General features: G+C 41.5%; 1 protein-coding gene across 5 annotated transcripts; it reads left to right on the top strand.

Annotated features, from left to right (window-relative positions):
• The first annotated feature begins 19,184 nt into the window (after positions 1–19,184).
• On the top strand, positions 19,185–63,310 carry MRPS9 (mitochondrial ribosomal protein S9). Of its 5 annotated transcripts, none has more exons than XM_022599262.3 (11): positions 19,187–19,365; positions 22,903–23,082; positions 33,138–33,200; positions 33,289–33,319; positions 43,250–43,329; positions 52,211–52,296; positions 53,171–53,246; positions 55,581–55,749; positions 56,685–56,793; positions 60,702–60,871; positions 62,611–62,816. In XM_022599262.3, exons 1-11 carry the CDS (start codon positions 19,231–19,233, stop codon positions 62,700–62,702), a joined length of 1,191 nt encoding a protein of 396 aa, XP_022454970.1. In that variant the 5' UTR covers positions 19,187–19,230; the 3' UTR covers positions 62,703–62,816. The 5 variants fall into 5 exon arrangements, with proteins under 5 accessions (XP_089778685.1, XP_089778687.1, XP_022454970.1 ...); XM_089922560.1 differs by lacking the exon at positions 19,187–19,365 and adding an exon at positions 21,124–22,628; XM_089922559.1 differs by lacking the exon at positions 60,702–60,871 and having other exon boundaries at positions 19,185–19,365; positions 62,611–63,310.
• Positions 63,311–72,089: the final 8,779 nt, after the last annotated feature.

The raw sequence follows: 72,089 nt of genomic DNA, 5'->3' as shown, positions 1-72,089 counted from the left end.
AAAAAAGATGACATAGGACAAAATCTTCAAATTTTTATACTTGACACCAAAACTGTGATCTGCGAAAGGTAAATTTAATATATTAGACCTCAACAAAATTAGAAACATTTGCTCTAAGGACCCCATTAAGAAGATAAAAAGACAAGCTATGTAATAGGAGTAAAGATTTGAAAACCATGTAGCCAGCTTATATCTGGAATATATAAATAAGTCTCAAAATTCATCATGAAAAAATATCCTATTTGAAAATAGGTGAAACACATGAACGTTTGACAGAGATGACAAATAAGCACACGGAACACTGTTCAAATCTGTCAGTCATCAGGAAAATGCAAATTAAAACCACAATAAAGACTATTACACACCTATCAGAAGGGCTAAAATAAACAATAGTGTTAATGCCAAATGCTGGTGAGGATACAGAGAGACTGAATCACTCATATATGGCTGGTGAGGATGTGAAATGGTCCAGGTGCTCTGGAAAACAATTTGGTAGTTTCCCATAAAACTAAACCTGCAACTACCATACAACCAGTAATCACGCTCCTGAGAAATGAAAACTCACATCCACACAAAAATATGAACACAGATGTTCACAGCATTATAGCTGAAAACTGGAAACAACCCAGATGACCATCCGTGGTGAGAGATAAACTTCCGTCCACAGAGTACTACACAGCAGTAGCAAGGAACAAACAAATCGAATGAAGCTCCAGGGAATCATGCTGAGTAAAAAAAAAACAAACTCAAAATGTTACATATTGCATCATTCCTTTTATATAATACTGCCACTGTGGACTTTAATAAGTCTTTGTATCCCAAGTAGAGTCCAGATTTTACTATCCAGCCAGCATCCCTTTTATCTACCCCTCCTTCTCAAATCTTTACTTCCCTCCTTCTGGATTGCAGCCACCCAGTATCAGTTGACCTGAAGACTGGGGTCAACCACACGGGTAGTCAATCAGCCACGCCTTGTGATGAAGACCTAATAAAGACTCTGGACACTGAAGCTCTGTTGGTACCTCTGGTTGGCAAAGCTGTGCACATACTGTTTCTCATGGATGCTGGAAACCAGTGCCCCCTGACCCATGGGGAGAAGACAACAGAAGCTCTGCGTTTGGTACTTTTCCCGGACTCTGCCCTATATGCTGCTTTTTCCCTTGGTTGATTTTAATCTGTAGTAAATTAACTGTGAGTATAAGCTTTGGGTGAGGTCTGTGAATCTTTTCAGTGACTTATCAAACCTGAGGATGGTTTTGGAAACTCCCACACTTGCAGCTGGTTTCAAAAGTAAGGGCAATCTTGTGCGGAGGCCTAAACTTTTTTGTGTGCGATGCCACTTATATTTCTTTTAGACCCGTTCAAAAGGAATTTGTCCAAATTTCTTCAGAAGAGGGCACACAAAACAATAAGAGGGATACAGTTAGAAACTGGGATGAGGTCTGAGGGGAGATCTCTAACTTCCCTAACCCACTAACTTCAGAAATAGCATCAGCGGTTGCCATGCAATCACCCTGTTCAATGCAAAGTGTAACCAGTACCTACAGAGGCCAAAGAGGGCTCTTAGATTAAATTGATAAATCTTTAGCCAGACTGATCAGGACAAAAAGACAGAAGACAAATGTCAATAAATAAACAATACCAAGGATGATTTCTTTCTCTACTAAAGAAATTACACTTGTAGTTAAAAACTCCAGGCCCAGATGACTTAAATTTTGGCAAAAAATTCCAAACATTTAGGGACAAAATAACACCAATTTAAAATGACTTCTTCCAGAAACTACAGAGGAAGGAATACTTATCAACTCATTCTATGAGGCCGGGATTACCCTGATACCAAAGCCAGACAAAGACATCACAAGAAAATTACAGATCAATATCCTTCATGATCATAGAGTCACAACTTCTTCACAATTTTTTAGAAAATCGAATACAATTTCCTATCTATCTCTTGACCAACTGGCCTTTATCCCAGGAAAACAAGGATGGTTGAAAAGTCAAAAGTCAATGTAATTTACTGTACTATCCAACGAGAATGGCAAGTTATATGAACATTTCCATACAGGCAGTAAAAGGATTTGAAAGAATCCAACACCCATTCCTGATAAACCCTCTGCAAACTAGAGGTAGAAGGGAACTCCTTCAACCTGATACAACACATCTGTGAACAGCCTACAGCTAACATTGTGAACGATGAAATGCTTCCCCCCAATATCAGAAACTGTGCAAGAATGTCCACTGTCAACTCGTCTATTCAGTATCATACGTGAGGTTCTAATCAATGAAGTAACTCAAGAAAAAGAAATGAAAGACATCCAGATTTCCAAGGGGGGAAAAAAAAGATTTTAAAGCCTGTGCACTTAGAGGAATCAAAGAATACCTAAATTAATGAGAAAATATATTTTGTTCATAGATCAAAATAGTTAATATTATTAAGATATAAATAAAAACTTCAAATTGATCTATAGAATCAATGAAATGGTCAACATTTCTACTGGTTGTAGAAATTGAAAAAGTTCATTTAAAAAAAAAGAAAGAAAAGGTTCATTTTAAAATTTATATGGAACTGCACGGGCCCTAGAATGTGATATTGAAAGAACAAAGATGATAGACTTAAACTGTTTTAGCTTTATGATAATTAAGCCACAGTAATCAAAATAGTGTGGTATTATTAGACAAACAGATCAATGGAATAGATTCTAGGAACAGACGTACACATACATGGTAAATTTATTTTCAACACAAGTGTCAAGGTAATTCATCAGGGAAAGGATAATCTTTTCTCCAAACAGTGCTAGAACAACTGGATAGTGATATGCAAAAAATAACCTCAAGCTTTACTTCACACCACATGAAAATGACTTTAAATGGATCGTACATGTACATAAAAGCACAAAACCCAAAAACACCCAGAGCAAAAAATAAGAGAAAACATCGTGACCTTGGATTCAACAAAGAGTTCTTAAATGTGACACTGAAAGCGTGAACTATAAAAAGAAAAATCAAAACAATTGGACCTCATCCAAATTTAAAACTTTTGCTCTTCAAAAGACAATGTTAAGAAAATGAAAAGGCAAGCCACATACTAGAAGAAATTATTTGCAAATATATTCTTGTATGTATAAAGAACTTGTATGTATGTATAAAGACCTGTAAGTATAAAGAACTCTTACAACTCAAGAATAAGAAGATAAACCAATTATTTAAACAGGCAAGAGATTGAACAGATACTTAGGCAAAGAAGATATACAGATGGCAAATAAGCACATAAAAAGATGCTCAACATCATTAGTTATTGGGGAATTGCAAGTTAAAACCATGAGGCACCCCTACATACCCACTAGAACGGCTAAAACTAAAAGGATGGACTATACCAAGTGTTGGCAAAGTTCCACAGCAAATCTCACGCACTGCTGGTAAAGATATAAAATGTCACCACTACTTTGGAAAACAGTTTGACTGTTTCTTAAACAGTTAAACATACATCTGCCATACAACCAGGCCATTCCACTCTTAGGTGTTTATCTAATGAGGGGAAATGAAAGCACATGTCTGCCCAAGAACTTGCACATGTGTTCATAGCAGCTTTATTCATAATAACCAAAAACTGGAAACAACCCAAGTGCCCATTAACTAGAGAATGGATAAATCAATTATGATTAACCTACACCAAGAAATGTTACTCAGAAATAAAAACAAATGAACTATTGATATAAAAGTGTGTGGATGAATTTTTAGATAATTGTCTGGATTAAAGCAACCAGGACCTTGCCTTGGAAAAAAAGGGTACATACAACATAATTCCATCTATACAAAGTTCTAGAAAATTCAAACTCATCCATAAGGACAGAAAACAGCTCCGTGGTTGCCTGGGGCCAGGGCTAGATGGAGGGATGACAAAAGAGCACAAGGAAACTTTTGGTCATTATAGAACGGTTCATTATTGTGATCGTGGTGATGGTTTCACAGATGGACATATGTGTTAAATTTTATCAAATGCACGCTTTAAATATGTGCAGTTTATGTATGTCAATTATACCTCAACAAAACTGTAGAAAAAGAGAATTATTAGTCACTATCTCTGGGCAAAAAATTAAAATAAATACATGCATCACGCATGAAAATTTTAAGAAGATTATAGCACATTGTGGTGGGTGATGAAGGCGGCTGATTTTGCCTGTGAAAACTCTCCCTTGAGAACGGACTCAGCGAGAGGTACACTCCCAGTCCAGAAGACAGGTGAAGCCAGAGGCAAGTCAGTGTGTTAGAGAAGGTCAAAGAGCAGAGGTAGGGTCAAGGAGGAGAATGCAGACCTCTTCCTGGAATGAGGGGCGAGGTCAGGGGAGAAGCAACATTCGAACCCTGGAAGACTGAAATAGATCAGGAACGAATACCTGATAGACTGACCATATGAACAAACGCACAGGTGTGGATGTGCTTTCAAGAAAGGGTTTAAAAGCAGTATCCGTCCTCTAGGTAGCATGAGCTTTGCCCTAGGGATATTTAGATCTGTAGTCATATTACTAATCAAATATTTATTTTTTAACATGAGCCTATGTGTCCTCATTCTTTGTAGGATGCTGGTCCTTTTATAGGCACTGCTATGTATATGTTGCAAACATTGTAGTATCTGTTCCTATAGCCATAAGAACATAGTCCCTGGGGAAGTTCTTTCTAAATCCAGGTCCTTTCAAGATAGTTAAGTAAGACTAGTGTTCCCTTTGGCTGTGAAGGTACCCTTGTAGCTTCCTTTAAGTACTCAAAGCATTTTAATATAAAGTTCATTTTTTCAATTATATAAGAATTGCTTGTCCACATAAAATATTTGCAATATACAGGAAGAAGGAAAAATCTCTCACAGGCATGCCTCACTAAACATCCACTGTTGATATTTTGGTGTTTACTTCAAGGATTTTAATGCACTCCTTAACACAGTGGTGACTACAATACATATCCATGTTGTTTCTTGCAAAGAATATTTGTATGTCCATAAGGGTAATTAATTAGGTGACTGGGTTTATCTCCACTTTAAATCTAGGAATTACATCCGCTCAAGTACAACGGACAAATCAGTGCATTATATTGTTAAGAGACGGTTCTCACATGGATGTTTGCTGGCTAAAGGACAAAAACTAAAGCAGTATTAGTTACAAATAGCGTTCAATATTAACTTATTCAATAGTAACTATGTAAAATCAGCTAATGGAGAGTTAAGCATTAGCAAGACCTGTTCTGAACTTGACAAGAACCATCAGTTTCCTGATAGTCAACTTTGGGCTGAAGAGGTTTTTCAAAGGAAATGTGCGCGTTTGATGAATGCTAATTACATGATTCCAGATCTTCTTTAGCCAATCTACTGGCAGCTGTTACCCAAGTTATTTCATAAACGTCGGAAGCAGCTGTCAACATTCTGAGGGGGAAGCTCTTCAATCAATGAATTGACAGAAATGCAATACTTAGATTTTTCTGAGCAGAAGGCAAGAGAACATAATATACATCTATTTAGTGATGTAGCCAGTAATGAAAGGGAAGGATTGATACTGCCATTGTGTTTTCAAGCGTTATAGAACATTTTCATGCTCATGGGTGTGGAAAAGACATTATGAGATCACACAATTTGGGGGAGACCCGCAAAGTCAAATGTGATGTTTGAGTGTCCTAAGGACACAAAGCAGTGCAATCTTATTTCCCATCAATAAGAATGCTTCTAGTGGTATAAAGCAACACAGTAAATCATATTTTAATTAAAATTTTAGGACTTGTTGATGTTATTTGTTTATTGTCTCAATAAAACATTTTTAACAGATGACATCTGGACATTTTGCTTAATTTCTCTCTCTTTTTTTTTTTTTCTCTATAAAATTCTTTAGTAAATCTCATTGTCAAAAAAGGCATCAGAGTGACAGCTCTGGAAAATGAAGCCTTTTCTTCAGCCTCAGAGTCCGTGTGTTCAGAAAGGAGCTGCTTTCATGCTGCTCTGGCCTCAATTCCAGGCTAGAAAAACGACTGCTTGAGAGAAGTTTCGGGTCACTTTTGACCTTGATCTAGCATTTGCTTCTTTGTCAAGGTTGCAGCCTTAAGAGCAAAAATGAGTGTCTGTTATAGCAGTGCTTTCTGGAGCCTCATGTGTCTGAAATTGGATTGAATCCACTTTGTCTTTCCATTCTCAAGTGGTCCAAAAATGATTCTTGAACCACCATGACTTACTTAAAAGTAACCCAGTATTTTCTTTCCAAGAATGGAAGAAAAACCCTGTCTGCTTGCATGGGCATGTCATAATTTGTCCCATGCCACTAGCCAAAGGATCTAATCAGGGTGTGTCAGCTTGCACAAGTCTGCCGGGTTAAGTCATCCTGGCAGAATACATATACCCACCCATCTCTGCAAATTTGATACTGATGATCAAATACACGAAACTGTTTTGCTGTTGGTGCTGTCCCTTAATAGATGGAAATATCACTCATGGCGTGATATCTCTGGGTAGTTTTATTTATTTATTTATTTTTTGGCTGTGTTGGGTCATCGTTTCTGTGCGAGGGCTTTCTCTAGTTGTGGCAAGCGGGGGCCACTCTTCATCGCGGTGCATGGGCCTCTCACTATCGTGGCCTCTCTTGTTGAGGAGCACAGGCTCCAGACGTGCAGGCTCAGTAGTTGTGGCTCACGGGCCCAGTTGCTCCGCGGCATGTGGGATTCTCCCAGACCAGGGCTCGAACCCATGTCCCCTGCATTGGCAGGCAGATTCTCAACCACTGTGCCACCAGGGAAACCCCTCTGGGTAGTTTTTAAAAACACACAGAATAATCTTTTAACTTTCCAATGAAGATTAAAAATAGAAAGTCCTCTTTGGTGACTCTGTGCCTTCTTCAAGCATTGCTGAATAAGTTTATTTGTTTTCTTCCAATTAATGTTTCACTGTGTTATTTTCTCTTTCATTTCTTATCTCACGTTCTTGTACCAATAGTTACTCTATGGGGCCACCAAGGAGCTGTGACCTCATTGGGTTCCTAGAAGCAGATCCTGAGACAAGAATGTATGTGCAAATGATTTTTTCAGGAAGTGCTCCCAGGGGGAACCAACCAGGGATGAGGTAGGGGTGGGGAGAAAGACAGAAGGGGCAAAAGGAAGCAAGAGTGTGATCTCAGGCTAAGTTTGCTGGAGAGGAGAACCAGCCTGACCTGGCAGGAGAACTGGACTGTAAGTTTTACTTCAGTTTATCCCAAATGGAGGCAAGAGAGCTGGGCTTTCATTGGTCCCACCAGTTAGCCGTTGGCTAAGTCTCCCCTGAGGAGAAGTGAACTCCCAGGCTTTTCCTGCTTTCTGTACTTGTGGCCACAGTGGCTTCCCCAGACCCGGGGTAGACCTCCAAAGAAGGGCACAGATGTGAAGAGGTGGAAGCAAAAGCATACAGAAGCCAGGGGATGGGGGCAGAAAAATAAAAGAGATCCAGTGAATCTGGCCAAGCCCCAACAGGTACAATACAGGTAGGAATGTTAGACAATATGCCTGGGATTGTAAAGTGAGGGTAAATGTTCATTCCGAAATCATGAGCTGGTCTTTGAAGAATATTAAAGTGTCTCAGCAGTCATATTTTTGTTGTTGTTGTTGTTGCTGTACGCAGGCCTCTCACTGTTGTGGCCTCTCCCGTTGCGGAGCACAGGCTCCGGACACGCAGGGTCAGCAGCCATGGCTCACAGGCCCAGCCGCTCCGTGGCATGTGGGATCTTCCCAGACCGGGGCACGAACCCATGTCCCCTGCATAGGCAGGCGGACTCTCAACCACTGTGCCACCAGGGAGGCCCTCAGCAGTTGTATTTTGTGTAGCACGTTCATTGCCATGAGAGGACGAAGCCATAGAGCAGAGATTCCCATGCTCGTGAGAATCACCTGGGGGGCTTTTACAAGTCTCAAAGTCCAGGTCATACCCCAGACCATTCAATCAGGATCTCTGGATCTAGACTGGGACTAGACATCAGTGCTTTTTCCGCATCCAGCCAATGCTAAGAACCTCTGGGACAGAGCAGGATCTCAGTGCTGATGGCACTTGCAAAACAATGTAGTTGCCTTTTTCTTTCTTTTTTTCTTCTTTTGGCTTGTGTGGTACAGCATGCAGGATCTTAGTTCCCCAACCAGGGATCAAACCCGCACCCCTTGCAGTGGTAGCGTGGACTCTCAACCACTGGAGTGCCAGGGAAGTCCCTGTAGTTGCCTTTCTTAAAGTGGTTTTTGTTTGTAATCTGTAAAACAAAACATTCTGTACCTCAATACGACAACATGTTACTGGGAAGATGCCTTGCTTTTGGCAAAAACATCAGCCTTTTCCCCCATTAATATACTATTTGGTATTTATTTAAACATTTTTTAACAGGTGCAAGCTATTAACAGTTTTGCAGAAATCGACAGGGAAATTTCTATTGTTTTAAAAATACAACACAGGACTTCCCTGGTGGCACAGTGCTTGAGAATCCCCACAGATACATCAGAAATACATCTACATGGAGAACAACTCCTACAGAACACCTACTGAACGCTGGCAGAAGACCTCAGACCTCCCAAACGGCAAGAAACTCCCCACATACCTGGGTAGTGCAAAAGAAAAAAGAAAAAACAGAGACAAAGAATAGGGACGGGACCTGCATCAGTGGGAGGCAGCCATGAAGGAGAAAAAGTTTCCACATACTAGGAGCCCCTTCGCGGGCGGAGACTGCGGATGGAGGAGGGGGAAAGCTTCGGAGCCACGGAGGAGAGCACAGCAACAGGGGTGCAAAGCACAAAGCGGAGAGATTCCCACACAGAGGATCGGTGCCGACCGGCACTCACCAGCCCGAGAGGCTTGTCTGCTCACCCGACGGGCCGGGTCGGGCTTCGGTCGGAGCACAGGGAGAGGACTAGGGTTGGAGGCGTGAACACAGCCTGAAGGGGGCTAGTGAGCCACAGCTGGCCGGGAGGGAGTCCGGGGAAAAGTCTAGGCCTGTCGGAGAGGTAAGAGACCATTGTTTTGGGGTGCGCGAGGAGAGGGGATTCAGAGCACCGCCTAAGCGAGCTCCAGAGATGGGTGTGAGCTGCGGCTATCAGCCCGGACCACAGAGACAGGCGTGGACCGCTAACACTGCCACCACTGCCATCAAGAATCCTGTGTGCAAGCGCAGGTCACTACCCACACCCCTCCAGGAGCCTGTGCAGCCCGCCACCCCCAGGGTCCCGTGATCCAGGGCCAACTTCCCTGGGAGAGAACACACGGCGCACCTCAGGCTGTTGCAATGTCATCATGGCCTCTGCCGCCGCAGGCTTGCCCCGTATTCCAGTTATGACTACCGTACCCCTCCCTCTCCCCGGCCTGAGTGAGCAAGACAGCCCTAAACAGTGCTGCTTTAACCCCCTCCTGCCTGGGCGGGAACAGATGCCTGAGGGCGGCCTACATGCAGAGAAGTGGCCAAAACCAAAGCTGAACCTCAGGAGCTGTGAGAACAAAGAAGAGAAAGGGAAATTTCTCCATGCCGCCTCAGGAGCAGCGGATTAAATCCCCACAATAAACTGATGTACCCCGCATCTGTGGAACACCTGAATAGACAACGAATCATCCCAAATTGAGGAGGTGGGCTTTGGGAGCAGCTGTAGACGTGGGTTTGCTGTCTGTGTCTGGTTGGTGTTGGTTTTATGTTTATCTTAGTTTAGTTTTTAGTGCTTGTTATCACTGGTGGATTTGTTTGTTGGTTTGGTTGCTCTCTTCTTTTTTTATTTTTAAAATGTTTTTATTTTTTTCATTTTTTCTCTTTTTGTGAGTGTATGTGTATGTTTCTTCATGTGATTTTGTCTGTGTAGGTTTTCTTTTACCATCTGTCCTAGGATTCTGTCTGTTCTTTTTTTTTTTTCTTCCTTTTCTTCTGAGCTGTGTGGCTGACAGGGCCTTGGTGCTCCGGCTGGGTGTCGAGCCTGAGCCTCCGAGGTGGGAGAGCCGAGTCCAGGACATTGGACCACCAGAGACCTCCCAGCCCACGTAATATCAATCGGTGAGAGCTCTCCCAGAGATCTCCATCTCAACATTAAGACCCAGCTCCACCCAACGGCCAGCAAGCTACAGTGCTGGACACCCCATGCCAAACAACTAGCAACACAGGAACACAACCCCACCCATTAGCAGAGAGGCTGCCTAAAGTCATACTAAGTCCCCAGACTCCCCAAAACACACCACCAGATGTGGCTCTGCCCACCAGACGGACAAGATCCAGCCCCACCCACCAGAGGACAGGCACCAGTCCCCTTGACCAGGAAGCCTACACAAGCCACTGAACCAACCTCAACCACTGGGGGCAGACACCAAAAATAATGGGAATTACGAACGTGTAGCCTGTGAAAAGGAGACCCCAAACACAGTAAGTTAAACAAAATGAGAAGACAGAGAAATACACAGCAGATGAAGGAGCGAGGTAAAAACCCACCAGACCAAACAAATGAAGAGGAAATAGGCAGTCTGCCTGAAAAAGAATTCAGAGTAATGATAGTAAAGGTGATCCAAAATCTCGGAAATAGAATGGAGAAAATACAAGAAAAGTTTAACAAGGACCTAGAAGAACTAAAGAGCAAACAAACAATGATGAACAACACAATAAATGAAATTAAAAATACTCTAGAAGGAATCAATAGCAGAATAACTGAGGCAGGGGAACAGATAAGTGACCTGGAAGATAAAATAGTAGAAATAATTGCTGCAGAGCAGAATAAAGAAAAAAGAATGAAAAGAATTGATCAGAGACCTCTGGGACAACATTAAATGCACCAACATTCGAATTATAGGGGTCCCAGAAGAAGAAGAGAAAAAGAAAGGGTCTGAGAAAATATTTGAAGTGATTATAGTCGAAAACTTCCCTAACATGGGAAAGGAAATAGTCACCCAAGTCCAGGAAGGACAGAGAGTCCCATACAGGATAAATCCAAGGAGAAACATGCCAAGAGACATATTAATCAAACTATCAAAATTTAAATACAAAGAAGAAATATTAGAAGCAGCAAGGGAAAAGCAACAAATAACATACAGAGGAAATCAAATGAAAACATTATCAAATATAATATCTACATGATAGCAAACAAAAACCAGAGAATAGTCAATATGTGGATCTAGACGCCTGAAGAATAATGGAGACAGGAGAAAGTGACAACTTATATTTCACATCATCAGGCATTCTACCAAAAACAGTTTATTGATTGCCTGGTATTGTACCAGGCACGGTGGAGCTGGGGTACAATGTGAACAAAACAGACATGCACTCTGTCCTCAAGGGATTTGAAAAAGACTTGAAATTCGCCTCATCTAGGTATCTGTAGATGCTTAAGCCGCCTTTGCAACATCCCCATTGAGTGGTTGTGTCGAAAACCATGGATTAACTTCCAATTTCCTTCCTCAACAGACATTTATGTTCCAGGTTCTAGGTACTGGGGACTGTTTGGAAAACTGTTAGGAATAGAGCAGCAAGCAAAACTGTGAAACAAATTACATCTCTCCTGTACTGCTCCAGCTGGAAATTTAAAGACTCCTTGCGTCTAGGGTTCCAGATATGATTTAGCTTCTGCCAATCAGACGCCCCCATGTGAGGCTTAGATTTGTAACTGGATTAAGTGGCTCTAGATGGGCAGGGCGTGAGGCGTCCACTTGGCGGGTGCACAGTATAGGATCAGCATCATCAGTGTAGTTCCAGGGGAGACGGTGCTTCCACGATTTTGTAAGTTAGTGAACACCAGGTAATAAATCCCAGCCACAGCTGAGCACAGACTGATACAATGTTAATAACCCAATGCTTGTGCCCGTGGTTTAGCAGGAATCCCTCTCCACTGCTGTTCCCAGTGTGATTCTACAATATTGATTGTGCAAGTACAAAAAAACAGAAGATGAAAACCAAAATCCTATTTCTTTCCTTCTGCTTTCTCTTTCCAACAATAGATCAAATGTATAACAAATAAAATCTCAAAGTCACGCAGACTCGTACTGTCAATTTTATCTTCCCTGTTGTAAACGTCACGAGTGGTTGAATTATTAAATTGAAGTCTTGAATTCTGACTGCATAAAGAAACACATTGCTGTGATTAGATACGAAGTCATAAAGAACATGAATATTTGACATGTGTGTACCCTGAGGTCAGCAACCTATATCTAAAGAGTGCCGGGCACATAAATAAAACAACAAGAAATCATGGATTTACTGTATAAGCCGAGCTATTTCTAAGCTTCAAGGTTATTAAGAATGGAACTCTAATAGCTTCGTTTGAAAATTGACATGCTTATTTCAGGTATCTACATTTCCCAGGATAAAATGTTCTTTTGATTCTAAAGTTAAAATAACAACATGCAGGTGTTTACAATCTAATCACAGCAAACTTTCTTCATAAAGAGATGTGATGGTTTAGTCATTCACTAAGCTGTGATCTGCTCAGTGAAATTGGACACAATTTCAGATTTCAGATATGATACTTATTTCCAAAAACACTTGGAAAATGGGCCAGGAATGTTTCTTCAGTGGAAATAAGAAAGGTGGCATGCACATGCTTGAGAGTCATTTAGGGATATTGAAGAATACTTTTTAATCACCTGATCTGATAAATCGAGAAAGAAAATTCCACTTTGTCGGATTTATAAAAAGGGGCAGTTTAATTGCTTTCAGAGAGAGTTTAGAAGTGGTTCTGCATAATGGTAAAGAAATGAGTTTGATGGTTTCCTTATTTTGACTTGCAGCTCCATAAAACATTTAGGAAATAAAACCGTCTTGATCCATTTGACAGGCAGTAATGTTTTCTTTCTCAGACTCCCAAATTACTTTGCGATTCTTTCATGACTATATCACAGTCTCTTTAGAATGATCAAATTGGTGTCTTTTTCTCCCTGTACGTTTATAAGCTCCTGAAAGACAGGTATCATCTTAATACCCAGATAGTTCTATCACAGAGCCTTGCAAAGTATGTATCAATAAATAATGGGTGTTAAAGATAAAATAGTCTTTGTGTATATTAATCTCGTACTTTAATTCCTAAAGTACCAAGACTCCACTTTCCAGCTGGATGGTAGAGTCAGCAGAGATGCTGGGCAGGTTTATCCAATGTCTCCAAATCGTAAAGTATTCAATGTCCAGAAAGGTTGGCCTTTCTGGAAAAATCCTTTGGGTCCTAGAGCCTGAACATTCCTAGCTATCTTTGAGTAGACAAAATCTGAATAGTTTGGGGGTTCATGTTTATATGGGGAAGCATTTATCAGGGCATGTGTGTAGCGTTCACAGTGCACTCTGTAGAAGGCAGGGTTGTAATGCGAACACGGGAACAGCCCGAAGCAGGCCACCAAGAGTGGTGGGGACATGAAGGAAGGTGTGTATCAACCTAAGGCACCCGCATTTAAATTTCACACACACACATACACACACACGCACACATCACTGTGCAGGCCAAAGAAAACATGTCTGAAGGGCAGCCAGTTTTTGACCGGCGAAGAGCAACCTAGCAGATGTAGCCTTGTGTCCTTACATAGATGGTGGGGTGGGTGAGGGGACCATAAGAGCAGCAGACGGAGTTAAGTGGGTTGGTACTAAAGCAGGCGGACAAGTGGACTGGGTCCCGGAAAAGAATGGTACCAGGGAGCAGGTACAATGGAGAAAGGTGAGAATGAGGTTCTCAAGACACCCTTGGTAAAGACACCAGTCCTGCCCAGGACTGGGTGTGATACAGAGAAGCACGTGCTCCAGTGCACGTTGTCTGGCTCCCTCCCTTCCTGGTTGTGGGAGCGGATCAAGGCATTGAACACGTCCAAACGGCACCTTCCTTATGTCTCACAAGAGGGTAGTAACAGCATCCCCCTCATAGGGGTGTTATGATTAAATGAGAAAAAACTTAGAACAGAGCTCAACTCATGCCATGTTATATAATTCTCTTTACACTTTGTAATGTCTTACATGTGCGTGTGTGTGTTCATGTGTACATGTGTGTATAATTTATACAATTCTTTTTATATTTCTTAGACTCATACCCCACGGTCCGCCTAAATCGATACACTTTCTCTGACACAGACTCTAGAGATTTGTTCTTAGCTTTACTTCTGCAAAAGAGTAAGATCACACTTCAGTACGTTTTTGAATAAGAACACTCTCATTTTTCAGGTCTGGATCACAGTCTGCTACTTATTTACATTTTCAGACTGCATCAACCTCTGAGGAGCAATGCACTTTTTAAGTTGCCTCCCTGCTGTGTAAAGTGGTACTTCTTCTATCGGTCCTAAAGTAGTCTCTTTTATGCCTCAAGAAGTTCACTTTAGTTCTAGTTTTCTGGAATTTGATTATTAAGCCTGTTTATTTTAACCATGCCCTTAGTGATTTTATTGATTCCAATTTCATTTCATTCTGAAAGTCCTAGACCCTCGACTATATCCAGGCTAAAATCTTGTTCATTTAGTTCCGTTTTTCTAGGTCTGCTATACCTTCACTCAGCACCCATCAAAGGAGTCCTGGATTGAGCCCAAATTCATGCCTCGGACATGGGTGAAAGAGGCACCCATAATGTCACAGAACATTTTCTACACACTATTATTTCAAGCAGGGAAACCACTTATAACTCTACCACCCTATCCGGATAACTACCTTTACTGTCTAAATTCACTTTAAAAATGACTTAATCTATGCAAAGTAATTGCAAACATGGTCAAGGAGACACTGGCCCAAACATATTGCCGCATGAACTTGTGTGCTTTTGAAGTCATTTTCAATGCACAGCAAATCGTGCGATGAATCCACATTTATGTTCCATGTAAATTTGTTTTATTTTTGATAATGAAGCCTGGAGGAATGATTCTTGAAGTATCATAACAGCACTGACTGACAGCTCCCTAAGTGCCGTCTCTCTTATAGCAGACATAAATGACAGCTCTGTAGGTAAAGAGCATATGCAAATGGATGGGGTTCACACTGAACACAGTGGGGTAAAAAGCCAAAGAAGATACTTGTTCTATTTCTTATTTATTAAAATTCAATCAATATGATAAAATATATGAACTTTGGGAGAATAGATTTACTTGTGGGCTGAGACAGATTCAGTTCTTAAACTGTTAGAGAAGCTTGATATATAGTAATTATGTACTAAAACTGCCTCATATAAATATTTCTAAACGCCAGTGAAATTTACATTACTCATTTTCATACCCCATGTATACTGTTTGTTTAGCTGGGAGTGGTCTATATAACTAGAGCCTTTTTATGTTGTAGATTTAAATTATCAGGTTACTTTTGTGGGCAACCACCTGTGTAGATTAAGTTAAAAATCTGGCCACATTAAAAACAAGAATCCTGCAATGCCACTTCTAGGTATCCACCCCAAAGGATTAAAGGCAGCGACCTGAACAGATACTGTACGCTCATGTTCATAGCACCATTATTCACAAGCCCGAAGGCGAAAGCAACTCAAGTTTCCCTTGACAGATGGATAAACAAAATGTGCTTTAAAAAGGAAGGAAATTCTGATGCATGCTACAACATGGATGAACCTTGAAAGCATGCTAAGTAAAATAAGCCAGTCATAAAAGGGAAAATGTATGATTCCACTTAGATGAGGTAAATATAATAGCCTAATTCACGGAGACAGAAAGTAGAATTGCGGTTACCAGGGGCCGGGGGGGAGGGAAGATAGGAATTGTCTCATAGGTTCAGAGTTTCAGCTGGAGAAGATGAAAAAGTTCTGGAGGGCTCCCCTGGTGGCGCAGTGGTTGGGAGTCCGCCTGAGGATGCAGGGGACACGGGTTCGTGCCCCGGTCCAGGAAGATCCCACATGCCGCGGAGTGGCTGGGCCCGTGAGCTATGGCCGCTGAGCCTGCGCGTCCGGAGCCTGTGCTCTGCAACGGGAGAGGCCCCAACAGTGAGAGGCCCGTGTAACGCAAAAAAAATAAATAAATAAAAAGGAAGCTGCTGGATTTTTTAAAGACCTTTAGAAATCAAAATAATTTATTCACGTAATTTTTTTAACTGAAGCATAGTAAACTAAAGTCAAAGTAATAAATCTTCCATGGTAATGGTTTAAAGGGCAAGCGATGCTGGCTTTCTTCACATCCCGTCCTTCGCTCAGAGGAAAGGCAGATCACCTGTTCTGGAACAAGCCGGTGCAGCTCTGCGGGCGGGAGACTGTATAGTCTCACAACCTGCAGGCAGGAGGTCCGAGATCAAGGGCAGCAGGGTTAGTTTCTTCCCTGTGAGGGAGAATCTGTTCCAGATCCTCCTTCCTTGTCTCTGGTGGCCTCGGGGGTTCCATGGCTTGTAGACAGCCATCCTCTCCTTGTATCTTTATGTTGTTTTTCCTCTGTACATGTCTGTTTCTGTGTCTAAATTTACTTTTTTTAGTAAGTAGTGCTGAAGTTCCTGCTCTGGGGGCTGCACTGCTGAGGATCACTGGTCTAACACACCCTTGTTACGCTGATTAGAAATGCAGGTTTTCCATAAGCGAAATGACCACCAAGGGTCAAGAGTGGGTCCATGGCAGGGCTCAGAGGGGAACTCTGATTTCTTGATCCACATTTTATGCACTCTCCCTGAAGCATACGGTTTTTGGTCATCCTTTTTTTTTTTTTTCCTGTGCTGTACAGTAGGACCTTGTTGTTATCCATTCTGTATATAATCGTTCGCATCTGTTAACCCCAAACTCCCACTCCATCCTGCCCCCACCCACATTTGGCAACCACAAGTCTGTTCTCTATGTCTGTGAGTCCGTTTCTGTTTGGTAGATAAGTTCATCTGCGTTATAGTTTAGATTCCACGTATAAGTGATATCATGTGGTATTTGTCCTTCTCCTTCTGACTTACTTCACTGAGTAGGATCATCTCTAATTCCATCCATGCTGCAAATGGCATTATTTCGTTCTTTGGTCATCTTTGATTCGAAGTTCTCTGAAGATCTCCATTGTCTGTGGACCTATCAAGCCTTCGTGTTTTTTCTAGACTGAAGTTTTCCATATTGATCGACAAAGCTCTGCAGTTCCAGGGACGCTTTCTAGGAATCCTTTAAAAATGTGTGTAGGTTTTTTTGTGTTGTTACAAAAGAATTTGATTCTATGAACATTTTTATACATGTATCCTGATATACTGTGCAAGAATTTCTGCAGGGTATATACCCCTAGGAATGTAATCAATAGATTGTAGGATGTGCTCATCTTAACTTTAGATCATTGATTCATTGTTTCCAGGAAAACTGTATCAGTTTACACCCTCACCACCAGCATCTAACACTTCCTGCATTCTCACAACTCGGCAACACTTGGTGTTGTTTGTCCAACATTTCGACTTTCCTGATATTTACCTTAGAAGCTGCTCTAGAACCGAATCCTCACATTTACATGACTCCACCATGTTGGACTGTTGGTATTTTATGATCCTGATATGGGACCGAGGATGCCTGTTGCCTCTGACGTAACAGGTGCTCAGTAAACGAGAGAAAAATTAAATGAATCTAAGCTGTAGTTGTTTGGTAAAATGACATTTTTTTCATAGTTTAAATGTTTATCAGTACATTCCTGATTCCAATCTTTCCTTCTGTCGCCAAATTATGCAGCCAGTGTCAACCTACAGTTACATATTTCTTCCCAAACTCAAAGGCTACACAGGAAATTCAAAGCAGCAGTCCAAGGGTTGCCCCTAGAGGTGGGAGATGTATTACATTTGCTTTACTGTAATCTAGTAAAAGATCATAACATGAATCTTAGAGAAAAAAACTTCCACAATTCTTAATCTTAATTTCAGTACTTAATGTATTTTTCATATGCTCCAACATGTCATTTAAAAAAATGATATAAATTCTGCTTCTACATACTTATTTGATTGTCTTGGTGAAATTTCCACGATTAAGTTCAAAAACTTTTTTTTACACTGTGTAGGAACTGCTGTTTAAAGACATCTATCTTAATAAGTTATAAAGTCTTGGTTCCCGAATACTAGCTCATGGGTCTCTGCCAACTTTGTTTGTTTGTTTGTTTTGCGGTACGCGGGCCTCTCACTGCTGTGGCCTCTCCCGTTGCGGAGCACAGGCTCCGGACGCGCAGGCTCAGTGGCCATGGCTCACGGGCCCAGCCGCTCCACGGCATGTGGGATCTTCCCAGACCGGGGCACGAACTCGTGACCCCTGCATCGGCAGGCGGACTCTCAACCATTGCGCCACCAGGGAAGCCCCTCTGCCAACTTTTGATGAAAGTCTCGCTAGCCTAAAAGGTAACACCAAGAAGAACGAGTGCGAGCTTTGTGTACACATAAATGCACTCCATTTGAAGGACCACACTTCATTCCAAGATTATGTCACTTCTACCTTCTTAATATTAACATGTTCTGTGTTTTACGAAATAGTGATGATAGTAGATGACATTTATTTGCTTGACAACTTGACCTCAGATTTTCCATATGCATGTGTGTATTTGCGTATTGATTTTACTGATCCTTCGAATCTAATTGTTTGGAAACCCTTTAAGAGCGGCTTACTACATCCTGTAACATGTATTTCGTAGAAAGCGCCCTTGGAGTTACTGTCTGGAGCAAACAGTAAAAAAGCCCCAGAAGGCAAGCCATGCTCATCTATATTCATACCCATTTATTTAGCTCTGATTGAGTTTCCAGGGAGGTTTAGTACTAACAGTAAGGGGGTGACAGGCAAAGACAAGTGTCTGTCCTCGCAGGTTTAAGGGTTAGCCTGCGCTTCATACTTAGGAAACAACCAGTTTCCGGAGGAGGGTGGAGACACTGGACCCCGATCCACGTGGGAAGGGAGGAGGAGGTAAAACCCATGCCAGGAAGGGGTCTGCTGGGAGCAGAAGCACGGAGCTCGGTCCTACCGAGCGGAGAGAGGAGCTGGGTGATGATGGAGCGTGAAGACAGGGCTAAGCAGGGGAGCCGGCGCTAGGGCAGGCTGGACGTGGGGCGGAAGGGCTGGCGAGACAGCCACGTGGCAGTCGTTCCAAGGAGACTCGGGGAGCGACCGACTACAAGACGCGCAGAAGATGCGCGATGCCAGGATGCAGACCCACTACCTTTCGCACGGTCAACACCTGCCCCGGGCCGGGGTCGGACACGCCCCTCGGGCTCCCGCACCCAATCAGCGACGAGCCGCCTCTGGCCGCGGGACACGCCCCCCGCTCCAGTGCCTCTTCCCGGCAGCCTCGAGAACACGGAGCCCATCAGCCCCTGCGCAGTCCGCAAGCCCCGCCTTTTCGTCCTACTGCCAGCGCCTCCCGCAGCCAACATGGCGGCTCTACGTGTGTCCTGCGGCGCAGCTGCTTCGTACCGGCTCTTTCTTGGGGGTAGGGTTAGCTCTGCTCGGGGACAGGGCCTCTGGAAAGCCGCGGCTGCTAAGCTGCAGAGAAGTCCCGGATGCCAGGTAAGGCCTGAGAGAGGTGGGAGTGCTGGCCCCTGGAGCACGCGGATGTGGAGCCGGCTCCGTCGCGGTCCTCTGGCGTCTCCACGCCCTCAGACGGGGCCGTGGGGTCTTAGGTGCTCAGCGGCGGTCTGAGGTAGAGAGAGGAGTGGGATTGCCTTCTGGTGCCCACCCTGCACGTTGTTGCTGGTTTTCTCAGGGTGCAGTGAGGGGTAAGTTATCTGAGACGGAACTAGAGCGACCCCTGCCTTGACCCGCCGCCCGGGTGGGTGATGGGTCCCGCCCTGCCCGCGAGCCCCGCGGTCCAGAGGGCGGAGGTGGATGAGAACTGGACCCCTGCAGAGACCCGAAGACTTAATGCAGAAAGTCGCACAGTGGAGAGGAGAGAGAGTGACAGTTTTAAAGTGTCTTGCATCTGTGCAGTTTTCGTTTTCTTAATTTTCCCGGTACTTTGTCTCTGAGAGATGGAGATCACAACTTCTAAATTAAATTTAATCCTGAGGGCAGTGGGAAGCCAGGATTCTAGCTTCACAGCTGATTGGATGATGATGCGATTTACTGACATGGGATCTGAGTAGGAGGAACGAGATTTGAGAGGGAAGGAAACGAGCTTAGTTTTGGATATAATTGTGTTTATTAAATAGTTATATTTGGGATGTCCAAGTGTAGATTTCCAGTAAACCCATAGATAAGCAAGTTAAAGAAGAAAGCTGATTTACAAGTCCTCTGTTACCTTGTAGATGGTAATTGAGGTCTTGGAAATGAATTAGATCATCTAGGGGAGGTTGTAGTGAATGAGGAATAAGCAGAGGGATCGGACCCTGAAGGACAAACAGCAGAGGAAGAAGAGCCACCCAAGAGATTGAGGATGACCTGCCAAAGAAGTAGGGGAAAACCCAGGCCGTGTGGAGGCATAGAAAACAGGAGAGTGTTCCAAGGAGGGAGAGTGACTGACAGTACCAAACACTGTAAAGAAGTCAAGTACTGTGATCAAAAACTGTTGAAAAAGGAGTGCCACCTTTTTTAAAAATATTCTTTCTTTTATGTTTTAGCTCAGATCAACCAGTCCGTCCATCCATTTATCCATCAAACATTTGTTTTTATTATTTTTTAGCTGGAAAATAGGTTGGAAGTTTTTATTTTTCTCTTGCATCTCTTTTGAGTGTATCCTTTCTGTATATGCATAATTTCCTATAAAAGGGACTGTAGCATACAGAAAGTTCCTATTGTTGACACAACGTGGGGGAGGTGGCAGTTGTTAACTTCCGCTCCGTCCCTGGAACTCCCAAACCTTGGAACGTATGTATCCTTCTGTGTCTTTCTCGATGTTCTTTTAATCATAGACATGCGTTCATACGCATACTTTCAAAAGATGGATCCTGTTCTACTTTTTGCTTCTTTAACTTACACGTATAGCAGAAATCTCTCCAAGTCACCTATTACGTGTGTAACTGCTGTATAATATTCTTTGGTATGAATGTATCAAAGTTAATTTAACAGTTGATGGGCATTTGCTTTGTTTCCTTTTTCTTCCCACTAATAAAGTGTAAACATCCTGGTGTAATTCTTACTACATCGAATACCTTGTATCTGATGCTTTTATTTCTGTAGGAGAGAGTTCCAGTTGTGAGGTGATTGCTGCAAATGTCAGTAGACATTTAATAGATGTTTCCACATAGTTCTCCAGAAAGGCTGTAGCAATTCACAGTCCATCGTTGATGTAAAAGCATGCCCTTCTTTCCACCTGCATTAGGTATTATTATTTTTTTCAGTAAGGTGGGTGAAAAATGATTTTCCTTTGTTACTTTAATTTCACCTCCCTGACCACTCCTGAAATAAATAAAGCTTTTCTTTTTTTCCACCCATATGGCAGACGTTTACTGAGCAGTTCACTTGAGCCAGGCACTGCGAAGTAAACAAATCATTGAAGTCAAACAATTACTAGATGGTGTCCACCCTTAGCACTCTCAAGGGATGGTCCTGAGATGCTGAATCCCCAAATTCCTGAATACCTCCACAGCACACGTGTTAGCACATGCAGTACAGCTTAGATACAACTGAAAGACTTAACTGACCCCATCAGACCCTTAATGGTTCCTTCTGTATGGCTAAAGACATTTATAAAGCTTTTTTCCTGGCCCAGAGCTTATCTGTCTTAAATATTAGCATTTCTTCACTTCCGTCTCCAGTATTAATCATTATATTTCTTTTAGGGGCCATGTTTCATAAAACAACAAAGTTTTTAATCACTTTATGAGTTGCTGAAACACTACACCTGTTTTTTGTTTAGTTTGGGTCATAACCCATTAGTTATGAAATCTCATAAGAGATTAAAGAAGGGAGTAGAGAGAATAGAATAATTATAATAATCAAAGTCCATCTTATACAGGGTATTTTTGCCTTTTGCTTATGTATATATGTGTGTGTGTGTCTGTCCTAGGGGGTGATATAAGCAGTAGCTATTACTGTGGGTCACAGTCAAAAATGTTTGCCACTGATGCAAAAGGAAAAAGAAACAAGTTCTGTTAAGCTGTGGCTCCTGGCTACGCAGTTGGGAAGCTCTCCAGGTTTTCTCCTGCATACCAGAATTGTGGCATACACGTTTCATGTTAATGGCTCAGTACAAGTGCAGATATCTGAGTGTCCCAAATTTGGGGTGGAGGAGGGAATATTACTTGGGAATGGCCAAATTTTTCTGGTTTTAAACCCGTGAATATCAAGGATCTACACACAGTGTACTGTGAGATTTACAAAGGTAAATACAGAAAAGCACAGAAGTGCAGTGCCTAATACAAATGAGTTGTGATGGGTAGAGTGGTGGGCAGCTTCTCAGAGGAGGTGTTGGGAGAGTCAGGAGTTATGTGAGAAAAGAGAGGTATTCTGTTCTAGGAACATGTAATAGGTCCACAAGGGACAGGGATGTACAGAGTCAGTGGATTCTGGCAACAACAAATAATTGGTTATAGCAATTATAATTGGTATAATAATTGGTGAGAGAGCGGTGGGACAGGATAGGAAAGTGTATGGCTATGTGAAGATACTTGAATTTTTTTTTTTAAATTGTCACAAATGAAAGTAGTTTTGGCTTTATTATAAGCAGTTTGACAGTCATGGTGTGATACAAAGGTTACCCATGAATTCTTTTTTTTTTTTTCATTCTTTTTAAGGGAGTGGCGTTTTACTCTTCATTCGTTGTGTGTCAAATATCACAGCAGCCGACATTGATCAGTCGGTATCAAATGTGGATGTTTGTAGCAGACACGGAGGTAGCATATCACTCACAGTTATTTTTTTATATTATTATTTGTAATGTGTTGAAATGCTAGTAGTTTCAACTTTGTAAGCAGAAGCTTTTAAAAGCAAGCTTTCTAGCAGGGAACAGTTGTCTTAACAAGCCTTTACCTTGTCTCCAGACTCCTGCCAATTGAGTACCGTAATAAAAAGAGAGTTATTTGAATGTCTTGTTTTATTTAGAGACGGTGGCCTGTAAGATCATTGTTTAATTTAAAATCTTTTCTTTCCATTTGTATTTTCTCCTAGATATTAAGGTTAAGACACACCACAGTTGTAACAACAAGGAAAAATGTTGCGGCCTTAAGACGTGAAACTTACACAGTGGATTTTATTAAAAAGCAGATTGAAGAATTCAACATAGGAAAGAGACACTTGGCCAACATGATGGGAGAAGATCCAGAAACTTTTACCCAAGAGGATATTGATGTAAGTACAGTTACTCTGTTGGAAAAGTAATTGTTGTAGAGTTTTAAATACCGAAAGCTGTCAGACTGTCAGAATAAGGAAAAATGCCACTCTACTATTTTGCAAGTTGGAACTGTGGTTTCAGAGAGATGCTACTCTGTATTTGAAGCATTATAAAGTATAGTGAGGTTTAGATTTTAACCAGAAATGGATACTTTTCCTTGATTCCAGGTCACAGGAGCCACAATGAATGTTTATACACGACTTAGAAACATTTATCCTGTTATGTAGTCTTAAACTCAGCTTTCTTACAAAATGATAAAACAAATGGTAAGTTTATAGGAAAAATCCCATAAGTAAACCCAAGCCCAGAGTTTTTATCAACCTAACTATATATTTGAATTTTCAAAGTGAGGGCATGTTCTGAGTGATTTGAGAGTAGGGCTAAAATTCTGTTCCTGTTCCACCTAGTGCTAGTACTCTTACTTTGTTCTTCTTTTTCAAGGTCATTTTGTCCGTTCTCTGCCCTTTGAACTTCCATATGAATTTTAGAATGAGCTAGTCAGTTTCTTCAGCAAGCCAGCTAGGATTTTGATAGGGATTATGTTGAATCTCTAGATAAATTTTGGGAGTATTGCCATCTTAAGTCTTCTGATCTGTGATGATGGGATGTCTTTCTGTTTATTTAGATCTTCTTTAATTTCTTATTTTGATGTTTTCCAGTTTTCAGAGTTTGTTTAGCATTTCTTTTAAGTTTATTTCTGAACATTAATGGCTTTTTGAAGTTGTTCTATTGTAAATAGAATTGTTTTGTAGTTTTTTGGTGGATTTCTTAGGATTTTCTACATATAAAATGTTGCCACTGACAAATAGAAATAGTTTTAGTTCTTTCTTTCCAATCTGAATGCCTTTTATTTCTTTTTCTTGCCTAATTGCCCTGGCTAGGACCTCCAGCAAAGCTGAATAGAAATAGTGAGTGGACATTCTCACCTTGTTCCTGATCTTAGGGAAAAGCCTTCATCTTTCACCATTGGGAATGATGTTAGCTATGGGTTTTTATAGATGCTCTTTATCAGGTACTGGAGATTCCTTTCCATACCTAGTTTGCTGAGCATTATTATCATAAAGGGGTCTGGATATTGTCAACTTTTTTTTTTTTTTGCTTTTACTGAGATGATATCTTTTATTGGTGTGGTATATCACATTACTTGATTTTTTTTTCGTTTTCTTTATCTTTTTTTTCTTTATTTATTTACTAAATTAAAATAGGGATGACTATCTCCATGTTGTTCTTAGGACTAAGGAGACAAATACAAACCCCAAAAAAGTTTATGACATAACAAATCACAAAGTCAATCATAAAGGACAAACTTGTTTTACCTGTAATTTGTTCTGGGAATCATGGAAGCAAATGAAGATTTTTGTTTTTTTGTTTTTTAACATTATTCAGTGAAACATTACTTCTTAACAGCCAACCCCTTTTTTTTTTTTTTTTGCGGTACGTGGGCCTCTCACCATTGTGGCCTCTCCCGTTGCAGAGCACAGGCCCTGGACGCACATGCTTAGCGGCCATGGCTCATGGGTCTAGATCTTCCCGGACCGGGGCACAAACCCATGTCCCCTGCATCGGCAGGCGGACTCCCAACCACTGCGCCACCAGGGAAGCCCCAGCCAACCCTTTTAAACAAAGTGTTAGATGTCAGTTAAGACTCACAAGAATCAGAGATTCTAACTATATTTTAAAGGATATGGGTTATTTATTTATTATTTTTTGCATCAATTGACTTAGATGTTAAACCAACCTTGTGTTCCTGGAACAAATCCCACTTTGTCAGGGTGGGTCATCTTTTTTATGTGTTTCTGGAATTGGTTTGCTAGTGTTTTGCTGAGGATTTTTGCATCTAATTAATACTTATCTGTATTTTTCTTTTCTTGTAATGTCTGTGATTTTGATATCAGGGTAATACTGGTCTCACAGAATGAGTTGGGAAATTCTCTTTTATTTTTGGAATTGTTCGTGAAGAATTGGTATTAACTCTTCTTTAAATGTTTGGTTGAATTCATCAGTGAAGGCCTCTGGGCCTGGGATTTGTGTGTGTATTTCTGTTTTTGATTTTTGATAATTACTGTCTGCTTTTAAAAATGGTCCTCCCCTCTCTCCTTGTGATCGGTGTGTCCCTGAGTAACTGTTCTCAGGAAGAGGATCCCACTACCTAACTGACTTTACCACTAAGGCATTTTTGAGCATCTCTTCACTACCTTTTTAGGTGTACGTGGAATATATTTAGCTCAGAGAGAGAACAGAATCATTCAGTAGTTTTGTAGATCTCTCTGAAGGGATGAGCACTTTCACGACATAAGTATTACACATGAATTATGTTGTTTAGAGTGGTGTGAGATCATTGTTTGGCTGTTTAATCAGAGTGCTAGTTTGAGATGTTAACTCCTCATGAAAACAGTTCTAATCTTTACAGAGTAGACATGACCTATAATTTAATTCAATTACCTAGTTAAAAGTCTAGGCTTGCTGTATAATTTTCACGTAGGTAAATTAAGTGCCACTGTATTCAGATTAAACCATTCGTTATTATATGAATTTTAGAAACTGGTTTTTCCTTGCTACTAACCAATTGCTAAAATAATGATTGCTGCAATCATCTGTGAAATGCATTTCGGCAAAAATATTGAAGATCTAAAACAGTTTTTTTCATATATTAAAATACTTAAAAATTTTTTTCTTTAAGGGGTTTAAAACAGACAGACATTGGTGTCTTCATCTAAAGGATCCTTTTTGTATTATTTAGAGAAATCTAAAAGATTCTGTCATTCAGTCAGGTAGAAACAATATTTTTAGTTCTGCTTCTTAAAATATTGAGTTGTTTCCAGAGAAGGTGTGTTTAACATCACACAGTAAATGTGAGGGGTGGCAGCTTTTCTGTAAAACTCTGTGTGTGTGTGTGTGTGTGTGTGTGTGTGTGTGTGTAGTGAAAGTAAGTTGATGTTATTTTGTGTCATTGTGCTAATAGAACATAATAAAAATCTTCCTTAGATTTAGACAATAAAGTAATGAAATCATGAATTGTTATGAAAAAAGTCCAATCACTTCTTTAAAATATGTAAAATGTTTTAAAATGAAGCTGGATTTCTTGTGGTGAATATAGATGCAGAACATGTAGAACTTTGTGGTTAAATTAACATTCTTTTAAAAGATAAATTTGTTGTAGTTGAAGTGACGTAGAAAGATGCAGAACCTGGCATTAGGAGAGTCCTTGCAGCATCACTAACTCGCATTGTAATGTCGGACCACTCACAGCACGGTCACTAGGTTTCCTCATCTCTAAAATAATAATACCTGCTCGCCTACCTCAGAATATAACTAAGGAGCGTGAGATTAATGTGTTATGTTATTGTTCTTATGGCAGATTTTATTGTAATAAATAAAATCTACCATGACTTGAATCAGTCACTAGTTTTCTGATTGCCTTGGTCATACAAGTCTTCCATGAGACAGAATGTTGGGGAGGAGAATCTGCAGTCCTCTTGGAAACATTGATTTATCAGGAGCCACTTCAGCCAGAGTTTGTATTGTACTGTAGGGTGGTGTGTTGTCTCACCTCGCTCATGTCTGAAAGCCCCGTGGAAGTGTGATCCCTTTTCCTTGACGTGGGCCACTTGGTTCTGCTGTGCTCGACTTTCCTACAAATGATTGATGTGCTTCACTCAGTCTCATGTTTTATGTCAATTACCTCTTCTGGCATTTTATTAAATTAAGAGGACCTTCTTTGACATCTGAGTAGATGTAAAAGCAAAAGAGGACGATGCCAGCCACTGTTTCCAAAGCACTGAAAATATATGGGAATTTATCATTTTGTAGTTCCTGTTTTCATTTATTTATTTGAAACTATTATTTTTGTAACAGGTTTGGCTGTGTATATAACCTGAAAGAGAGACAGTATAGCTAAGTCCTATTTAACATTTCCATACTGACAGAATGCTTGGTTATTTCTAAAGACAAAAATAAATAATTTGATATCCAAAATCAGGAAAATATTTTAAGCTTCCAGATAATCTTCAGAAGAACATTATGGTTGCTATTACGTATTTAGATATCATGAATGCTTTTTATAATATGTTGACTTTTAATATATAAATTAAAACTAGGTATTGTAATTTGTCTCTTAATAATATGATCAGGAAATTAGATAGTCTACAAAAGGGAATTTCCTAGATGAGAGAAACTTATTTTTAATCGTTATTTGAAAAGAAAAATACCACCACTTACTGAAAACCTCGTATGTATGTGCAAGATGCTGTCTGGGAGCCTGATGTACATTTGCACATTTAATCTTCATAAAAACCTACAGAGTAGGTATTTATTGTTGAGGAAATCAAAGCTGTACACGGTGTTTCTGTATCCAAAGTCTGTTTTTTCCACACTTTCAAAGATTAAATTTTTTGGTAGCATGTTCTAAAATAAAGTGCAGTCTCCCCAGCCTTGCTTCGTAGAATATAGAGAGTATAGTTTAACCTTTGAGAGCCTCAGGATGTTCCTGTTGAGAGTGGTTGTTAAACTGCGGAGCCCCGTAGCGTGTGCTTGTCGCTGTAGCGAGTGGCCTGGCTCTGCCCTGTCTCCTTTCCTATCAAGGTGTCTGTCTTTGCCTCTTGCCGCTCCCTTTGCCTGCTGGCCTTCTGGCATAGCTAAGGTTGTTAGGCGTGTGGATTACAACTAGGAGCCACTGGACTCTGCATGAGGAAATCATGAGTTTACAGTAGCTACTTCAGCTCTTCATAGGCCTTTTTCACTGATGTCTTGGTTTACAACTTTATTCCAGAAGGTTGAGCTTGAATAGAAATATGGCCTCTGGCCTCACTGAGTGAAGTGTATACAGCTTATGTGTGAAAATTACACCTGGGTAATCTTTTATGCTAGTGCACCCTTAATTTAATACGCCTTTAAACAAGAGTACTGTTGTGGATTAGTGAAAGAAAAGGAAATGTGACAGGTAAACTTTACGGATAAAAATCATCCTGCTTGTCACTGTGGATATTTAAAGGTACATTATTCAGAAGGTTTTTTTATTACTAAAGCTACAGCGTTGTGTATCTGCTAGAAATTTTGTTTTGCAAAATGTTTAATGCTCATTGATGGCATTAAATTTATATGAAAAATATCCTTTTTAGTTGGTGAAATAGCAAATTAACTAAAAAGAAATTAGGTATAGATTTTCTCCATTTCAAAATAGTTTAGTTTTTGCCTAATTTCTTAAGTTACATTGAAAAGAAAGGAACCGCCTGCTGCTCTTTCTCTGTGAATCACTGTTGCTGCTGGTAACCCCCGGAAGATCTGATAGGAGGACACACAGGTCCCTCTGACAAGCAGTGCAGTGTATGTGTGTTTGGTGTCTTGCCGAAAGTACTCAGATGCATGCTGAATATTTTGAAAATAGATCTTAATGCCGTGTTTCTCAACTCCTGTGCCATAAATCTTTCCCAGGTGATTTCCAGATGTTGATCAGTGTGAAAAGGACTCTTGTCTGAGACAGTGTATGTTACTCCATGGAGGAGTCTGTCCGATGAACATTGAGCTGAACGGAGTTTGGAATTCAGTGTAAAGCAGTTATAGTTTGGTCAAAAGAAGAGTCTGTGTATATGGGAACTGTAAGAAATAGACCCATAGTGTGTAACAGAGGTGGGCAGAAATGTTTTCCTCAAGTCTTGACCGAAGGCTCAAGGCTGGCCAGTGGTCAGGGCCTTGGAATTCCATAGGCATTGTCACACACCGCTGTGCTGGAGTAGACGATCTGTGTCGTGTTGCTCACCCTTTTCATCCTCTCACGTGTACCATCAAAATTCTTTTTCTCAGAATCATGCTGTAAACACAGAAAGGTTGAGGACCACTGATATTTGCATTTTCCTTTTTGAATTAAGCTTATAAATTTTAAGTTGGAGACATTTCGGTTATATTAAATATTATGGATACAGAATAGCACTTGCATTTACTAATGTCTTTATTTGGGAATTAAAAGTTAAGTTCTGCATTACTCTAGAATTTCAGGAAAAAAGCCAGCAAATTGATATATAATACTGCTGAAGTCTACCAATTACTTTTTTTTTTTTTGGTGGGGGGTACGCGGGCCTCTCACCGTTGTGGCCTCTCCCGTTGCAGAGCACAGGCTCCGGACGCGCAGGCTCAGCGGCCATGGCTCACGGGCCCAGCCGCTCTGCGGCATGTGGGATCCTCCCGGACCGGGGCACGAACCCGCGTCCGCTGCATCGGCAGGCGGACTCTCAACCACTGCGCCACCAGGGAAGCCCTACCAATCACTTTTTAATTGGTATTATAGACCTCCTTCCAAAACCTGAATGTTTTGTTCTCCAGAGTGTGAATATGCTGTGTGAAGTTTCTCTAATTGATTTGCTGTGCCCATTCCATTTGATGTATCATTTTTCACAATATTTCATAATTTGTGCTCACTTCTAATGAACAGAGTCGTTAGGACAGGCATGTCTAAGTACAACTGACAGCTAACATTAGGTGCCAGATGCAGTTTATAAAGCTGTGTAGAACTGTAGAGAACAGTTTAAATAAATTAGCACCTGTACATTAGTCTCACTTGCTGGTAATTTATAAGCGAATCAGTAGAGATGACATTTAGGTAAGTTATTGATCAAGTTAACAGCTGCAAACCCACTGCCCAGCTGGGATACCTAATTAAAAGAGATTGCATTCCTGACCCAGTGCTTCCTTCTCCTGGATTGAGTTTGCAATCCTTTTATACTTTGACATAAGCCTAAGAATATAGTTAAATACTTTGCCTTCATTTTAGGGAACACTTGAATTACCAGTATTCTAGTGAAAATCCAAAGATGTAAACAACATGTTTACAAATGAGAATTACTTTATTCGGTGACTTACTTGGATTAATTTTTTTCTTTAGTTTACATTCTTTTTTTTTAATCAGTACTTTTTTTGTTTTGGATTCAGGTAAACCATGCCATAGTCTAATAAATTTCTAAAGGGTTCTCTACTTGTCACTAAATGTATACTCCACTTTTTCTTTCCTCCCTGGCAGAAGCAAGGTTTTTTGTGTTATGTTTTTTTGTTTTTGTGACAACCAACCATTGAACCTAAGCCATACATATGTCTAACAATTTTTTCAAATGTGACATTACTTTAAAACACTTGAGAACTTTGTCAAGTTCAATTCCATACAAATTCCAGAACTTAACATAGGAAATATTAAGCTAGAGCTTACTGTAGGAAAATGCCCGTAAGTGTTTTCTATTCCTGTGGCTCAGATTTTCTTCTGAGTGAATGTAAAACTGAAAGATTAAGGCAGCAACAACCTTAAATCAGAGTAAGGCAAGGTTTAGTGTCTATTTCAGGTGTATGTTCATGGATATTGATGATGTTTGAATACCAGTGTGTTTACCTACAGGCCACATCCAAAGTCTGGTTCCTCAACTGAGAACAGGTTTCTTGAAACAAAGGCTAAGCCTGAAACAAATAAAAATGTTAGGCTAGTAATACTGTTTTAAAGCTTCTTGAACAATCATTAATTGAGTCCCAACTGATACATGTATTTTTGGGTTTTGTTTTTGTGAAAGGTTGGGTGTTTCTTAGTTTATTATTTTTTAAAATTAATTATTTATTTTTGGCTGCATTGGGTCTTCGTTGCTGTGCGCGGGCTTTCTCTGGTTGCGGTGAGCGGGGGCTACTCTTCGTTGTGGTGCGCGGGCTTCTCATTGCGGCGGCTTCTCGTTGCCGAGCACGGGCTCTAGGCATGAAGGCTTCAGTAGTTGTGGCACACGGGCTCAGTAGTTGTGGCTCTCGGGCTCAGTTGCTCTGCGGCATGTGGGATCTTCCTGGACCAGAGATCGAACCCGTGTCCCCTGCATTGGCAGGCGGATTCTTAACCACTGTGCCTGGTGTTTCTTAGTGTAAATAATAGTTTTTCATGTAGATTGTTCAGAAGTGAAAAAGTACTTATTTCAGTTAATTGTGACATTTCTGTTAATCTGTCATGGTTGATAAACTTGGTCCAAGTGGGCCAAACCACAATTCAGATGTGAATGCCAATTTTCCTCCAATTTTAAGATGCTCGAGAGGGTATAGGCCATTTCCTGCTGGTACATGTTCTCTGGTGCCTGGTAAGTGCCACACACATACAGGAATCCTAGAACCTAACAGTTGACAGGGAGGTTAACGCTCGCAGAGTCAGGTATTTCCTTCACCACCTTCCTCCAGTGGTTTTCTGGTTGACTTAACTTCACTTAGCGAAATATTTAAATTCTGCAATTTTTATCATTCTAATATAGATACTTCTGAATAACATATCAGAAAACTGCTTTAAAAAAGACTGTGTTTATGTTTGCAAAAAGAAACCTCTGTATATTTTTTTCCTACTCCAGTATGTATTTTCTTACTTCTGTTTCTCTTTCTTACACCAGTGACCTCATTCTAAGTATATTTCTTTTGCATCTTGCTTTTCTCAGTCTTCTGTTCAGCTGTAGAGTAATTGATGGCATAGATGTACCTTCATTTATTCAACTAACCTCTTGTGTATGATAATTTGGTTGTTTCTAGTATTGTGTTCTTATAAATCAGTTAACAGCCTATGCTGTGTTGTTTTATATTCGTGGGGGTGTATCTTCAGGGTAAATTTGTAGAAGTGGAATTGCTGTGGGAAACGTATATGTAGTCTTGTTAGATATTAGCAGACTGCCAACCCTGGAGGTTGTACACTCCCACCAGCAAGGCATCAGGGTGTTTCTGTAACCTTGCCAGCAGTATGCTGTGAAGCTTTCGAATTTTTGTTAGTCCTGTTAGATGAAAAGTGTTATCTCAATAGTTTTAATTGCTCCTTTTTTTTTAATTACTCCTTTTTTATTCTGAATATATTTGAGCCATATTTTTCTTTTCTTTAGTTGGTCAATTTTTTTTTCTTTCCTTCTGAATTTTGGATGGTAGTTAAGAAGGACTTTCCCATGTCTAGGTTATAAAGGAGTTCATACATGTTGCCTTCTGGTACTCGTTTGGTTTCATTTTCCAGGTTTGGCTCTCTGACTCATTTGGAGTTACTCTGGTGTATGGTGTGAGGTTTGGATCAAGTTTTACCTTTTTTCAAATGGCAATCAGTTGTCTCAACATCACTTATTAAATAAAAAGTCCACCTTTTCTTCTTCAGAGAAGGAAGGGAGAGGAGTCCCTGGTTTTTCAAAAAGAAAAGAAAGTTCACAAAGTTAGCATTCTGATGTGTGAGCCAAGTTTTTTGTTGTTGCTGTTTTTGTTTTTAGTGTCAGTTTTATTGCCAGAAGGCTGAAGGAATGACGCTTGACCCAGAGACACAGCTGGGCTCCCTAATATAATTGAATATACCCCCAAATTATAGGCCCCTGCTTCCAGGAGCAGAACCTGGTCCAGCACATTTGCTGCGTGGAGAGGACAGGCCCTAAAAGAGCAGCACTGGGTCTGCAGGAGCTGCCGGGTCATTTAGAGCTCAGAGAGGGGCCACTGACTTTCCGCCTGCCAGCGCCCACAGACACGAAAACGTGTGGCCTCTGTGCTTATTTTTCCTTTTAATTGTGGGTGGGGTGGTGGGTGGGTGGGTGTAGGAGGAGGCTGTAGGGGCCTGCGCAAGTTGGGGGCAGTCCTGCTCGCAGGAGGTGAAGCGCCTTTGGACACGTGTGGGGGTGAGATTTGTCACAAGCACTGGGGTTGTTCCTGGCACGGACTCTGGGGAAAGGGCCAGGGATATTAAATGACCCGCCGAATAGGGGAAGTTGCCTACAGGGGAGCATCACATTCAGAATGTCAAGAGCGTCCCCACTGCAGAACAGACATTGAAGAGAACATGTTTGGAATTAATAACTAGTTTAACAGTTACAAATTTTTTTCTTTTGGGGAATGTATATGTGGTAATTTTATTATCCCATTTAGAAGATTACAAGGTGAGATAATGTATGTGAAACTCTTGGTTCGATATCTGGCACATGGTAAGCACTCAGTTACTATTAGTCATAACGTGAACTTGTTTTTATAACAATTGTTAATTAACCTTTGTGTGTATTTTCAGAGAGCGATTGCTTACCTTTTTCCCAGTGGTTTGTTTGAGAAGCGAGCCCGGCCAATAATGAAGGTAGTTACCTTCATTAATATTTTTACAAATTTCACTTAGGTTTATATCTTACAGCAATTACCTAATGCATTTTTAATTTATTTTACAGCATCCTGAAGAGATTTTTCCTAAACAAAGAGGTAAGTTTGTTCAAGAGTAAAACAGATAGTTCTTTCTTTCCTACAGTGCCATGTTATATATCAGCAGCCACTCAGGTGTTATGGAGATGCCCTCCTATGTCATGGTAGTCATGAAATAAGTCAGGAGTACTTTATAACTAATAATGAATGGAGTTTACAAACTGTTTCTTTTTAATTAAATAATATTAAAATTAGATCAGGTTAGAGTTTATGCCTATACTAATGTCAATTTATTTGCATTCTAATATGCCTTTTTGAAGAAGAGCTGGGTACAGATCTGCTGGAGACAAATTCAACTTTTTTTAATATGAAAATTTAAAAATTTTCTTCAATTTGTAAGCATATTTTCACTGAATATAGATTCCCTCCCCTCTTTTTTGACTTTTATTACTTTATTGATGTGATTCTGTTGTCTCTTGCCTTGCGTTGTTCCTGATGAGCAGTTAGCCAACATGCTTAGCTGGCCCTCTGTTTTCTTTTAAGATTTTTCTCTTTACCTTTTAAATGTGTAAACTAAAATCTTGAAAACGTAGGACAAGCTTTAAGGTCACCAGAAAATAACATATTTACTATTTTCTAATTTACATTAGAAACTTCTTGGATAAGCTTGGGGGGGTGCATTGTCAGTTACTTTAAAAAGTATTAAAGCCAGAAATCATTTCTTTAAAACACTCAAATATAAATTTATATTCATCAGTCTTTTGCTATAGCCCTAGAGGGTTTTTCTTCGAGGATGTATCTGTTCCTCCTCATTTCTTTTGCGTGCCTCTGCCCCAGAGATACATCATCAGAGGTTTTTAGTTTTGATTTCCTTACAGTGGAGTGAAGAACTTAAGCTTCCTAAGGAATCTGAGTGCAGAATATTTTTATATTTCTACCGATTTTCCCCTGACTACACAGAAGTTGAACAGACTTTTTTTTTTTAGTAACTTGCCTTTGACTCTTTCTAAAGCATTCAACTTCATTTTGATAGAAGCATCAACTGTCTTTTCTGTTTCCACCCATGTTTCATCTGTTTATGGAATACTTGATTCATGTAATTACAGAAATAAGTACAATTCTAATAAACAGGTTTTGGGAATAAACACAGTTGACTCTTAGTAGGTGTGTAACTCAACAGCGAAAATGTGTGGATACATTGGAGGGTCACCTGCTGGCCACAGATGCTCAGTTTACAGGCAGCATTAGGGCGTTGCAGAGCTGAAAAATAGAGATTGGTGAGAGAGCAGATATTTTTATTAAAAATGTATTTGTTTTGCATTGATATTTTTGCTGAGTCACCTTTGTTCAAAGCTAGGCGTTCTGTCATTTTTCTCTACTTCTCTTTACATGATAATTTTTATTTTGAATCTTGTTATAAGTATTTTGAATCTTTTAATAAATATTCTGTCTTTTGTATTTTCTGAATTCTTAGATGTGGTTGATAATAAACTATGACATCAATTCAATTAATAGCTTCTGGGAAGATGATAGATGAAGGCTATATTAAAGGTACACATCAAATTTAAAGATGCAGTTCAGTTTTCTAGAAATAAAACTATGCACAAGGCACAGTAACTTACACTTAGTGGCTTTTCTGTGAATGTTTGTAATGATAGTGATTTTTTTCCCCTTTTTTTAGTGGGAAAAAAAAATTACTTTTTTTCCCCCCATTTTTCAACCTCTCAGTCTCCTCACTTATGTCTCTTCCTCTCTTTGTTCTGTATATCTCTACTAGTTGCATCTGTTCTTCTATATCTGCCCCTCTGAGACTGGTTCTTTCTTTCAGATCATACCAGCTTCTGAATATTAGAAAGTTGTTACTACTATCAGCTGGAATGTAAAAACTGAAATGTCCGTGTGTCCCTGCAAAATGCCTGTGTGTTATTTTGGAAATATGTCAGTGTTGATAGGATTTTCTTACAATTCAGTGAAGTATATTTAACTGTGTTTAAACAGTATGCCTTTAGAATCAGCAGAGTACTTTTTGCCATCTACCTACCAATTTTGCTGTACTTTGTAAATAGGACAAATTGATTTTTTATGTTAAAAAAATCAGTGAACTTTAGATTTGAATAGATTATGGCACTTGTAATGTGCTGCCACTTCCCATATTAAAAGATGGAAGCTTCCAGATTGAGTTAACATAAAAAAGCTGCTCTACTTTTTAAAGTAAGTGATAAAAATATTGGGAAAAACAAAGATATGTACCCGGTTGATGACAGAAGCAAGGAGTAGCACCTAATGCCAGACAGAATGGAATTCAGGGAGGTTCGGGAATGGTTCAGTGAGACAAGAATGTTAATCTATATCGATAAAACCTAATATCCATTAAGTGGATTTGACGACCATGAACCTTTTTGCACCAAGCATTTAGTGTTGAAATGTTTAAAGCAAAAGCTGTTAACTAAGGCTGTAAAGAATTTGAATAACACAGCATGGTTTTATAGTTACAGATACAAGTACAAAGAATACATTTTCTATGAGGATGCCAATGGAATATTAATAGAATACGATGTAATAGGTTGTAGAGAAAACCTAACAAATTATAAAAATAGAAATTTTGTAGATTAGATATTCTGAATTAAAATTGATAGAACCATAAAACTTTTGGGTTAAAGAGAAATCAAAATTGAGATTTTAGACTATTTAGAAGTATATGACAGTTCATATTAAGCCCTATGGGATACGGACACTGTTTTATGCAGAGGCAAACATATATTTATTAGTTATTAAGAAAGACTAGAAATAAATGAACTGTTCAGTATTCAGTTCAAGAAGGCAGAAAAGGGCTTCCCTGGTGGCGCAGTGGTTGAGAGTCCGCCTGCCGATGCAGGGGATGTGGGTTCGTGCCCCGGTCCGTGAAGATGCCACATGCCGCAGAGCGGCTGGGCCTGTGAGCCATGGCCACTGAGCCTGCGCGTCTGGAGCCTGTGCTCCGCAACGGGAGGGGCCACAACAGTGAGAGGCCTGCGTACCGCAAAAAAAAAAAAAAAAAGGCAGGAAAAGAATGAAATGGATGAATGAAGTAAAGATTTTTAAAAGAAGGGGTAGGACAATAAAAGCAACTAACTCTTTGAAAAAGCCAGTGGAATTGATCAAATTCTAGCAAGTCTGGTTAATGGAAAAAGAGAGAAAACATGAGAGGACAACGTTAATAATTTTACATAATAATATTCAGAGGATATTTAAAAGTGTAAGATTGTTATGGGTAACTTGATTCTTATTAATCTGAAAAATATCCTAAATAATATAGTAACTAGTATTTATTAAAACTTAGAGCAGGCCAGGCACAGTTCTCAGTGCTTTGCATGCATTAACTCATAATCTTCCCAGCAGTTTTCATAAGTAGATAATATTGTTTTCCCCATTTTTCAGATGTGTTGGGTAAACTTACCCAGGGCACATAGCTGGGAAGTGGCCGAGGCAGAGGACGTAGGTGGGCCCAGGCAGTTGTGGATCCAGAGTGTAGCTCAAACCCCACTCACACAGTTTAAAGAAAAACAGCATTCCCAAAATTGTCTTAATTAGGAAATGCTGGTTAGACTAAAAGCTGGAGAAGTCAAAGGTAATCAAAGACCTAACCAAAGAGGCACACAGCCCAGAAAGTTTTGTCGGTGAGGTCTGTCATACCTTGAAAAAGTTTCTAACTTTTATATTATGTGAACTGCTGCAGAGCAGAAAAAGGATAACATAAACTTCTAAGCTCACCTTAAAGAAACCTACACTGTATTTTTACTAAATTAAATGATAGCAAACCCAATACAGCATTATAGAGAATAGGATGTCTGCCCCCCACACCCCAGGAATATAAGGGTGGTTTAACATTAGGAATTTATTAATGTAGTCCTCTGTGTTAACTGAGTCAGGGAAAAAATATTTCCGAAGATGAATAAAAAGTTATTTAACAAAATTCAGCATTTGTTTTTTGGTTAAAAACTCTTAAACTAGAAAGAGAAAGAAATTTTCTTAGTTTGAGAAAGACTGTCATGAGTAACAAACACATCAGATTAAAAAGCATATCATTGGATTCCTTTACATTAAGTTCAGGAATAAGACAAGTATGCCTACACTTGCCTCTGGTACTCATTTTTATTTTGAAAGTCTTAACCAGTATGATTAAAAAAGGCAAGAAATTAGGAATAAATCACTTAATATGCACAGGTGTTATGAGTGCCCACTTAGAAAATACAAAACTAAAAACTAAGCATTACAGTAGAATATCATTATTTGGATATCTGAATACAGGAAACATTCAAACTGAATTGTTCTGAAATTTGTTAAAATGATACTCTTTTATAAAAACATGCCAGAGTATAGGTGAAGCTGAAATGCTAGTCATGGAGAGATCCTGTGAGCCTCCTGCCAGCTGATGACAGCATGGTGGCCAAATCCATACAAAGAAATCAGTGTGGCGTGGAGTGTACTGATGACCTCAGTAACGTGATGGTCTCCTCGGTTACAAACGAATTGTGATCTTTCTCTGCCTTTATGTATTTTGGTGGACAAGAACTGTTTTAAAAACATTGAATTTCAACTATACAAATATATACCTACATACACGCATACATACTTGTGGTTTTTTAACATTTTCTATTGTGCACTTCTTGCTCGTCTTTGTTTTAGTTTTAAGTCTACAATTAGCTTATTAAATACTGTCCATAACTCCTTCTGCTAAGGTCTCCCTGGTCATCTCTTGGTTGAATGGAGTTCATTTTCTAGTAGATTCTTCAAAAAGGGCTCATAGATATAAATTCCCTGAGTTCTTATGTTTTTAAAATTGTTTTTTTATAGCCTTGATACTTGAAGGACAGCATGGCTGGAAGGGGAAAATCTTTGGTTCATACTTTCTTTTCTTGAGTTTCTTGAAAATGCTGCTCCATCGTTGCCTTGCCTTGTCTGTAGTTTTTGAGAAGTTTCGTGCTAGTCTGGTTATCTTTCCTCCTGGTGATCCTAAAGATTCTTAATCTAAACCTATCTAGTAGCTTTATGAAAATATGGCATCTAGTTGATTATTGAGGGTTAGATTACAGTGGTGACAATGAGCTCTTTAAATAGGTAGGTTCAAGTCTTTACATCCAGAAATAGTTTTTTTTAAGTTATGAATATTAGTTCTGTTCCACTGTTTGTTTTTGTTCCTTGGGACTCCAATTATATAAATGTTATTCCTTCCTTGATTGTCTTCCAAGTCAGTCACCATCTCTCTGACTCTTAACTTCTTTATGTCATTTTCTTTTTTTTTGGTTGTTTCCCTACTTTTTTTTTAAAATGTCCTTTATTATGTTTTCAGGCTGTTCTTTTTTGGGTTACTTATAAGTTAGTCTACGTTTCTGATTCTTCCAACTTTTTCTGTTTCTCCCCTGAATTTAATCAAGTTCTTTCATTTCTTTGGGCTTTTTGTCCACTTGTTCTCAGTTTTGAACTTTTGATTCAGAGTGTTCTCCATAATCTCCAAATGGTTGTTTGAGGATATTTAATTCAGTTTGGAGTGCTGTATTTCAGTTTCCTTCTGTTCTGCCATTGGTTTTGGTGAGGATGAATTTTCATCAGTGATACATTTGGATTATTCTCATTTTCTGTTTTAAATTTGTGGCAACCTTAAAAAAAAATTGGTGGAAACATGCTTCTGCATTTCTGTGGACAGAAATCTCCTATTTCTTAATCCACTTAATGGAATATTAAAAAATAGATTGTATCCAGAAGATGACAGAGTTGGGTCACGACTTAAAAGTACGTTATGATTTTGGAATTAAGAGATTGAAACTCTAGAATGGAATCAGATAAAGTGGCCGGTTGAAAGATAATCATACAACTATCAATATTTTTAAGTAACAAATATTATGCCCTTAAGTCACAAACAAAGAGGACAAAGATCAATAAATTTCCTATTTCAAAATGTGAAACTTCTCCCTGAAGAAAAAAGATACAGTAAATTTAAAAAACAAACAACAGACTGGAGAAAATTTGAAACACAACAGAGGTCTAATGTCTGGAATAAATTATTGTTAAAATTAACAAGGAAAACAGCCTCATAGAAAAATGGGCAAAAGGGAAAGAAGGTAATTCATAAATGAAGAAAATAAAAGTAGCCAGTAAACACTGGAAAATATTAGATCAGAAATAATGTCTGTCAGTTAAGGATAAGAGATCATAATCACTCATCAGACTGGAAATTGCGAATAGCCTGTGTCAGCAAAAAATCAGAAGCAATTTAAATGTTCATCAGTAGTGTAGCTAGATGAACTGTTGGAGAATCATACTATGGAACAGTATGATACTTACACAAGAAGTAGACAATGTGAATAGGCCTGTACCTATTAAAGAAACTGAATCAGTAATTAATAACCTAGAAGGCTTGGGTTTCACCATAGCTTTTTAGATAAAACACCAAAGTCATGATCCATGAAAGAAAGAGTTGATAAGCTGGATTTCATTAAAATTAAAATTTTCTGCTCTGTGAAAGATGTGGTCAAGAAAATGAAAAGACAAGCCACAGGATGGTAGAAAAATACTTGGAAAAGACATATCTGATAAAGGACTGTTATCCAAAATATACAAAGAACTCTTAGAAGTCAACAATAAGAAAACAAGCACCCGATTTAAAAATGAGCTAAAGACTTTAACAGACACATCACCAGAGGACATACGCAGATGAAAAATAAGCCTTTGAAAAGATGCTCCATGGAAATAGAAATTAAAGCAACAATGAGATACCACTACACACCCATTAGAATGGCCAGAATCCAGAACCCTGGCAACAGCAAATGCCGGTGGGGTGTGGAGCAGCAGGAGCCCCTGTTCTTACCGATAGGGGCTCGGGGGGTGGCACAGCCGCTCTGGGGGTGGCTTGCTGGTTTCTTACAAAATGAAACCTACTCTTTCCGTATGATCCCGCAGTTTGGTATTTGCTTCTTGGCATTTACCCAGGTAAGTTGAAAACTTACGTCCACGCAGAAACCTGCACGCAGTTGTTTATTAGCAGCTTTATTCAGAATTGCCAAAAGGAAAGTAACCAAGATGTCCTTCAGTTGGTGAATGGATAATTAAGCTGTGGTCCATCCGGATAATGGAGTATTGTCGAGCACTAAAAAGAAGGGTGCTGTCACACCCTGAAAAGGCATGGAGGAAACTTAAATGCATATTACTAAGTGAAGGAAGCCAACCTGGAAAGGCTACACACTGCATGATCCCAATTCTGTGACATTCTGGAAAAGGCAGAACTATGGAACCGGTGAAAAGGTCAGTGGTTGCCAGGGGTCGTGGGGGAGGGAGGAAGGAATAGGCAGAGCTCAGGCTTTTTAGAGCAGTGGATAAATGTTATTATACATCTGTACAAACACATACAGTGCCCACAGGAGTGAGCCCTAATGTAAACTATGGACTTTGGGTGATTATGATGTGTCGGTGTAGGTTCGTCTGGTGGGGATGTTGATAATGGGGGTGATAGAGGTATGCGGGAAATCTCTGCACCTTCCTCTCAATTTTGCTGTGAACCTAAAACTGCTCTAAAAATAAAGCCTATTTTTTTTTAAAAAGTGTATTGTGTAATTAAAGTTGATTTTACAGAAAACAGATAACTGAGGGGACAGTATCAAGAGCAACGGAAACTAAAATGCAAATGAAACTCCAAAAGTATGTAAGGGATTTATATAGAAAACTGTAAAACTTAAAAGATCATAAGTGTTATTCTGAATAGCTGGAAAAAAGATATCACTTTCATGTAAGGAAAGATAATATTGCAGAGTTGCTACTTTAAAAATTATTAATAAATTTAATATAATTTCAAAGTCCTGATAGGACTTTTGGAAAAAACTTTCGAAGTTTATTTTGAAAGAGTAAATGTACAAGAAGCAGCGAGAAATTTTTAAAAGAAATAAGAGTAATGAAAGAAGTTACCCTACCAAGTATCAAAATGCAGCAAAAAACTGATTTTAATTAAATGGTGGTAATGGTGCAAACAGACAGACCAGTGGACCAGATCATTCACAATCAGCATATGTTTGTTTTTGCCATATTTTGTGAATTCTAAGACACAGTTTTTCAGATTTTAACACCTTTACCAAACAGGATTCATTTTACAATTGATGTAAACTATATTGCATACCATTTGCTTTTTTTCTTTCTTTCTTTGTGTAAGATATGTGATGGAGTATCTTAAAGTCCGTGACATCTTAGATTGAATGAAATTATATATACACACGTATACACACACACACACACACACACGTAAATGCATATTATAAAATCATGTACACACGTATTCACGCACATGGAATGAGACCCAACTCCAAAATCCCTCCAAGCTTTTCAGTAGAGGCTTATCTGCAACCATGATATTTGTCTTTCTTGATCACTCTCTGACGACTTTCACAATATACTGAAAATTGCATAGTAGGGTTATGAATACTGGAAAATATACAAGATTTCATGAAGTCTTTGAAAGTGGTGTTGGAGAACCATTTAATTCATCAGTAAGCCATTGGCGAATAAGAATGTGTTTTTATTTTTCAAGCCAAGCACTGTATCTAGACATTTTTCACCATTCGTTATGAAATTTTGGTCTTCATTTTAAATGTATGCACTTAAAGTGTTCTGTGTGTAATCCAGTTACCCCAGAAGAGGAAGATACCCTACATGTTGTACAGGTAATGTTTTAAAAGAAAAGAGTGTATTATTCAAAAAACTGTAATGGAGTAATGACTCTCTTTGTTGGACAAAATAATGCGTGTTTGGATTTCTGCCTCACAGACATAAATTTCAGATTGATTAAATTTCTGATCATGAAAACATACAAAAATTCCAGAAGCAAATATGGGAAAATAGTTTTTAGAAAGCCCAAAGTCTTAAAGCAGGTTTTCTCAATGGGGGTGATATTGCCCCCAAGGGGGTGTAAATTGGTTCACAGGAGGTGAAAAAATCTTACCTATTAACAATGTTTGTGGCCCTCCAGAGGGCCACAGTATATACATCAGCGGATATGCAGTGTATCTGCGGTATTAAGATTTCATGGGGAGGCAGGCAATTAGGGAGAAAAGTGTCTGAAAAGGTGCCTTAGTAGGAATGATAATGAAAAAACAGTTGAGAAGCACTGCCATAGAGGAAAAGTGGCAGAGTCTACTGTACACATACACTTTAAACGTCTTGAGTATGAAAGATGCCACAAACAAAATTTAAAGGCAAGTGACAGACTGGGAGAAAAGAGTTTACAACTCACGTAATAGAGGAGTGTAGCCTTCGGGTTTGGAGTTCTCACACATTGTTGACAGAGAAACAGCTCAGTACAGATACGGGAAGAGGACGTGGAGTTGGTGTTTGCTTTATTTACTGCAGCAGCTCCGTTTCCCAGTTTGTTGGGTGGTTATTAGATGTGAACGACCATCTGTATTTCAAAAGGAATTACACAAAACATCTTTGTGGGGCCCCTTCTGTTTTAAACGTTTCAAACTCTCGGAGGTGTCTCACCACAGAGTTGAAACATAACTGGGCATGGAAAAATCCATTTTGTTTTTTTCTTTCTTATAGTATTCCTGTCTCTAATTTCCTAACTATATTACATAATTGACTTTATCAGCTTTCCTTTTTAAGAATATGGGAGTGCGTTGTATTTACAGCCAAACATAAATTTTTTTGTTCTAGCAAGATGACTTTGGTATTTTGTGTGTTTATTTAAAACATATTACAGAAATTCTCATGGTGAAATATTTAGGAATGTTTTATCAAATATAAACTTTGCTTTGTATTAATGGGTATGAAATATTAAATATCCTAAATATTTACATGCTAAACCTGCCAAACTAAATTCTAAATATTCATGCTATTTTGTTATTTTAAAAGTTAATCAGAATTAAAAATGTGTCTTATTGCAGAATTATGAATTGCAGTTAAATACAAGCTATTTGATCTCTGTATATTTTTATTTTTGTTTATTTGTTTTCATTTGGTTTTTATTAGCAATCCAGTGGGGAGAAGATGGCCGCCCATTTCATTTTCTCTTTTATACTGGCAGACAGTCATATTATTCATTAATGCACGTAAGTATATTACATTTATGGTAAATAATATGAACTGTAAGCTAAGTAACTAATGATAGCAGAGATCTCCCTCAGCCTCAGAATTTACCTAGTGTGTTTCATAATGGACAAAAAATAAGACTTCCAGAGACAAGACAGTATGTTGAAAGGCTTTATATTTTATTAATTCATTTTTGCTAAAGGTAAGCATTAGAGAATTTATGTCAGAATGGTTTGTCCTTAAAATGCTTTTACTTCCAAACTGAGGTCATATTGGTAGATAGATGCTCAGCTCAGTATCAGTGCGTGCGTGTGCGTCAAGGCGGGACCTGAATCAGGAAAGGGGCTGTCAGGGCGATGGGGTGCTCACCTTGGGGGAGAGGCAAGTCCTTCTCTCTACCCTTTAGTTATTCCTATACGATTTTTGCTTTTCATAGGTCAGTGTAGTGTATGAGTCTAGAATTTGGGCTCAAAAGGCCTAGGAAGTGATTTTATTACTTGTTGCCTTCCAACTGCGTTTGCGCGTACTGGGAACAGGTTTTATTTTCTTTCAGAGCCGTAAGTTGGTTGACGGTGCGCGCGCACTGGGGAGTTCCCTACAGTTACCATGACAAGAGGCTGGATGCTGATGCCCAGTTTTAAACAACAGAACCCACTTTATTTTTAGAACGTGGTGTCAAGTTTTATTTTATTCATATATGAGTTTTACAAGTTACAGAAATTGTCCATGGGCCTTCCATCCGCAGTCAGCTCTCGGGTGGCTTGGCTCGCATGCACACATGTACTCTGTCGAGCTGGCTGGTGTTTATTTGTGCTCCGCAAACCCAAAGGACAAAATCCCCACTTGTCAGGTACATTTATTTCTCGGGGGAAAAAAAAGAAAACCTTCTTTTCACTTTTTGTTGACCTTGGGCAAATGAGCTTCTTGCCCTGGCAGAAATGAAATGAATGATGGATGCGGAGAGTGTCTTTGCTGAGTAATGGAGCTGGGCTTCTGCTCTCCGCCCAGGCTCTGCGTACAGCCGGAGGCTGCCCAGGGACCCCTGCTGCTCATTTAAATAGGTATGTCAAATCTGCCTCACGACGCCGCTGGTTTGATCTGTGGTAATATTTGTGAAGGTTCCATATGGACTCGAGCCCCCTGCAGTGCTGAGAAATAATGTACAACGCTTCATGGTGCAGACGCAAATTTCCCCTGAAAAGGGATGCAGCGCTGCGTTTTAGCTGTCGGAGGGGATGATGGAGCTGGCACGCTAGGCCTGTCAACTTGTTACACGGATGGGTTGCACGCAGCGAAGCTGTGGAAAATCTGTGCCTTTTAACTTTTCTACTTAATCACGGTTGTAGCATTGCCTTTAGACTGTATGCTACATTAATTCTCTTCCTGCCTTCTGCCTTTCATCCCAAGTTTCACGGAAAAAAGTAAAGCATGCGGGTCTTGTAGAGGAGCCTTATCAAACAGCTGTCACCTGACAAGCCATTTGCATTTGTTTTGGCTGAAACTGAGCAACCCAAGGGCAAGATATTTTGTTGCATTCCATCATAATGAAGAAATTACACATTGTATAAGAGGCCTAACTTTATTTATGAGTTTTAAAAGGGATTGCTCAAGAAATTGGTCAGTTTCTCAGTGGATAAAATACTACCCTACTCTCGACTAGAACGTCAAATTACATCCAGTTTATAAAGTCTTCCTTTTGCATCATATAGTTGCTTTGCACATAGGAGAGTTCTTTGGGCTTCTGTGTGTTAGTTAAATTGAGTAATTTAGGTCTGTCCATTTGTTGCGTAGTTTGACCCCCAAACACTGTGGGTTTGGTATTTGTTTTATTGTTCATCAGAACAGTTTACACATGTAAATTACAGATATTTTGGTTTAACTTGAGCGTGTTAATTCAGGTAATTAATAAACCCTTGTATTTTCAAAAATGCATCTTATGGAACTTTAAAGTAATTACATGTATGGAAAAAGGATAAATGTTTTCCTAAATATATACCAATCACTTGAGCCTCACGTACGGCTGACGTTATTACTCACAGCTGTGGTCATTGCCTGGATGATGCAGGTCAGCGTCATGCTAGGTGCTGTTTGTTACTCTGAAATAGTATGTGACTAAATATTCACTCTTCAGCTCACAAGAGTGGTTTCGTAGTGAATCAGGAATCGCATATAAAATAAGACGGTAAAACTTGAAACTGCTGCACATGTTGGCTCCCTCCTTTGTTCTGCCCTCTCTCGGTGCGCGGAAGGGTCCGTTCCATTCTGTGGGAGGGTGATCCCCCCGCCGCCATCCCACCGTAGCAAGGGAGCCAGCCCCGCAAAGACTGTGGCAGGTGGGCGGGAAGTGAATCATTATTGCTACCATTTCGTTTTGTTGATGCAGTTTCTTCCCATGTGACAGGGTGAAAGACACTAAGGCAAACTCTGTTCTCCATGCCCTGGACCGGCTGTGATTGTGTGAGCTGTGGCCGTCACGGCCATGTTTTTTGTCAGAAAAGCACAGCTCTGAGCATGTTTGCAGTTCTGCCCGGAGGTCTTTGTGATGTCCCTTAACCTTTTTTATCTTTGGTAATAACATCAAAGCTGCTTTTTAGTATTTGGTCACTGCTTGCATGTTAACACTGTATATTACATTATAGCAGCGAATAAAAGATGGGCCTGATGCAGCTTCCAGTTAAGGGTAATGTGTAATGCTTAAGTGAACGCTGTTTCCAGTTAACCCGTAGTTAGTCCATCCAGTTGTTTTTGTGGAGAAGTAGGAGGATTTTGAGGGAAGAGGCGGTTGAGAAGAAAGAAGCGGCTCATTGTTCCCGCCCAGAAGTGAAGCTGTTGGGAAAGCACAAGGTGAAGGGAAACTTGCCGATCCATGGGGGCTGGGGTCGCAGACTTTGTGAGTGTGTTACATTCTAAGGGCTCATCATCAGGTTGGCTGGAATTCCCACCTTCCTGTGGCCACAACCATACACCTGTCTTCAGGTTCCTGGGAAGGTCCATAAAAACCACTTATTTTACAAAATAGCGAATAGGGTGTACATACGTAATGAATGAAGTATGAAACAGCACTAATAAGTAAATTCTTAAACAGTGAAAGGTAGTTTAAGAAGAAATAAGGGTCGTACAGAGTTTCTCAAAGGATCGTTGAGGACTGAGGGGGCTCCAGGCTGGATGGCCCTGCTCATCCATCTTTTTTACCCCAAATGGATGACTTTCCATCTCCTTAATAGCCACATAAGCAGTGGAACTTGTGTACTTCTCAGACGTGATTTAGAGTTTCAGCGTAGCGTTTTGGGAGCAGAAAGAAGAAAGAGAGAGTAAAAGGAGTTTCCAGAAACAACTGAACCGAGATGTAAAGGAGAGGGAAGACTTTCTAGAGGATGTGTGCGTCTGAAGTGGAGCAGGTGCTGCACCAGAGAAAGCTGAGCTGCATGTCCGGGGGTGGGGGAAGAAGCCTGCCTGCGCAGCTAAGGATAGGGCGATGGCTGTGCCCTTGGGTCCCAGCTGCCCCAGGCACCCCTGCCCGCCGCAGCTGGAGCTGCCCAGGCGACCGGGCGGGGCGGGCAGGCAAAGGGGCTGCATTCATGAACGGGGCGGTCACAACCTGGGCAGTTGTGCAGGTCCTTTAATCCTAAGACAAATGTTAATTCCCGTTCACTCCTATCAACACCTAGGTTTCTGAATATCTTGAAACTCACTAAAAGTGAGTTGAAAATTATTTTAAACTCGTTGTGGGAGGTGATTATTTGACTCTGAAGTGGGAATCCTTTTGTAAAATATGATTCATTAAGACAGGGCATGGCTGTAATATAGCCTTTCCCAAAGTGCTTTCTGAGGAACCCTGGTTATGAAAGCTTCAAGAAAGGGTCTCTGAAATTAAGCTCGTTTGGGAATGCTGCATATTGTATACAGCACTAGGAAACTAATAAGGAGACACCTAGCGTGATAAAAATTCCCTGACGCCCTTCAGTAGAGAAACACTGCTGCTCAAATATGTTGTATTACGGAACTGTTTCTACCCAAAACATCTTTTAACATCCCGTGAAACCAGAGCTTGGGAAAAGCTGTATAAAACATTGGAAACACGGTGAGTTGTCAGAAACACTAAGCATCTATTGACATCTTACGTCAGCTCACCTACCCCAACGTTTAAGATAAGGTTCTGCATGTCTAAAAACTATACTGGGAATTTAGCATCTTACAGAAACCTCATTTATATTTTAGGACTAGTTTTACCGTAAACATTGGAGTATTTTCAGAGTGTTTCTATAAATTGAAGGAATTATATGGCCTCGGATGAAAGTTTTACCCTAAAAAGTATAAAATTAAGGAATAAGTAGATCATTATGCACTTAAACTATTCTGCTGAATTGGGGGAAAAAGTTTAAAATATTAAAAAGTACGAAGTAATTCTAATCCTAATAATGTGTGTATAAACAGGATTCATTTGCCTGGCTTATTTAGAAATTCTCCAGTTTATTTTAAGGGACTTAAACCTTCTGTGTTCACACAGTAGCCCAGGGAGGGGTCTGAGGCCTCAGTGTATGGAGGTTCCAGAGTCAACAAGCAGAAGTTCCGGAGGCTTAGTATCACAATTCTGTGCAGCCTCCTTGTCACTGGGTGGTGAATATTGAAAACTTTCGAAGCGGTGCTCTTGAAAGATGGAATTAAAGTAGTGACCCTCCTCCCAGTGAGGTATTACCAAATGACTACTTTATGACTATGTGAAGTGCTTCTTTCTAGAAAGCTGCAGACCAGTGCTGCCATGTGTCTGTGTGCTGTTTTAAGTTCTTTCTTGACAGCAGGAGTTAATTCAGTAACTAATTCAGCAACAAACTGCTGTTCTAGAAGTATCTTTAATATACATTTTCTCATATTGATATATGAATAATTACCATTGTGTATCTTGTATGTTCCAAGTGTAACAATTGGGAAAATTAATTTTTAAAAACTGATTCAACTTACTGCCTCTGTTGATTTTAATCAGATTACTTCTTTTATAATGGTAAAATTGTTTTTATAATATATGGTGGAGCTTTCAGTAGTAAAAATATATGGTATCTGAGTCACAAGCACTTCTATGTAATTACTCCCAGGTGCGTACTTTCCCAGAGTACTTGTCTAACATGACCTATCTGTGAGATTATTTCCTTTTTTTATGTCGGGTAGCATTACACGAAGTATACGCTGTATAGCATAATGTATTTACAAAGTGATAGCTAGGATCTACCATAGAGGTATGTCACTTGGAGCTTCAGATAAATTGCATGATAAAAACCATGATAAATGAATTATATGTATATTTACTCCAGTTGGTTTTGTGTATGCCAGTAGCCAAAAAATTGAGAAGATTGTTATTTAGGAAATTTATTTTCTGTGATTTTTTTTTTTCCAACAAACACATACTTTAAGTCGCTTACTTTTCTGTATTGAACTAGTATCTAAGATGATAATTACTGTTAGTTATTATATATTTTGTATATCAAAATACAGTTGACTTTTTCTATACCACCCTCCTAAGAAATGTTGTTCGTTTACCCTTCCTAAAATTGGAATTTCAACATGGTTAATACAACCAAAACAGAATTTGGTAGACTAAAAATGACGTTGCTCATGCTCTTGGAAGAGTTTAGTTAAAGCATTTCTTTTCTGTACCCTGAGCATCTGGTATTTCCAAATTAGGCACCTTCCATATTCGATTCATACATTATGGAAATATGATGACATGAGGGGTGGATAGGCTTGCTTTGATTTTATGAAATATTAATCATAGCTGTGATTAATGATTCAGCATTTCACATCTGGGTTATTCCTGTCATATTTGAAAATTATACTGTTAAATACAGTATATAAACTTAGTGTAGGTGGGGTCATGCCAATTCTCTAGGGTCCCTTAAAAATTAAGTGGAAATTTAACAATATACCAGAAGCTAGCACTGATATTCTGTGATGTTGACAGTTCCTGGCATATTTTGTACCCTCAAGGATTTTTTGATGTAAATTAGTGCACCTCTCTTCAGGGAGTTGAAGCTATAGAATGTACTTTCCGGAGGACTGTTGTCTCTGACTAATAACCAAGATAGAACCTTTAGAATCTCAGGAGTGGTTTTATTATCTAGAAAAGAAAGAAAAATAGAAATGATGCGCCGGTAAAACTTTTTCGACTGTTTGACTCCTGAATGCCATACCTCACCGCTGTATCATTTCTTGACCACTACTGTAGGCCAGGTAGTATGCTAAGTACTTTACATATATTTTCCTATTTAAAGAAGTGTATGAGGGGGCTTAAAGAGCATGATATAACTTGATGAATTACAGCCATCAAAGCATGTGCCATAAATGAATAGAACTTACCATGTTCTAAATTTGACGTGTACTCTTCGTGGGTGGTTTTCTCATATTCCACATTTTTTCTGGTGATTTTACTTACACTATTTATACATTATTATGGAGCTAAATATAACACTGGAAGGTAGTGGCAGAGTGCAAGAAAGTTTTAAGAAAAATATGGACTTAAAAATTGCTCAGAATCACTGGAAAATGATGACACATTTAGCACCCCAAATTTTGACTTGAAACTTGACCTGTGAAGCAGATCGGTTATTTTTGTTTTAGTTGCCTTGGTTATTCCAGAAAATTAAATAGACCCTTATAACCAGGTAGTGCCTTACTACCGTTGTTGGTATTCTCTTGAATTCATATTTTTAAGGTAGATTTGAAAGATACATCTCTGACTCAGGACTCTCAGAATCTCAGGGCTCTGGAGCAGCCCAGCGTGGAGACGTGGAGACTGATGCCATCCTGCTCCCACAGACCCCGAGCTGGAGCAGGCTTCCGGGGGCGGGGGCAGGGCGCACGGTGCAGGTGCACAGCGAGATGCTGCTTGCACACGTCTGTCCCCTTCGTACAAGGCGGGGAGGATTCATTTTGTGGGGTTTTTTATTTTCCCTATATTTTACCTGTTCAGAGCACTTCAGAATTGCTTTCTAGAAATAGGTACATAGAAATTTTTCTGATACACTATTCAGTTGGGCTTACAACTCACTATCTTAGCCTTTAAATATGAATTTCAGGTACCCGAACTACAGTCAAATGCGGCTTACCAATTCTCGGGAGACAAACTGTATGGTTTTAAGCTGCATAGCAGGGACATGTTCTGTATGTGGATGGCTTCTAGTCTTGCTTTCTTTAGAGTGGACAGTTGGTTTTGAATTGTCAGGTACATTTTTCTGCTGCTACAGGTGATGGATTTATACTTTGAGTATAGTTGTAGAGATAGTTAATCTGTACCCTAAAATTGAATTAACCTCATTTGTCCCCAGAGTTCCAGTGTTTAGATCCAAACTTCAGGGTGCGTTACTTGGGGGCATCATTCAAACAGATCACTGGGCCCCCCTCCCAAGAGGTTCCTCTTGTGAAAGTCTGGGTTGGGGCCTGAGAATTTACATTTCTAACCTAGCGCTTGGCCTAGATGCTGCTGCTGTCTGCTTCTGCTTAGCTTTAGAATCGCTCAGCTATTGATAGTGATAGTTTCACTCTGTCAGAGCTGCTCGGCCCAGTGTTACTGTTTCTAAGTGCTGCTGCTTTTCTTATTCTTTTCTAAGGTATCAATCCTACTACCCTTACTGAAAACAAACAAAACAAAACAAAACACACTCTTACGAGTCTCCCTACTACAGGAAATGAACTTACCCTTTTCTCACCAAGAAGTCCTGGCCCATGGAGCATAATCTCGGCTTTTCTCATCTATGTTTATGAAACTCAGAGGCTCGGTCTTTACATCCTTTTTCCTCCCTCCCTCCCTCCCTCCCTACATTCTTTTTCCCCTTGAGAGAAATGGATTCCTGAAAAGAGGTTGCAGAATGAAGATAATAAAATGCAAGCATTGGTAAATACTAAGGGAGTAACAGAGGGGCACGTGTATTCTTAGAGCAGACTCTGTCAGCAACATTTTGATATAATATGACGCTCTAATCAGCACCCACAAGAGGTTGTCCCCAAAACTGGAAATTACGAAGACTGTTTTAAATATGGATAGACATCTCTATGAGCAGCAAGTTGTGTCTTCTGAGATTAGCTGATGGTATTGGACGGTGTCATGATTAAGCAAGAAAAAATGTTTATATCATCTCTAGCTCATCCTTTGAAAACATCTGTTCCTTAGGTATTAGTATGGTAGGTTATGTGTACATGATAAACGAATACACATAGATTGGATTTGAGTCCTCAAGTTTGGGAGAGAGTTGCATTATTCTGCTTATTGTAAACTCATTTCCTGGAAATCGTATTTCATTGATAACCTTTATTGCCAGATTAGTGCTTACAAAATGGTAAATTTTCTCCTACTTGCATTATGATTTAACAGGTGACATACATTCACAGACTTTGTTAGAAAGTAAACTAATAGAAATCAAATAATGAAAAATAAATATTAATAGAAAACTTTTTAAGATACAAACTACATGGTAAAGAGAAATCTTATATAAATTTTAAAATTTTTTACTGGTAACTCTCTAAGTTTAAATGCATATTGCTGTATGAATTATGATTTTTTTTAAGGAAAAGTTTTGGTTCTCTATGGAACTCTTAAGGAAAATAAATAGCTTGTATCTTTATTTCGTTTTTACGAACCTCACTGAGTTGTAAACCTTCTATAGAGTTTTTTAAAAATCATTTGAAGTTAAGTGTGTTACTATGTATGATACTAAATTCTCATTGAAATTACTCCACCATTCTTTAGTTTGAATGAGAAATAGCATTGTTAAAGAACATTTTCAGTAATCCTTGCTGTGCAGCTGTGACTTGAGGAGGGCGCTTCTGAGATGAGGTGCTCATGGGAGACATAAAGGGAGGTAAATGGTTTGCCGTCTCTCTTGGTTTAGTGTATGTGTGTGTTATTTGCCACAGGAAGCATATGGAAAGCTACTAGATGTAGAAAACCGTCAAGACCAGCTGCGAGCCAAAGGTCTGTTTTCAGAAAAAACTAAAGCCAGGTAAGTTCTTTTTTGCATTAAAATATATGAGAAAATTAACTAAAAACATACCACTTATCATTGGTGTATTTTAGGCATACCTAAAGCCTAAAAATTTGTTCATTATTTCAGCATTAATCATTAAAATTCCAAATAATAGGTGATTTTTTTTTTTGTTTGGGAGGATGTAAGTATTAAGGTTATTATTTTTATATTACTTCATTCTAGATTTGTATGTTAAGTGGCACTTACTGTACTTCAATATTATTTCTTTAGAATTTTTGTGTATGTAACTGTGCATTTATATGCCCGTAGATATACATATATGTGTGTGTGTGTGTGTGTTTTGTATTTGAAGGTTTGTGCTTCCATTTAGCAAACAGTGATAGATTAGATCCATCGACCTGACCAACCAGTTTTAAACTTGGGGCTGGTTATTCACATATTTCTTCCTATGCAAAAGACACAAGTTTTTGAATATACCTAGTTTTAGTTGTAAATACTACCCGTAACCTTTTATTTGGATTTCATTACTACTTTAGTCCATTGACAGATTAACTCTGTGTCTGTAACATACCCTTTAAAGTAAATTATGAAAAGCAAGCACAGTTTTAATTTTTGAGAAATCTAGTGACTTGAATATCATCACATGGGTTCCCCAATGCCATGTCTAACTCTGCGAACGGAACATTTGCTAGACTGGGTATCTTTTCTAAAGTAGATTGAGGAAATGAAATAATGTGTCTCAAAAATCATTTACTTGGATGAAATTTTACAGCTATATAATACAAAAATGTGTTTCGCAATCAAGAATCACTACTACTTGTGGGATCTTTTGTGATATAACTCATTGTATGGTTAATTTAAAAGAGAATATAATGTGATATTTTAACAGAGACCCGATTGGCAGCAGATGGCTGATTAAGGAGGAACTGGAAGAAATGCTAGTGGAAAAACTGTCAGATCAAGATGTGAGTAATTAATCTTTTTAATTTAAGGGGACCTGTGCCGTAAGATTGTAGACATTTGCTGTATTTAGGATCCTAATAGTAATGTTCCTCAGAGGCAGTTGTTCATAAGACGGTTTTCCTTTTAAAACATATGGAGCTGATTTCTGCCCTGGGAGGGTCAGGAAGGTGCCTGGTCCCCAGACCCTCCTCCACAAGTGCGCTTGCATCCTCTGCCCCTTGTTCAGGGGCGCATGGCAGGTGTCATTTTTCACCCCCTTCAGTAAAGTGGGTGCTAATTTTACAGGCTAATGATAAGTGTAAGGGGCTGTTACAGGTTAAGTAGGAGAGAAATGAAGCGCATGGTTACCTTCCTGACTTACCAAATGCAGTATCCACACGGCCAGTATGTTTCATCGTGGAATCGGCAAAACTGCCTGTATCAGAATCACCTGGAATGCTGGTTACAAAATGCAGTTCCCAAGGTTCAGACCTCACGCAGAATTTCCATGGGTGTCACCCAGGAATCCACAGTTTCAGCAGGCTCCCCCAGTGAACGTTAAAGCCTAGGAATGTGGTGACCCCTGCTTTAGGTCTTAGTCTGATTCTTTTTTTGCTCAATGTTCTACTATATGCCAGTATTATCACAGGAAATTTGATGTTTTAAATGTGTTGATGTTCTAAATTTAGATTATTTCTGGAAGATTGGAGTATAGAAAAATTTCACAAATTGTTCCAAGAAAGGTTTTTTCCTTCCGTGGCAGTGGGTAACATTGTTAGTACCTTGCTGCCGTGTAGATTTCAAGTCATATGCTTAAATTGCTCTTTTCTTCATTTAACATATTGAAGAAATTCATGTTTTGGAAAAGTTGCAATTTGCTTAACTAAGGTGTCGGGCATTTGGTGAGTTAAAGATCTGAAATTAATTTCTCATATCCTAACTGCCAAGTCAGTATCACTGCACGTGGATCCAACTGAAAAACCTCTCTTTGCTCCTTCATTGAATGAACCATTTCAGTGTTCCCTGTTTTCTGGCTGCTTTTATTTTTATAATACAGGTTGGTTTGTTTTCATTTTGAAAACATCCCAAGGACTTTGTTATAGGTGTGCAGCTATGAACACAAAACAACCAAATATATAGGTATCTTTGTACCTTGGGCAGCTGGCTGTTGGAAGAAATCCTGAAGCTGATGGCTGGTGTCAAGATGAGGAAGGCAGGGGTAGTCAGTGATGTCTTGAGCCATGATCCCAGTTCACAGGCAAGGCTGGGTCATACCTGTAGTTGCCTCCTTGTGTGTTCAAGGGTATTACAGCCGGTGCAGAGGAACTGAGAACAGCTGAGGAAGGACAGGCCTGTGAATGAAGGTGATGGAGCTTTACCAGGCTGGGTACCACAGGTGGCTAGCAGTTCACTCTTCCTCAGACAGTTGCCTTCTCCAGTATTGTAACATCACAGGAAGCAATAATTGAAGCGGCCCTTTTAATCTTACTTGTGAGATTTTTTATACATTTCAAATTATTAATGGCAGATTTTCACTGTAAAGGCAGTGGTAACAAAGATGAGTATGATTTTTAGGGTTGGCAAAACATAAATAAGGTTATCAAAAACTGGGTTTCACACTCCATGCTAAGGATCTCAAGTATCAGTTGTTTCCTTCTGCATAAACACTTTAGAGTGATTACTCTGGCTTCTAATTTTAAGGGGTTAATACCAAGTTGTTTACTTTCTAATCACATGTTCAAGAACTATTAAAAAAAATGCACTGAGTAGCAAGGGTAATTTATTTCAAGAGGTTGCCCTTTAAGTCAAGTATCTCTTGAATTTTTAAATAGCTTGATTGTTCGGTTTTAAAGGAAATCATAAACATTAAAGTAACACAGCTTGAACAGCTAAAGATACATTTGCCAAATGTATTATGAAATGTAGTTTAAGAGGTACGTTTTCTCAAAATCAGACTCTTCCCATTTTACTGTACGAAACTTGCTAGAAATTATTTATGAAGCGCCTCTTGATACAGTTCTAATAAAAGAGTAGAAATTATACTTAAAGATCATCTAAGTATTTTTTTGAAAGTGAATTTAAATTTCACCTTCATGTAATCCTGATACAGAGAAATGGATTTTTCTTTGAATGATAAATCTCTTTGTTTCTCGAAAGAAAAGATTGAGCACTAAAGGTACACAGGGGAAGTGCTGCATCTGCACGCTGTTTTAAAAGCAGCATGAAGTTGCGGAAGTGTCATTCTGTCAAAATTCATCAGGAAAAGCAACATTGGAAAGATCAAGTATATAAAAATAGAAAAAATTTAGCAAATGCAATTACACTTGCATCTCCTAATGAATTTTTATTGTCTGCAGTACGCACAGTTCATTCGGCTGCTGGAAAGGTTATCGGCGTTGCCGTGTGACGCGGCTGAAGAAGAATTTGTGGGCAGGTTCCGCAGGAGTGTAACCATTCAATCGAAAAAACAGCTGATTGAGCCTTTGCAGTATGATGAGAAGGGTATGGCCTTCAGCACAGGCCAAGGTAACGCACCCGTGGAAAGAGAACACCGCCCCCCCCCGCCGAGGATTGGGAAATAGCCGAATGTTTAGTTTATTTGTTCTTGCCCTTTGGTGTTCATTTTGTTTGTTTATTTTTGCTGCTGCTATGCTGGATTTCCGAATATTAAGGTTCTGTTGACGTTTTTAAAAACTGAACTTTATAATGTTGTAAGAAAAAAATGTGGGCACATACCTACACAGTCATATTAACACTTTGTATTTTCATATTTTCAACTGGTAGAAACAACAAAATATAGGTTTCTTATAAAGGTTTAGGTTTCTAAATAAAGGTTTCTTATATTAAATGAAAATTTTCGGTGAATCTGCACGTCAGATGCTAAAACTACAGAACATTAAAACTTTAGGTCCTCGACTCACATCTTCCTTGTAGGTGTACAGAGACATTTGACATGATGTAACTTTAAAGAATTGAGTTATTAAATGATATATCTGCAACTTTAAAAAATTTTACATCATTTCATTTTCAGTTAATATTTTCAAAGAAGTGTGGCCTTTCCTAAGGATTCCTTTTATTTCTACCAATTATACTTTATTATACTGTTCATATATTTTAAAAATTATACGATTAAGATATACTCTTATTAATTTAAAAAGAACACTATGTAAATTGATTTTTTAAATAATATAAATAAATATGAATTACTTTGTTGAAACTAAAATCATTGTAGTGTTTCTAAAATGGGATTAAGGAACAAAATCACCCCATAGTAAGCTTTATTACGTCAATTATGGTGTAGTTTGCCTGTTCTATTTTTGTTTGACTTGTAATAATTATAGAACTTTCCTATATAGAGTGTTACATATTGTTATTCTGGGGGAAAAATTTAATGTAGTTTTGCCTCTGTCAAAGCATTGGGCCTCAAGATGTTCACTAATAGATGTCTCATATTTTTAAAGGTAACAGAAAGACTGCAAAGGCAAAAGTGGCTGTTTATGACCATGGAAGTGGGAGGATAGAAGTAAATGGGGTCGACTACCTGCTCTACTTTCCGGTGACTCAGGACAGGTGAGGTCTTTGTTTTGGTTTTGTTTTTAAAGAAAATGTACTTTATAGTATGTCACGATCAACCAAGGCTTATGATTTTCTGATTATATTTGTCTGCATGATGATTTCTTTTAACTAGTAGAATATATCAAACTAGCTAGAGGGATGCTGTCACTATGTTTTATGTTGTTTTCAAGATCTTTAAAAAGCATCTCTAGAATTCCTCATTAATTGAGTCTTCCTCCCCTTTTCATCAGATCATACCGGAAGTTGAGTGTCTCGGGGTCTTGTGTTCTGAAATGCAGACTATGCCACCTCTGCTTCCTGGGTTTGGGGATGGGCAGCCGCAAAACAACGAAGACCAACCTTGTTTGGCACTTACCGTCGTAAATATTAGAAAAAGTTCGCTTTATCACTTTGGATTTTTTTCTATTCACAGAAAGTTTTATATATATATATTTTGAGCAAGCAAAGAAACCTGACATTTATATATTAAAATAAGAGCTCATCAGGCTTTGCTTAGTTCCCATGGCTACATATGGCAATTTTATTCTTTGAAATATGTATCCCATGGAGAAACAGACATTAATTATAAATAGGTGTTACAACCCAACTCCACTAAATATGCCCATCTGAGATATGTTCCTTAGTCACTGTATAAGGCCTCTTCTTGAGATGGTTATGATTTTCCCAGTCGTTACTGTCATTATCCACAAGTCACAGCAGTTCTGCATGGTTAGTTCCTCTCTTCCTAATCTCCTGGTTCCTGTAGTGGTGTTTAGGGTCAGAAGAGTTATGGCTCTTATGATCCCAATGCTTATGTCAGGAAAGAGGACCATGCCATTATAGTGTAAGCTTCTGGATGGAATAATTACTTCAGGAAATGTATGTTTATTTTATTTGTGTGTGTGTGTCTAACTCTGTTTAGTAGGAATTAAACTAATTCTGCCATCACCCTCTCAGGGAAGGCGATGGAGGAAGCTATTATTTGTCGTACCAAAAGCCAGAGAGACCCGTAACTTCAGCATTACGACTGCTGTAAGGAATGGCATTTGATCAATAACTGTCTGTTAATTTGTTTTCAGATATAACTCCTGATGATTTAATAGCAAGTCTCGATTTTGACTTTATCTCACAATTAAGTTGCCCCCTTAGAACTTACTCTTCAGTCTGATTCAGCAGGCATTTGCTAAGGGTTGTCTGTGTGCCCAGTCTTGTTCTTGGCATTGCGAAGATACAAGAGCCATGTGAGGTACGGTTTCTGTTGTCAAGAAACTCCCTATCTGATTGGGAAGCCTGAGGCTAGTCTTGGTGGGATAGGCACCCAAACCGCCTCACTGTCTTTCAGTAGTTGTCGGGATTTACGGCAGCCATGCTACTCGGGGACTGGCCTTTCCTCCTGCACGAGTGGCTCACGAGCTTACAGATGAGCAGGGAGGTGACCACTGACCAGTAGTAGGGAGACGGCCGAGCCAGGAATGGGTGATCTTGATTCTAGGTCTGTTTTCCAGCTGTGTGAACTCAGCCAAGATGTTTAAAGGTCACCTCCCTAAATGGTAGGAGGGAGTTGGACTTGATGATCTCTGAGGTGCTTGCCTGAAGGTCAGTTTGAACTGCTTGCTTTTCTTTCCAGGGTCCTTTCTTTAGGCTGTTTTTACACAGACATAGCAAACAGGCCATTGGGAGTGTCAACTGTGTTCCTTCCCCGAGCTGTCAGAAATTTTGTGTTTATTCATTCACTTAGCAGACATTTACCACGCTGCGCCTGGTGCTGTGTGGGGTACACAGAGCAGTGCTTTTTGATTTGGAAAGGCCTTTGCTCTGTCACTCAGCCAGGGAAGCAACTCTTAATTGATCACCTGTGCAAAGGGAGTACATTCCTCACATGGCACTAACCGTGCAGTAGAGGAGACAAGCTAGCATCTTAAGCAGTCACAGAGAGATAAGAGCACATGACTCTATACATGTACCAGGCTAGGGGCTGCGCAGCTGGTGCCGTCGGAGTGGCATTCAGAGAAGATTGAAAGGAGGAAATGTTTTTTTTCAAAATAACTTTGATTATATAACAAAGAGCAAAATAAAATTGATTATTTTAGCTCAGGATTTCATCTGAGATCACTGAGAGGAGAGATTTGTGAAGTATTTTCATGCCGTGTAACTGTTTTTGCATGTACTAGTGTGAGTCCAGATTAATTAAAACCAATAGGTGTGTGATGGTTTTCAACTGTACCCTTTGGGTGTTGCTGTCTCTCTTTATGGACCTAGTGTCGTGCTCAGTGTGCACCAGCTTCCTGACTGTGCAGACTTCTTCCTCAGGTCCTTTCTCGCCTTGACCACCCTGACTCAAGTGCTCTCATAGAGCCTGAATTTTTTCCCCAAATTTTAGTCTCAGTTTTTTAATCTATATAAGCATTTGTTAGGGAATCTTAAAGTTTTAGGAATTGAAACAGATAAATGTTTAAGCTCCCAAACGAGTAGGTGAGCAGGGCTTCTCTTAGTAACATCATCACTCATGTCATTCACCTGCACAGTCGTGTCCGGCAGCGCGGGCCTGTGATGTGCCAAAGCCAGTTCCTTAGGTTCCATACTGACCTCGGTGTCCTTGCTGGAAATGGCGGGGTTAGATTATCAGCCTCTAAATTTTCTTTAGCTCTTATAACATAGCTATTATTTATAATATCGTTGACCCTTGAACAATGTGGAGGTTGGGATTTTCCCAGCACAGTGGAAAATCTGAGTACAACCTTACCGATGGCTCTTTGTATCGAGTTTCCTCATCGAGGGATCCGACCACTGTGGATGGTGTAGGTCTGTAGTATTTACTGTTGAAAAAAATCCACGTGTCAGCAGGCCTGCACAGTTCAAACCCATGTTGTTCAAAGGTCAACTGTAGTACTACTTTTGTAGCATCCCTGTTTTTTATTTGGTTACTTTGGAACATTTGTTCAAAGAAAACAATATTAGATTTAGGTCGTTTCATACCTGTTTTCTATTGTAGGACTTGTTTCATTCCTGTTGGAACAGCATCCCTGTTGAAGCAGTATTGTTACAAATTCCAGTTAACTCTGCCCTTCCGAGCTCTTGTTGTGTCCATCCACACCAGCCTGGGCTTGCTCCGCTAGTGTGCAGTCCAAGGGGTGGCATCCAGCTCTCAGCCTCACTGTGTGACGCTAACCTTTACTTGGGGGGTCCAGAAAGCTGCAGTGTCAGACCAAACAAGCAAACGCGATATTCAATATTCATCAGCGTCTCTAAGTAAAATTCTTAAGCGCTATCAAGGCAGAAGCGACCCCTTGTTTGTGAGTGAGAAGGCGGCCCAGGGCAGTCTGCCTGCTCCAGCCTCTGGCTCTGGCCCTGCCTGGACCGCATGGGTGCTCAGTGGCTGTGGAGGGAAGCGGGCCTGACTGGTCTGTGGGGTGTCACCTGGCAGGACCCTGCAGCCGAGGGAACTGCAGGCAGAGTGCGTGTCTCAGTGGGAAAATGTCGGGTGTGGTTTCAGTGACTTTAAAACTCACGGCGTCAGGACGAGCACAAGCCTCCTACAGATGCAGCATCGTTCACTTTGCTTCGTGACCCCAACGGCACTTGATAGCTGCTTGGGAAGACCTGTTAATACTGCATCTGAGCACTGAATCCAGAGAGGTGGATTCAGTGGATTAAAGGAGCTCTCCCAGCTTTGACTTCGTTACGAGGTTATGTTCAAGCCTCACAAAATTCTCGGGAGACAAGCAGGGCCAGCAAACAGCCGGGGTGTGCCATTGTGCCCGAGCAGAAGAGGCCTGACCCTGCTCTCACAGAGCATCTGAGTGGCGGAGACGCTAGCGTTTCTGCGTCTGGTGTGGGTCTAACACACGCCCAGAATGTGAGCAGCCTGTAACGTTGTGTATCTTCGCAGTGAACTTAACTCCACCTCTCGTGCTGTGCCTTAGAGAACAGCTGATGTTCCCTTTCCACTTCCTCGACCGGCTTGGAGAACACGACGTGACCTGCACGGTGTCGGGGGGCGGGCGGGCGGCGCAGGCGGGGGCCATCCGCTTGGCGACGGCGAGAGCCTTGTGCAGCTTTGTCACCGAGGACGAGGTCGAGTGGATGCGCCAAGGTGCGAGTTCAGGTCGGGGGGCGGGGGGACGGGGGACCCTCGAGTCTGCATCCGACTCCGTTTTGTGTCGGGCACGTGAGCGGTGGCTTTTGTTTTATTACAGAAATTTGTAATCGTTATTCGATTTAATGATGGAACCCCTAAGGTGTTTCTCTCCAAAGTTATTGGAGATTCCTTTTCCACTGTGATATTAGTTCGAATTTTATTTCCCTTACTCACTCTGTATGACCCTGTCACCTAGCCGTGAATTCCGGAGTCTCTGCACAGGGGGAGAAGGGTTCTACGATCAATATGTTTGTTAGGGCCCTGCGTCCGCATTTCACAGTCAGTCGGGGCAGCTCTAGCTGAGGAGTGTCTTCCCACCATTTGTGAAGGAGGAAAGCACTGCGGGCACTGCCGACCGGCTGTGTGGCCTCAGCAAGGCCCCCGGCGCCTCTGGGCCCAGGAGCCCCTCTGGGCAAGTGACGTGGGCCCTGCCCCTGCCCTCCCACTGCGCTGCTGGGGTTCTGATCCCACGCTGCAGATAGGGCCACGCATAGCTTAAGCAAGTTAATTTTTTTAAACCTCTAAAAATCCATTTGCTTATAAACAGTTCACCATTTTGTAGGACTCATATCTAGTCATTAAAATCATTTGATAGGACCTCACTTAACAATTCTGCTAGTTTTGAGTTTCTGTGCATATTGAAAAGTAATAAAGCATCATTACTTATCATTTAAACTAGAAATTAGACAGGTCTTGTTTGCATTCCGCACAAAACGTTGTGTTATTCCACACCCCCTAAGTACAAGTAAATGCAAGAGCTATGGGTATATGACAAGTGTAAAATGTGAATTTTGCCTTTGCTGTGTGGCCATTGAAAGTACCTTAATAAAATACAGAAACCTCACATACAGTGAAGAGAAGTGCTAGTGCTGGAAAGGTGAAAAAGTGAGAAACTCCGGTCTGTTTACATGTTTATAAACACAGTTAAAGAGTTTTCTCGTCGCTGGTGTTCTTGTGGTAGTTACCAACATCCCGCGTCTGGGCCGCCACTGGGCACACCCATCGGGGCCGTACACTGAGAGTGACCTGCTTATTGCTCAGAAGTTGTAATTACTCCTGACGGTGCGAGACCGGGAGCTTCCAGTCTAAACTGACTTCACTCTTCTGGAACCAGTGCCTCGTGCTGAGGACACAACTCTAAAACCTTTTTTAGATTCTGAAACAAAGTACCAAGAAATATTATTATCACACAAATTAGAAAAATAAGTTTCTTTTCTCAGATATGTTTGATAAGTCATATATTATGTGTCGGTATATTCACGGGCACTGTTACTGTATGGTGTCTGTATGCTTCCACACACTTCGCCACCCAGGAAGTTTTTCTTTTCTCCCTCTTAAAACTTGCACATCTGTAATAGTAGGTGTGCCGGGCAAGTTCCCTGGCAGTGAGTAGCGACTGGCACAGCAGAGCAGCTTTGTCTTAAGTTGAACAAGTTTAAAAACCAAAAGGGAGTCATATCTCTCATAGGAGAAGGAAAGCAGACTCAAGTAATGTGCCTGGTGTTTGCCTCAGAAGCTGGGGAGATAGCTTAGGAGCGTGAACGCAGACTGCTGTCCTGAGTTGTACATGAGGCTGGGAACTGCTTGTGGGCCTGGGTGCTCTTCCTCTGACGGCAGGAGCTGCCGGTCCAGGCGCTTCTCCTGCCTTCCTGCGCTTTCCATGGTTCATAAAGGCGTCTCTTTTTATGCTGCAGCGGGACTGCTTACTGCCGATCCCCGTGTCAGAGAGCGGAAGAAGCCGGGCCAGGAGGGAGCCCGCAGGAAGTTCACCTGGAAGAAGCGCTGAGTGTCTGGGCGGGAAAGGAGGGGGCGCTGTGCGCCTGGCACGCGGCGGACGCGCAGGAGGCAGGCGCTGGCAGGGTGAAGCAGCACCGTCACACCTTGGAGTTGGGAGCTGATTTGTGCTAAATGCAATGTCGTAAAGGTTACCTTCTCAAAATCATTATTTAAAACTGTTTAGCTTTGTTCTGCTGCTTTACTTTTAAAACTTTTTCAGAAGAGAGCTTTAGAAGCATAACTCAGAATCTTGGCACATTCGACATGAAAGGAGCATTCAGCAAAATCCAATCAAGAGACTGCCTTTTGCGGACGGAAAGGCCCAGCCCCATACATCTGACCCAGCAGAGCCGCACTGCTAACTTAATGACAGGACGGACTTGGACTCACTCGTTTTCCCAGAGAGCAGTTGTTACAGCATATCTTTCAAAACTGAGGGATGAGAGTCCTTGTTGAGAAGAGTGAAGCCCGTGGAGCGTCTTTGTCAGGAGCCCAGCTGAGTCTCTGCGGAGGACAACAGGCCAGTCCCCCCCTCCAAGCCCCCGGCAACCACCATTCCACTCTCTGTTTGAGTGTGACTTTTTTTTTTTTTTTTTTAAAGATTCTACGTATAAGTGATACCACGCCTGAGTTTGCCTTTCTCTTTCTGGCTTATTTCACTTAGCATAGTACCTTCCAAGCTGGGTACAGACTTGCGGTCACAGTATGAATTAGTTCTGAGGATCTGGCTTTAGCGTGTCTGTGAAACCTTGAAGTAGTTCCAGGGTTCTATACATGCGTCACTTTTTCTGGGCTACGTAGTTCCATTGCTCTCACAAGATGCCCAGAGCGGTCCCTCCCTATGATACTGAGAACCACGGGCATGAGGAGGGTTTGGGGGGGGTTTTAAGGACAATAAGTCCGCCCTTTGTGTGCAGCCCTAGATCCAGCAGGTGAAGCAGACACCATGGTGAGATCTTGGGCCTGACCTGGTGGGAGCAGGGGTCAAGGGTATTGGTCATAATCTTTGGTTAGGAGGAGGGTTACATGAGTGTCCACTTTACTGTACCTTTCAAATGTGATACGTGTGATTTTTATTATGAACCATTTTATGATAAAAGTGAATGAAAGACTACCGTGAGTTGGGATGTAGGAGCTCGAGAACAGTCTCCGGGGGCAGCTGACCTCCTCACAGCTGGGTGGTCGCTTGTGAGGAGGGGAGCACAGCAGCCCCTGTCCCAGGGTTAGAGGGTTCAGTAAAATCCACAGGAGCCGCGGAGCCCAGAGCAGGTACCCTATCAGTGTGGGTTGTGATTTTCCTCAAGAAACCCCTCCTTAACCGCTGTCGTTTGCTTAAACCCAGGCGCACAGGATCTCAGTTGGACGAGGGAAGGAGTGGGGTCATGGTGTACGCAGGCAGTTTCCTGGAAAAAGAATGACACTTCACTGCCTTGACTCCTCACGAGAAACAGAAACACGGTGCTGTACGCGGGGTAGCTGAGTGCTGGAGACCGAGTGTCTCCATGTATCTGTTAAGACGTCCAGGCTACACTCGATTCAGCAGCCCCACTGACACAGGTGCTCAGCCCTCACACACCACGGGAGGTGGCAGCCGGCGAGGAGCTCTCATTGTTTATAAGGGAGGGCCAGCACCTTGTGTTTGCACGAGTGTTGATGTCAAGCAAGCGCCTCTACCAGGAAGCCTGTGACCCATTCCTCCAAATTAACAGTCAAGGGGCCATAAAAATCATCATCTCCTCACAGAAATACTGCCGCCTTCTCTGGTGACCAACTTTGTGGGCTACAGAAGATTTTCTTCTTACTGTAAGCCTTTGGTTAGGGCACCGTGAACTCATTACTGAAAATTGAAAGTAATCTTTGAGCACTAAGCTATAAAAACTACTGAGCTTCAACACTGAGCAAAATATTGTCAGAATTTTTTTGTCATTTCTCGGAAAATATAAATTACTATAGAGGCGCAAAATGTGGGGAAAAAAACAATTCAAGTCATATCAGTGTATTCCTTCCTTCAGCACAGGCCATTAACTTTTTAAACTAAATAATAACATGTATAATATATATTTCAAAAAAGGAACCATAAGGTAGAATTAGGTATTTCATTAGAATCAGAAGGTATTTAAAGGCCATGATTTTTGGAGTGAAGGCCTGCTTTAACCATGTGTTTCCAGACGTCTTGGGGCCTTGCTGCCTGGAGGGAGGGCCCCTCCCAGGGTTAGCGGGTCCCTGGCCACAGTGAACCACATGCCTGCCGCGTGCCTTTCAGGCAGTCACTTGCTGGCTTGTTGGCCTCCTCATACCTGATCCTGATAAAACCTGGGTTTTACACAGGCCCTCAGCCTTTCAGGCACTGTTCCTGCAGTAGCAGAATACCGGGTCCTAGTCTTGCTGTGTTAGTGCTTTTTCTTACTCAATTTTTATTCATCAGACATTTATTTATTTAACAAGTTATAAATACAAACCAGACAGGTTCCTTCTAGGAAATTTTCTTTAACGGATGGGAGGAGACCCCTTTAATAAAGTGGTAAATTCCTGTTACTTTTCATGAAATCACTGCTACTTCAGCTTTAACAAAAGTTAGGACCACTTTTGGATCGTCTATGAAAACTGTTCACGGGAACTCCAAATTTATTCCTTTTTCATTTTCCCAAGACTTGATTGTACTTCTCTTAAAAATGATTGAAACCTCCGCGGGGGAGCCAGCCTCACAGTGTGAGGTCCTTCTCTCCAAGTCGAGAATGCAAGATTCACACAAACTCTCCTGATGGCGTTTCGAACCCTGTAGACTTCTCCGCCGAGGACACTGTCGTCACTGTTCCCGCTCGGGGTCCCCCACAATTACACTGAATTTTGTATTGCCTTGAAGTGAGGGGAGGGTGGTAGAGGAGAGGCGTGTTTCACGGCGATTCACAGATAAAGGAAAGGGAGCTGGACACTGCACATCGGTAGGTGGTTGTGTTCGGCTATATGAGGACCTGTCGGTGGCAGGTGGCAAGAACCCCAGACTTGGGCTGTCTTTACACTGAAAAGGGAGACTTATTGGGAGGCTCTTAGGGTTTCTGGGCTGGGCGGACATCCTGCAGGATGGGGGCCGTGTCCCAGGTCTCCTGGGCGCTCGGCTCCCAACCTGGCCTCTCACTTCTCGGGGTTCTTCCGACAGACTAGGGAGCTGGGGCCATTTCGGACCAAGGGCAGCTCCCACGGCAGCAGTGGTGGAGCGGGCGCAGGGGCAGTCCTAGCAGACAGCAGGTCTCGTCCCTGAAGGTGGGACTTGTGCCCCAGGGTCAGGCCTGGGTCGCTGCAGAGCTGTGCAGAGTGGTCGCCACCGCAGCTGTCGGGGCCCCTCACCGCTAAGGAACGCTGGCCTCCACCCGCCTCCCCAGGCTCAGCCCTGCCTGCAGAGCCCCCCAGCCGCGCCGCCCCTCCGCTGCCTGGTGCCCGTGAGCGGCCCGGCCGCTGTCCCCAGCACCCTTTCCTCCCCTGCCGTCTGTTCCTCCCCAGCCCGAGCTCGCGGGCGGTGCGGGTCTGTGCGTGTTTCTCCCTGCAACAGAGGCAGCGGGAGGATTCTGCTGTCTGTGCCCAGCGGCCCCTCACGCCAGGCTCGGGAGTCAACATTCCCCCCGGGGGAAGGACGCCACTACCGACCCCTCGCTCAAACGTTCCGATAGCTCGGGAGGTGGGGTCTGCCTGCTCATCTGCCTTGCACGTCTGGATTCTTCCATCAGTGCATGGCGTCTTTACTGGTGGCTCCTCTGGATCCCCCAGGAAGGGGGTTACAAAAAGTAGTCAACAGAGGTTTTGTCCTCAAAGCTTGGAATTTGCGTCTCTAATTAGAAAAACAACAAACACAGAGAAAACAATTAGAAGGCAATTAGGTCCTGCTGAGAAGTGTTGACTGAGCAGTAATGACACGGAGCTGAGGACGGGACCTCACCTGGCAGGTCGGCTGGGAGCTTCTGCGAGGCCTGGGGTGACACGTGCTCCGGAGACCACCGCCCTCCACCCACACCGAGCCTCAGCCCTCTGGTCTGAAAGATGGGGGCAGGATCCCTGCTTTCCAGGGCTCCGCGGACCACTCAGACCTGGGGTGAGACACCTGGCGGTTTCCGAGACAGCAGGTCCTGGTGACTCTCCGTTGCCAGCGTCGACCAAAAACGTCAAAACTGCCTCGAGGAGGACGTGGGCCCTGCCCGGCGGGCAGCATTCAGAGATTGCGCCCCAGTTACTCTTGGTAGCCGCCCCCCTGCACATCCCCCGGGGCCTTGTCTTCCTGAGGGAAGAAGTGACAGGGAGGCAGTGCCAGCTGCGTTTCGGTCTGAGCTGCGCCGTGGGCATCCCTGCATCCCGAAGACGGGCTGGCCTCAGCCGGCCTGGCTGGAATGCCTGTGGACGTTCCCTCTTCCAAGGGCCCTCCTGGACCTGGCTTCTCTTCTCCCCAACCGGCTGCCCACGGGTGCTGACAGGAGCGTCAGCCGGCTGCAGCCTGGCACCCGGGTGCTGGAGGCTTTCTGTAGACACCCCTCTGCACACGAATACCGTTCAAGCCGGAGGGCCTCCCCCACATCATCAGTACTGGTCCTCTTTCAGGACGATGCGGATGTAAACTATGTAAAGATTCTCATCCATGTTGGGGCAATGGGATTAGCTGAAAACAGAGGCTCCTCGCCCTGGCACGGCAGCGCATACAAGAGGACCATCCTGTAACGCTGAGGGGTTCATGGAACCCCGGAAGTCCATTCCTGGCCTGAGGGTCTCCACAGCGCCTCGTTGAGAATGCCCGTTCAGTTCATGACAAGGATGGGACGAATTCAAAACTTGATGGTCATCTCAATTTTAGTTTCCGGGTTTCTTGTTCCTACCTTGAAATTACTTGTCTAAAGAGCATAGCGGCTCATTGTGGCCTTTATATATAGGCTTCCTAAACGTAAGCTCCAGTAGCATCGTGGGGGATGGGATGGGCGCTTCTGACTGCCTGTGCGGCGTCGCCCTCTGAGGTCTCCCCCGCCAACCACCCTCCTGCCCTCCCCGCCCCTCCTCTCCCTGTCCACCCCCTGCATTGGGATCTGCGGGGCCCATAGGGCAAGGGGCCAGCTCACCACCGTCATCTTGCCCTCATGTCCACATACTGCCTCAGAGACTCCCCGGCATGTTGGGAGAAATCACTTTGGATCTCAGAGGGTTTGCAGGGAGAATCTGGAGACCTACAATAAGCCACCCAAACTCCAAAGTGGATCTTTAAGTTACAAACTTAGCTGTCCCCACAGAGTGGAACCCACTCGTGGGTCACACAGATGAGAATTGAGATGTCCTGCTGGGCAGAGTGCATGACACAGGGCGGTTTGAGAGGTGACAGACAGGAGTGGCTCGGAGGGAATGGATGGGTATTTCTAAAACATCTAGTGTGTGGCTGTTACTACTCATTTCATCGTAGTACCAAGTCTTTCAGAATATTCTTCAATGATGCACTTAACTTCAGAGCTCAATAAATAGAGTAACATTAACTTGCTTGTGGTTTAGGAAATCTGTTTCCTTTAAATTAGAAAAATTTAAAAATTTGAACATTGAATAGTGTATAATTTTAATCTGATCAGGCGAGTGAACCCTAGCCTTAATGTTAAGGTGCTGCGGGCCGCCAGAAAGGAACGCTGCCTGCCCGTACCCTGGTTTTAACCCAGTGAGGGAAACCCTCGGGGTTGGACCGCTAACCCACGGAACTGTAAGGCAGTAAATTCGTGCTGGTTTTCAGCCATTATGCTTGTGCTTGGTTACAGCAGCCATAGAAAAGTAATACAGGGGACTTCCCTGGCGGTCCAGTGGTTAGGGCTGCACTTCCAGTGCAGGGGGCATGGATCCCTGGTTGGTTGGGGAACTAAGATCCCACGTGCCGCGTGGCACGGCCGAAAGAAAGAAAGTAATAATAGGTGTGAGCATAGGTTATTGTCGGAGATGAGGCTGGCGCAGGAGCTCAGAGGTCCCCGAGCGAGTCAGGAGGCAGGGCTTCTGGAAGAGATCTGCGCACTGAATCCCCGATGGAGCTCAGGGGACAGCCTTCCCTTAGGACGTTTCTGCAGCCAGTGCCCGAGGGAAGGCCCGTTGGGGCAAGTTTACACCGTCTAATGGCTCTGCCAGCGAAGACTTGCTTATCTTGGGAAACATATTCTGGGATGTGCGAATTTTAAACCCAAAAATGAAAGTTTATTTTCCCACACACGTTACTCTGTGCGCCTCTCTCCTGGACGGCTGGACTGGGCGTGGCTGCCTGGAGCCGGCTGGGTTTCAGGATGTGCCCTGCCTGGGGCCTTGATAGCACTTCCAGCCTAGCTCCCGGGCGCAAAGCGGGCTGACGCCTTCCAGAGCGAAGGCGCGGGGTCCCTCGCAGACCCCTGCGCTCTTCCATTTACCCAACAGATACTGATATACGCAGCCCCACGGTGAGTGCCGAGGAGGTTTAGGGAGCAGAAACAAAAGCTTGCGTGCCGGCTGGGGGGACGATGAAGTGTTACGTGGCTGGCCTTGCGCGTGGTGGAGGGTGCCCTGGAGCAGGGAAGGGGGGTTGGGACTGGCACAGCGGGGGGGGGGGGGCAGCTGTTGCAGGGAGCCATGAAGGCAGCAAGGAGTAAGCATCTTACACTTGGCACCGGAGGGCCCCGGTCGAGGGGCTGGCCTAATGCCAAACCCCCGGGAGCTGGCAGGTGTGGGCGGAGCAGAGGGAGGGGGATAGTGAGAGGACAGGGCAGAGCCGGGCGGGGTGACGGGGAGGGCTGGAAGGCCATGGTTTCCCTGGCAGCAGACGGGAATCACTGCACGTTCTGAGCGGAGGTTGGCGCGCCCTGTGTGTGCATCCGACCATCCTCGTGTTCAGGGGACACTCGGGGCCTCGGGTGGAGCAGGGAATTCAGGCAGGAGGCAGTGCACCGAGTCAGGTGACGTCGCTGATGGCTGGGACCGGAGTGCAAGAAGCAGAGCTGGAGAGAGGGCTCAGACCCTGGGTTTTGAAAGCTTAAGTCCAAGATCAAGTCACTCGTGAAGTATGTGAAGTGTATGTCACCCCATCCCGTTACTTTGTCAAGGTGACCCGCAACTACCAGGTCAGTGAGTAGTGCAGGCCCTACGGCGATCAGTGGACGCGTAGTAACCCAATCCCGTGTGGAGGGAAAATTTTGAAGGTTAATAATGAGGTGAGAGACAAGTGAATAAGACAGAAGTGGATGTTTCATCAGTGTTCTAGATCGTGGTTCTCAGATGGGCATCAGAGTCGTCTGGAGGACTTAAGACACTTTCTGGGCCCGCCCCCGCCCCCCAAGTTTCGGCAGGAGGCCTAAAGCAGGCATTTCTAGCTGAGTTCGCATGTCCAGCTAGTTCCAGGAGATGCGGCTGCAGCCGGTCCGGGGATCACACACAGGGAAACCCTGCTGCAGGTGTGAAGTGTCCTCCAGAAGGGGCAGCAGAGGGGAGCTTAGGGCTCTTTCCGTCCAGCTGTCACCAGCCAGAGGCTTCCCCAGGGAGGCCGCGTGCGCGTGCTGGACAGTGAGAGACCACGGGCCCCAGGGGTCAGGGGCCGGACTCAGGGTCCCATTGGTGTGCAACCTCTGACACCCCCCCCCTTTAACAGAGGTCCACAGAGGTTACCCTAATTGCTGGGTGAAAGGATTCCGAGTTTTTTTTCATGCTAACGTGATCAGATACGGACTAGCTCTCATTCCTGAATTGTGTTGAGACGTTGATTCATTTGAAGTGAAAAAAGCAAGTGGTAACTATTTCTCTTCTATCAAAGAATATTCATGTATTACGTGCCTGTATTTGACTTATAAAATGTATTTGTGTCTAGATATTTTTATGCCCGTATTTGACTTATAAAATCAGTTTGTGTCCAGATATCTTTATGCAGTGAAATTATTGATTATCTTTTACTTTCTTCTTTCATGTGTGGTTTGAACTTTTTAAAGCTCATTCATAACGTTTATAACAGAAAATAGTGAATTTCGCCTTGAAGTGTCCAGATTTCTAGCGACTAGTACCCTGGTTTAACCACCAGGTGGAGTAGTTTACAACCGAATAGGCTACTCGATGCAGAAAAGGCGAAGGGGGTGAGATTCCCGCCCTCTTCCCTAATTTCATCCAGGTGATTCCTGTACGCTGTAATGCCCCTTGGAAACATCAGGCATACTAATTATATTTTTAAATCTGTCTATTGCAGATGAATCTCTAAATTCTGATTTATGTTTCACATGCTTACATTTGAATTTATAATGATCTCACTTATTAAATTGATTCCCTTTTATTATATTAGTTTCAGGTGTACAACATAATGATTTGATATTTGTACACAGGCACACCTCCTTTTATTGTGCTTCCCAGATATTCCATTTTTTATATATGTATACAAATTGAAGGTTTGTGGCAACCCTGCATCGAGCAAGGCTGCTGGTGCCATTTTCCCAAAGCATTTGCTCTCTGTGTATTTCTGTCACATTTTAGTAATTGTCGCAGTATTTCAAACTTTTTCATTATTACCATATTTGTTAGGGTGATCTGTGATCAGTGATCTTTGACGTTACTATATTGTAATTGTTTGGGGGGCCCACGAGTCACACCCATGTAAGATGGTGAACTTAATGGATAAATGTGTGTGTGTTCTGACTGTCCACCGACCAGCTGTTCCCCATCTCTCTCCCTCTGCCCGGGCCTCCCTGCTCCCTGACACACAACAGTATTGAAATTCGGCCAATTAGTACCCTACAGTGGCTTCTAGTGTTCAGGTGAGAGGAGGTTCACGCATCTCTCACTTTAAATCAAAAACTTGAAATGATGAAGCTTAATGAAGAAGGCATGTCGGAAGCCAAGGCAGGCTGAAAGCTAGGGTTCTTGTGCCAGACGGTTAGCCAAGTTGTGTATGCAGAGGAAAAGTCCTTGAAGGAAATTAAAAGTGCTGCCCCAGTGGACACGCACAGACATAAGAAAGCAAACAGCGCTATCGCTGATGTGGAGAAAGTTGTAGTGTCTGGATAGAAAATCCTAACAGTCACAACAGTCCCTTAAGCCAAAGCCTACTCCAGAGCAAGGCCCTAACTCTTTAATTCTGTGAAGGCTGGGAGAGGTGAAGAAGCTGCAGAAGAGAAGTTTGAAGCGAGCAGGTATTAGTTCATGAGGTTTAAGAAAGGAAGCCGCCTCCATAACATGAAAGTACAAGGTGGGGACTTCCCTGGCGGTCCAGTGGTTACGACTCCACGCTTCCAGTTCAGGGGGCACGGTTTGATTCCTGGTCGGGGAAATAAGATCCCACATGCCACGCAGCGAGGCCAAAAGATCTTCAAAAATAATAAAAAGTAAAAAGTGCAAGGTGAAGCAGCAAGTGCTGATGTAGAAGCTGCAGCAAGTTATCCAAAGGCTCTAGCTAAAT

This window comes from Delphinapterus leucas, chromosome 13 (genome assembly GCF_059928025.1).
Source record: "Delphinapterus leucas isolate spDelLeu-1000000601 "Yukka" chromosome 13, BTC_Dleu_Yukka2, whole genome shotgun sequence".
NCBI classification, from domain to species: domain Eukaryota; kingdom Metazoa; phylum Chordata; class Mammalia; order Artiodactyla; family Monodontidae; genus Delphinapterus; species Delphinapterus leucas.
The sequence above is the reverse complement of the archived record's forward strand: the minus strand, read 5'-3'. Positions and strand labels throughout refer to the sequence as shown.

Excerpts from the sequence above, each read along its gene's own strand:
- MRPS9 (XM_022599262.3), top strand. The coding sequence starts at position 19,231 with ATGGCGGCTCTACGTGTGTCCTGCGGCGCAGCTGCTTCGTACCGGCTC. Across the intron at positions 56,794-60,701 it reads TTTCCGGTGACTCAGGACAG|AGAACAGCTGATGTTCCCTT; the intron begins GTGAGGTCTTTG and ends GCTGTGCCTTAG. Across the intron at positions 60,872-62,610 it reads GGTCGAGTGGATGCGCCAAG|CGGGACTGCTTACTGCCGAT; the intron begins GTGCGAGTTCAG and ends TTTATGCTGCAG.